Source organism: Dipodomys merriami, unplaced genomic scaffold, assembly GCF_024711535.1.
Source record: "Dipodomys merriami isolate MVZ:Mamm:240054 unplaced genomic scaffold, mDipMer1.0.p SCAF_27, whole genome shotgun sequence".
In the NCBI taxonomy this organism is placed as follows: Eukaryota; Metazoa; Chordata; class Mammalia; order Rodentia; family Heteromyidae; genus Dipodomys; species Dipodomys merriami.
The window spans coordinates 4,175,595-4,247,683 of NW_027204159.1; the positions used below are offsets into that span (position 1 = coordinate 4,175,595).

Here is a 72,089-nt window from a genome sequence, read left to right on the forward strand (position 1 = left end):
GTCAAAGCGCATTCGGAAGGAAGCACTTTTTCCTACTAAACAAAGCACTTTCAAAATGAAGCACCATTTCCTCTCATTTTCTTTCATTGAGGGCTACGTGACTCAACTGAGCATTTTCTTTTCAAGTGCTTTTCTTTTTGGGGGGTGGTGTCTCTTTTCGAAGCAGAGTGGTCCCTTCCTTCTCAGCTCTGCAAAGTCCCAAAACACCTTTTCCTTTTTAGTAAGTCAAAGCGCTTTGTAACCATAGCGGTTTTTCCTCCTGAACAAAGCACTTTCATAAAGAAGGCCCTACAGAAATGGAGGGAGGGAGGTGCAGTCGTGGTACAGTCATAGTAGGAACTAAGTGGAAGGTGAACTATACAACTTGTGGGCCTGGATGGGACGGAGAAACTGAGGGAAAGCAAAGGAAGGGGTGACATTGTACAAAAGGAAGTATCTTCACCACCTGACTTATGAAAGGGTACCCTCTCTGTACAAGTCCTTAATAACAATAAAACCATACTAAAAGAAAGAAGCATTATATCCTTTCTTTTTCTCTTATAGAGGGCTACTGGATTCACAGTGAGGCAAAGCCCTTTCTAAATCTAGCCCTTTCTAAATAACCACCTCTTTCTTTTGAAACCAAAGTGCTTTCTTTCTTCTTTTTTCTTTCTTTCTTTTTTAATAGATTTCAACCCAGCCCTTTCTTCGTTTCTTTCTTACTTTTCAAAGTACTTCTTTTCCTTTTAAGCTGCGTGCTTCCTTTCGTTTTAGGTTTTCCAAGTTCTAAAACTCTGTTTTCTTGGTAAGTCAAAGTGCTTTCTAAACATAGCGCTTTCTTTCTAAACAATGAGCAGAAGCACTTTGGAGATACTTCCAAACCCAAGTGCTTTCTTTCTCTTCCCATTAGGGAGCTCTTCTTTATCGACAAAGCTCTTTCTTTCCATCTTTCTAAGCAAAGTCTTTTCCAAATTAGGCACTTTCTGTCTTTCATTGATCACTCCCTTCTCAACAAACCATTGTCTTTCTTTCTTCCTAGAGTTTTGTTGAAATCATGTTTTTTCTTCTTTAGTAAGCACAGTGCTTTCTTCCTCAGTTTTCAATGTTAGGGACATTTTGTTTTCTTTCCTATCTAAAGATAGCTCTCTTTCTTTCTAAATGAGGTGGTATCTTTCATAAAGCACGTGTTTTTCAACAAATTCCCTTTGTTTCCATTTGTTTCTAGGTTTTTCAAGGGTTTTCTCTGTCTTGTTTTTCTAAGAAGATGCTTTCTTCCTAGGTTTTCAAAGTACTAAGCACTTTGGTTTCTTTCCTAGTAATTCAAAGTGCTATCCACAGATAGCGCTCTGTATCTTTCTAAACAAAAGGGTTTTATTTAGAAAGTGCTTTCTAAATGAAGCACTTTGTTTCTCCTTTACCTTTTCTTTCATAGAACACTTTTCTCAAAAAAACTTTCTTTTTTCTTTCTTTCTCCCTTTCTTTCTTTCTTCCTTCCTTCCTTTCTTTGCAGAGTGCTTTATTCCTAGGTTTTCAAAATATTGAGCACTTTGCCTTCTTTTGTGACAAGTCAAAGCACTTTCTTTTCTTCTTTTTTTTCTCCTTTTTTTTTTCAATTTTGTGCCAGTTCTGGGACTTGAACTCAGGGCCTGGTGCTTTTACCCAAGGCTAGTGATGTGCCACTTGAGTCATGCCTCCACATCCTGCTTTTGGGTGGTTAATTGAAGATAAGAGTTTCATAGAATTTCCTGTCCAGACTGGCTTCCAGTATGATACTCAGATAACTCCTGAGTAGCTAGGATTACAGACATGAGCCAATAATGCCCAGCTTTGGTATTGCATTGTTTGATGCAGGTATATATGTTCCAAGGTCTATAGGTTCCTATGCTTTTTAGAATCTGCATACCTAAGTTATCAATATCTTTGCCTTTGCATTTTCTGCTTTATTGCCTGAAAAATCTACTTCTCATTTCTGTGCATAGACTCCTACAGAGAGATCAGGGATCCTCTAGAATTCTATGCTCCATTAATTTTTTTCTAATTATACTTTGCTGCTGTACCAAATTCCCACAAACACATGGTTTAAACCAACATTGATTACCTTACAGTTTTAGAAGTCAAAAGTCCCAGTAGAAGATGATCATTTCCTTTCTGTCTCCAGCTCCTACAGCCCACCTGCATTCCTTGGCTTATGATTCTTTTTCCATCTATTTTTTGTCGGTCGTAGGACCTGAACTCTGGACCTGGTCACTGTCCCTCAGCTCTTCAGCTCAAGGCTAGCACTCTACCACTAGAGCCATAGCACCACTTCTGGCTTTTTCTGCTTATGTGGTGCTAAGGAATCGAACCTGGGGCCTCATCCATGCAAGGCAAGCGCTCTACCATTGAGCCACCTTCCCAGCCACAGAGGTGATTCTTAGAAGTAAAATTTCCTTCAGTCACCAGTGGCTCATGCCAGTAATCCAAGCAATTCAGAATGCTGAGATCTGAGAGTAGTGGTTCAAAGCCAGCCCAGGTAGCAAATCCTACTAATCAGAAAAAAGAATGCCTGAAGCGATGCTATGGCATCGCTAGAGTGCTAGACTTGAGTGCTTAGGGATAGTTCCCAGGCCCTGAGTTCCAGCCCTTGGACCAGCACACGAAATTTTGTTTTCCCTCTTAAGACAGATAAGTAGAGGGGATGGTGGACAAAAATGGTTTTCCAAATGAACAAGTGTGATTGGGACTAGAGATGAGCTCTCAACATTTTGTTTGGGTACAAGTCTTGTTCATCACCCTTCTCTCTTACTGCATCTAGCACAATGCCTGGCATTGAGGAGATCAGTGAATGTTCATTGGTTGAGTGGGAATAGTTAATGAATAAATATTCTTTATAGGTTGTGTGTGTATTTGTGTGTGTATATATATCTCAAAGCATTTTAAAATGTGAAAGCTATAAAAGCTACAGTGCTCCACGAATCACAATAGTGAAAAAAATTAAGGGGAGAGTGAAAGTTTCTGGCTTGCTAAAGTAGATCAAAACCCCTTCCATCCCAGCTCCATTGTCTCTCAGAATCACCAGGCTCCTGAGATGTCAAGTTTGGTATTTCATCAACAACTTAAAATAGGTGTAGAGGCTTTGAGTTAAAGCCGAAGTTCATCTAATAATAAATCTCTACTTGCTCAAAGGGACCCACTGGCTCAAAAGACAGGGTGTACATGTATTTGCTTTTTGGTATAGCAGATTTACTTGTAGTCTAGTACGATTTGGCTGAACATGTGACTCTGTGAACTCGGTGTGGCCAGGATGTAGCTCCACATGTAATGGGAGCTTCAATTCTACCCATTCTTTTTCCTTACATTTCTATTCTTAGAAACACTCTATCCTCCTTTCCCATTGCAACATCCATACACAGCACAAAGAAAATGTACACATGTGCATTCATGGCAGAATTACCCATAGAAAGGAATGATTGGAAATAATTTAAAAGTCTATCAATATGGTACTAGTTAATTATATTATGCTATAGTAAAAAAATATAATGCTAAGCAGCCATTCCAAACCAGAAAGAGATGTATAAACTGGCACAGGAAAATGTTCACTACATTTTGTTGTTAAGTGAAAAAGAAAAAAAAATTAAAAGGTTGTATTCAGTACATCTAAAGCAATTTGACTTTTGAAATTAAGATCATAATGTATATACAAGCAGGAAAATCTGCACAATAAAGAGATTATCCTTGGCTATGTGGTATGGGGACATTTTCATTTTCTCTAAACACTTGAACTTGTTTTGTTTGTTTGTTTGTTTTTAGGTATATTTTGCTTATACACTTGGGAAAAGAAAGGAAAAGTCCTACTTCTGGAAGATATAGCAACAGTTGCTATGAGAATTTTGAAAAGGAGGGAGGTCAGCTATAGGCATTTGGTGAGAAACCAAAACACAAGGTATCCTTCTTTCAGAGGAAACAAAAGCCTGAAAAGGAATACTCCTGGATTACTTTATTGAAACTAGCTTATTGAAACTAGTCCATTTCCACAAAATGACAAAGATCAACCACAATGACATTTATGTCAAGACGCCACCACTGTCTACCTCTGACTTGCTTTTTCAGATTGTCAATAACTTGAGGAAGTTTCCAAGAATTCCTAGGGTGATGAGTGAGGGAAAAATAGTTTTCTGTTACTGTATTGACTATAAGATTACAGGTAAAATTGTATACAAAATACAATAAAATTTTATTTTGAAAATAGACTTACACTGTTTTTAGTTTAAATTTCTTTTTAAAGGGCACCATTCATGAATTTGGAAGAGTTTTTAAATGACATCACCATTTTCCTTATACTCATATATTAGAATATTTTTATTCTTCTATCCCTCAAATCTAACAAATTTAGAACTCTTTATACATGCCAATTCTTTGGGTTGAATTTGTCGTACAAAATAGGAGGTAATTAAACTTATTTTTGCATCTATGATTCCATATGTTTAAAAGTCAATATAAAAATATATGCAAAAATAAGAAAAATTTATCCTTGAACTTGAAACCATGAGTGGCTATGAGTCTTATATAGTTAGGTGGCTTGTATGTATATCCTCAGGTTGCTAAAATTCAAATACTTCAGGAGACCAAGGAGATGCATCTTCTAATGACCATGATTTACTAATTGATAGCTTCTGATAGATTCTTTTTTTTTTGGGGGGGGGTCCAGTCGTGGGACCTGAACTCTGGGCCTGGGCGCTGTCCCTCAGCTCTTCAGCTCAAGGCTAGTGCTCTACCACTTGAGCCACAGCACCACTTCCGGCTTTTTTCTTTTTGCTTATGTGGTGCTGAGGAATCAAACCCAGGGCTTCAGGCATACAAGGCAAGCGCTCTACCACCGAGCCAACTTCCCAGCCCCAGCTTCTGATAGATTCTTTAGTCCATAATATTCCCACTCTTATCCCTGCAAAGAGAATCACAAAATTACACCTTTATACACTATCCAGTAATATTATGTCTCTGCTATGGAGTAAATCTGTTTTTTTGTTTATTCAGAACCTCAGTTTCATTCAGCATTCAGAAATATTGCCTTCTTTTTCTCTCCATGTCTTATGTCTATCATTGGAAGTACTCTTTGCATATGATGTCTTCTATTATAATGAGACTAGAATTCCAAGACCTTGAAAAATTCTGTTTAGGGTTGAAATAAGAAAAAAGGAAAGATTACTGTTGTTGACTTCTATTTAAAATGGACTCCTTTTCTCAGAATAAGTTTACTAAGCAAACATTCCCAAGTTTGAAAGAGGAAAAGAAGGAAGGGAATCAGGTGGCAGATAACTCTCACGAGAGAAATCTGAAATGCTGCAAACCTTTGTCCTTCTCTAGGACCAATGCTCCAGAGCCCTTTCAACTCCTACCTCATACTCCCACAGCTTCCTTCTCTCCTCCTCTTCCCCTCAACTTACTCCCTAACCACCTGCTCACCTGTAAACATGAGCTCATTGAACATAATTCAGAATAAGAATTAACCTGTTTTGGAGGCAAAAAATAATCTCAACTCATTCTTTTCAAAAATGTTTTAATTATCCTTAAGTAGTTGTACAAAGGAGTTGCCATTCAACAAAGCAGTTTATGAATACCATGTCCCTTCCCCTTTCAATATTCTCACCATCCCTTCCAACTCACCCCTTCCCTCACTTTTCTTAATTTCGGAGGATATACTTTGATTTTTTTTTTACTTCATTCTCCCCCTCCTTCTTCTCTTCATTCTTCTGCTCCTTTCCCTTGGATCCCATCCCACACCCTTCAAGTACCAGCTTCCTAGTGTTTGTTTTGCTGTACTATGATTTTGCCTTTCTAAGGAATTGTACTGTTTGAGTTCTCCCCTGATCTACTGTGTTTCTCAACTCATTCTTTACTTGGCACATTCAAAGACATAAAGTGAACTTCCCCAGATGGAACTCGTTTCTGAGGATTAATACTTCCTCCCACTGGGGGAGCAGAGCCAGTCTTCTGATGTGGAATAATCAACCCATGTTCAGTCTCATACTGATTGGCCATTTGGGTCTTTTGTGAGAGGAAATAAAGACAACTAAGCCTTGAAGGAAGCAGAAGTTAGAGTGGGGAAGTCTGGGCAGAAAAGGAATGAAGGGAACAATAGAACCTTTCGGCAGGAGGGGATTCCGTAGGAACTGGGCTGTCACCCAGAGGCACCAGACAAGGGCCCAAGGGAAGGACGTTAGTGAGGAGATGGCCATTTCTATTTTTGTCAACCCCATCAATCTCTGCTATGTTGTGTGTGTGTGTGTGTGTGTGTGTGTGTGTGTGTGTGTGTGTGTGTGTGTGTGTGTGTGTGTGTGAGAGAGTGAGTGAAAGAGAGAGAGAGAGAGAGAGAGAGAGAGAAAGAGAGAGAGAGAGAGAGACCCTTAACATTCACTGTAGGGGTGTTAATTAGCACATGAAGCACCCTAATTAGAAACCCACATCTGAGCAATAGTTCCTAATATAGTTATCTGAATATGCACCAGAGAGTTTTCAATTAGGGTAGGACATGTTGGCAAATACCTTCTCCCTGCTGGAATTAGGGATTTTTTTTTATTTTTATTTAGGTTCTTGGCCAGGAAGATTTAGGCAGGTAAATTTGGCCAGGATGAATGAAGTAGAGTGACTTTGGCTGTCTAACCTGCTGAGTGGTAGCACCCATGATCACGAAAGCAATCCGGTCCTGTGCTCCCTAGGTGATTAGGAAATTACTCTAGCAAGAGTTTGTATTGCTTTTGCTTCAACACAGATGTTTTCTACCAAATGTACATGCTAAGAGAGTGAAGGCCTCATCAAGTTTGAAGAATAGGATCTCTTACTGTGTTGACATTCCACTGCTTCTAAAGGTAACTCTGAGTTTGAGACTAACATTTATTGTAACACCTAGAATTTGGTTAATAGTTATACACCCACAGATGGAGAGAGTTTTCAGAGAAGGCCCAACGGACACTACTGATCCTTGAGAAAGGCCAGATTGAGCCTATGTGAATTTTCACATAACAAAGTTGATGCATATCCTTGATGGCCAAGCAAGCACAAGACTCCTCAATTCACATTCCCAGCATGCAGTGGACAAATATGAAATAAGGTGGATGGAGATTCTCAGACTTTCACTTGAGAGAACTACAGGAACTCTTCAAAAAATATTTTTATTATCTTTAAGTAGCTGTACAAAGGAATTGCCATTCAAGAAAGCAGCTAATGCATACAATGTGTCTTGATCGGTGTCGCTCTTTTAAACATTCTCACCCACCCTTCCCTCACTTTTCTTAATTTTTAGGATATGTATTGAATTTTTTTTGCCATTGAACAAAGCAGTTTATGTATACAATGTATCTTGATCTGTATCATCCCTTCAATGTCTTTACCACCCTTCTTCCATCCACCCCTTCCCTTATTTTTCTCTATGGTGTGGTTTTATTTTGACTGATTGTTTCTTCAGGCCTGTCACATGTAAATTCCTGGGTAAGGTAAAGTTGACATAACATCTCTGAAGCACCACAAATAATTGGTGAGACATTACCATGGGCACTAGGGACAGTGCTTTAAGATTGGATGAAAGAAGATAATATGAAGGGAAGGAAATAAAATCATTTTTAAAAAGAAAATGAGGTAGATACTAATGACTCAATATTGACTCATCTAATAATGATCTCAGGGGAAGTTTCCTGAGCTCATGGTAAAACAGGAAATGATCTTTCAGACCCTATCAGTATGACAAGAAGTCATTCCAAGCTTTTGATTCCTTCAAAAGCTTGTGAGCACTGATGGCTTGCCCTGTAATCCTAGTCACTCAGGAGGCTGAGATCTGAGGATCACAATTTGAAGCCAGCCCAAGCAGGAAGGTCTATAAGACTCTTATTTGCAATTAACCAGTAGAAAATCAAGAAGTGGAACTGTGGGTCAACTGGTAGAGTACTAGCTTTGAGGGAATAAACAGCTAAGGGACAATGCTCAGGACCTAAGTTCAAGCCCCAATACCAGCACACACACACACACACACACACACACACACACACACACACACACACACACACAATCGAAGGCTGAGCATGATATAAATATTTGTAATCCTTGCTATTCAAGAGGCACAGATTGTGGCTTTAGACCAGCTCAGACTAAAAGCTAAGATTCACCCTCATCTCAACAAACAAGGCAAGATGAGCCTTGTCATATCATATCACATGATATGACACTTATCATATCATCCCAAGTAGGGAGCAGGAGGCATAAGTAGGAGGTCAACTCTGGGAAAACACAAAACAAATAACAACAAAAGCCAACTACCAATGCTTCTGGAGTAGAAGGATCTAAAGTCTACCTGTGTACCAAATTGGTACCAACATATAGCCCTAGTACATCTGCACATAGGCAAGATGCCAAGTTAATGATGCCGAATTCTGTAGTGGGGTTGAGAAGAACACAAGAGGCAGCAGCTCTGAAAGTTAGTCTTTGGACTAATTCCAAAGAACTGCTTAAGGGTCACCTGGGAAGCTCAATCAGTTGTTCAATGTTCCTGAAGCAGACCTTAGGCTAAAGTCAGACCTTAGCCCTACAAATGAGTACCTGTGTAGGCAGGGGTGACACCCCTGGAGGGGATTCACAGACAGAAGACACCTGAAGAGGGACTTCCCCAAAAGCCTGGCAGGGTTCTACTCTAGTCCAGGCTATTACTGATGCCTCAGAGAGGGAGAAATTGATGGGTTTCAAGGATGACATGAACTGGAGGAGAGAGCAGAGGTACTACACAAAATGATCTCTTGATGGTAAATCTAACCTGGTACAAAGCAAAGATAAATTTAAAAAAATGACTCAGTACAGTTTTCCTATCAACTATGACTTCAAGTCATGTGGGAGACAGCCCCAATTCATTTTTGTATTTGCTTTATTTATTTATTGAAATTGTATTGTAAAGGTGATATACAGAGAGATTAAAGTTACATAAATAAGGTAATGAGGACATTCTTTTAGAGCAGTATTACCCCTTCCCCCATTTTCTCCCACTTTCATTCCTTCCCTCCCCCCAACTTGTAAAGTTCATTTGCAATATAGTGTGTAGTGAGTATCATTGTTACATTGGTTTGCCCTATGTCCCACAGTTTCTGTGATTCCCTTTCCCTTACCCAAATTGGATAGACTTATATACTAGACAAAGGATACCAAAATCAGAAATAGTGCGCACCAGGAATAAACAAGAGGAGAAAAATAATGAAAGACAAAAGAAATAACTGCAAACAGTACACAAACAAAAAGAAAGGAAAAAGAAAAAATACCCTCTTTGTTTCATATAATGGAGATCATTTCGATTGGCTTCATTTTATGTGGTCATATGTACATAGCTATTGGGCTATTGTGAACCTCTCCTAGGACTATTCTAGGCATGTACTAATTATTACAAATGAGGGAAACCAAGGAGCCTATGTTTCTTTGAGTCTGGCTTACTTCACTTAATATGATTTTTTTCCCGAGTCTTTCCCTTTCCTTACGAATGGGGCAATGTCATTCTTTCTGATGGAAGCATAGAATTCCATTGTGTGTGTGTGTGTGTGTGTGTGTGTGTGTGTGTGTGTGTGTGTGTGTGTGTGTAATTTTCTTCATCCATTCATCCACTAAGGGGCATCTGGGTTTTTATTTGTAATATTAGAAAGTCAGTGAAAAAGAATGCAGAGAATGAGCTATGGTCAAATGTCTCTAGGCCTAGGCAGTCAGAAGTTTTAATATAGACAGAATCAATTGTATGGGTTTTTTTTGTTTTTGTTGTGATTGTTGTTTAGTAGGTTCTGGGGCTTAACCTCAGGGCCTAGGCTGGCACTCTACCACTTGAGCCACTGTTCCACTTTGGGCTTTTTCGGTGCTTCATTGGAGTTAAGAGTGTCAAGGACTTTCTCGTAGTTGGCTTTGAACTGTGATCCTCAGATCTTAGCCTCCTGAGTAGCTAGAATTACAGGTATGAGCCACCAGTGCCCAGTGATGGTATGATTTTAAAAAATTTTTTATTATTAGCTTCCACCTGGGGATTTCATTGTTACTCATTCATTGTTCTTTCCCATACATATTTACAACGTATTCCATTCAGTTTCACCCCCTCTATCATTTCCCATGCTCTGCTTTCCCTCTACCCAAAGCGACTTTAACAGGGTTCACTGTTCTACCATTTTTATTGAAATTTAATATAAATAATCTGTTTCAACAGCAGTCAACATCTTTCATTCTTCTCGTTAGCCCAAGTCCTCTCCTGTCAGTGCCCATCCACGCTGGCATCTATGATTCTTCTGACAACAGCTGGAGAGCTGCAGCTTGCTGGGAGGAGACCCATGGAGAAGCTGGGAATGAGTATGGCTTAAATCCAAAGATAGAGGCTATGTGGCGTGATTTCCATGAATTTATGGAGTCAAGTATGAACAATTGTCTTGACAGAACCTAGAGTTATTAGGATCAGACTTCCTTCTTAAGAAAGTAAGAGTCTTTAATTCACAGACTTGGGGATAGAATGGAGGCATCTTGTTTAAAATTACCATCTATATTAACATTTTCCTAAGTAAAGAAATAAATATTCAATGGTTCATTTACTTTGTGATACTTAGGAATTGTATTTACTGATAATACAACTTCAATTTAAAACACCTAATTAATTAATTGAGACTTATAGTTTACAGTGTAATTCTTACCAACCTTATGAACAATGAAATATTATAGCACTTAAAGAACCCATGGCTCCCAATATTTATAAGCTTAATTTATTAGAGTTACATGAATTACTTATTACCTGTGAAAGTTTTCAAATCAGGCAATTGAATTACTCTAGAGGGAAATCTTGCAGTGCAAGATATGGGAAAGTATTTAATTAACTCGTCTTTAAATAGAATAAAATATTATTCAAAGGCCATTAGATTGATTGCTGAGACTTCTAGACATAAATAGAAGATTTATAAATTGAATTTAAAGCTCAAGGAAGAATGAGTTTAAAAAAGATAATGAATTTTGAAAAGTGTGTATCAATATTTTCTTGCCTCAATAGAGTTTTTGGCATAGAAAAGCTACCTTTAGATGAAACAGAAAATTCCGAGCAACAGAATGCCTGTAGGTCATGCCTGTAATTTTAAAAATATATAGTATTATTGTTAAGTAGTTGAACAAAGGTGTTGCCATTTAACACAGCAGTCTGAATACAATGTATCTTGATCAGTATCACCCCTTTCAACATTCTTACACATTCTTCCTCTACCCACCTTTTCCCTCATTCTTCTTAATTTTATAGGATATAGGTTGTATTTTTCTCTGAATTTCCCCCATCTTCTTTCTTTTATCCTCTTCCCCTTTGATACCACTTAACCCCCTTTGAGTACCTGCTTCCTGGTGTTTATTTTGCTGAACTTTTTGGCTTTCCAAAGAATTACACTAAATGAAATCTCATGCCTATCATCGTTAGCTCCCCAGGAGGCTGAAAGCTGAGATCATAGATGAAAACTAGCACAGGCAGAAGTCCATGAGATTCTTATTTCTAATTAACAACCAAAAAGTTGGAGGTGGACCTGTGGCTCCAGTGGTAGAACACCAGCCCTATGTGTGGTAACACTAAGCTTTGAGTTGGTGAAAGAGGACATGAGCATCATGTAGGCTGTGGAGGGCCTTGGAACCCAGAATGGCAGGACCAATAGGATCTGCATTGCTGTGGACAACTTAAATGTATTTGTTGTTGTTTATCACAACCACAAGACCATGTCTTCCTGTAGCTCAGCAATGCAGCCCTCTACCCCACTTGCTTGCAATATTCTGTAACCTTTGTGTTCTGCCATTTCAGTTTCCTTATCCACCCCAAGTCTAGCTGGATTGCAGTTATGTTTATGATTATGAAGCAAAAACTAAAAAACAGCAGAAAGAGCAGTTGCTAGGGGGACGGTTCACTGATGCTGAGATTCTTCCTTTCTTATTTTTGTAGACAATGGTAGAATTTGTTAGACAATACTGAGTGATGGGAGAGATTGTTTACCTCCTCACAAAGTCTAGTGGGTTATAACAATATCTCCAACCCAATGGTGCCCCAAGTCTACTAGAAGTTTATTAACTTAGCATCTGTTAGTAAGAAGATCCAAAACAGTTAGCACAATCTGAAATCCAAGCTCTCTTTCAATGTCCTCTGACCATACTTTCATAATAAAATCCTCAGAGGCAGGTGTGATCATATTTTAGTGGCAGAAATCTGTAACTCTTACAAAACAGCTTGCTTCCAAAACTAACAGAAGTCTCCAAAGGACACCAGCTGAGAGCTGTGAGAGAGTTTAACAGAACCTAACAAAATTCAAAAGAGACAACAGCTTGTAACACAGACAAGTCTGGGTTCAGATATTGACTTGGAAATGCTACACGACCTCTTTGGCCTTCCTTCTATATCTTTTTTCTGAAAGATAGGTATGATAAAAGAACTACTTATTGAGAAGTTGGTGTGTGAACTAAAGGAAATGGTATTATACAGGGTCAGATCATTAGGACTCACTAAACAGGAAGCGTTGCTTTTGTTTTGTGTGGTTCCAGAAGGCAAGAGAATCTCTATAGGTGAGAATCAGAAATAGGAAACAGGTCAGTATTCAAGAACTTGTTCAACGTCTTTGGACAACGTCTTTGGAGGATTGTGCTGAGCATGAAGAGATGGAGAAGGATCTCTTCATCTCTGATGTGTACGGATTCTGTATTGTGAGTTCGTTTTCTTTCCTTCTAGGTGTAGTGTAGTATAGATACTATTTTCCCTATGTACTCCCAGATAGAGTCCTTAGTGTTATAGTTTTACAGGGTGAGAATGTTGGTCATGGAAATAATTTTTTCTTCACTTCTTTTTTCTGAAAAACAGTCCAAGGTACTTCTGCTACATATTGATTCCTGTTCAAATAACTTCCTGCTTTTCATGCACCAATGGAAATGCAGAAAAATCTGTCAGCATTTGCATTCCCCAATTTATAGCCCAGTTACACACATTTCAAACAACCCCAGCCCTATATTTGTTTTAAAGGAGTGATCTTCACTGAAAAAACAGTGACTTTATTTCTGAGATTTAAATTGTCCCTCTTCAGCTTTCTACAGTTTGAATTGCCATGCATTTGATGCTCACACAATTTTGTCTTTAATTATTTCCCTCTTTGTTTTTTCCCCCAGCCAGGGAGGTTCTATTCAGCTGTGTACTTACAGGATTGCGGCTATAATTTTGCTACCCATACAGAAATCATTTACTGACTTTCCCAGAGGACCAAATCACAACAGATCCCACCTCAGATCTTGACCTGGTAGACTGCTCATCTTTCCAACTTCTTGATTATATTTCACCTGAGAATTTCCCTAACACCCAAGTCTATCTGTTAGTTCTACTGTAACTTTTAACAAATTACAATCAATTTTTAACTAGCTCACAATGTTTTCTGTGTCCATTGTGTAACACATGAGGTATTGGAGGAATCTCTTGGTTCTTAATGAATACACGAATCATAAAGTGATTTGTAGCCGGGCGCAGGTGGCTCACTCCTGTAATCCTAGATAATCAGGAGACTGAGATCTGAGGATCATGGTTCAAAGCCAGCCCGGGCAGGAAAGTCTGTGAGACTCTTATCTCCAATAAAAACCACTAGAAAACCGGAAGTGGCGCTGTGGCTCAAGCGGTAGAGCGCTCTCCTTGAACTGAAGAGCTGAGGGACAGAGCCCAGGCCAAGAGTTCAAGCCCCACGACTGACAAAAAAAATAAATAAATAAACTGATTTGTAAGCATTTGAAAGTGTTCAGGCTCCCTAATATATAAATCCAATTGTAGGCAGTGAGGCAATGACTTTCATCTACAAAACTGGTAGAGATTCAAAACTAAGTGTATAGTTCACACCTGATAAAGATGTACTGGGATATTTAGTAAACAATCTATTTTCTATTTTCTATTCTTTATTTCTGTGTTGTTGTTGTTGTTGTTGTTGTTTTGGTCTGAGACCAAGACTAGAACTCAGTACCTGCTTGTGTTGTTTTGGTCTGAGACCAAGACTAGAACTCAGTACCTGCTTACACTCTATCAGCTGAAACATGCCTCCAAACTTTCCACTCTATTTTTAATTAAGCTTTCTGCTTTAGGAGTCAGGAGGGGCTGGGAAGGTGGCTCAGTGGTAAAATGCTTGCCTTGCATGCATGAGGCTCTGGGTTCAATTCCTCAGCACCACATAAGCAGAAGAAGCCGGAAGTGACACTGTGGCTCAAGTGGTAGAGCATTAGCTTTTGAGCTGAAGAGCTGAGAGACAGCGCCCAGGCCCAGAGTTCAGGCCTCACAACCAGCCCCCCCCCCAAAAAAAAGTGTCAGGATTGTAATTCAAGGCTACCTAGCAAGACTTCAGTTTAGAAACCAAATATATACATATATATGCATATGTCTAAATATATATAGAGATACGTGTGTGTAAATTTACATAAAATTGTAAGAAATGGAACAGATTCCATTTGCCCTTTATCCAGTTTCCCCAGTGCTATCTTCTGGCAGAATCATAGTATTATACTATAGTTAGGATATTGATATTAATACAGGTAAGATGCAACAACTTTCCCTTCCTACCAGAGTCCCTCATGGTGCATTTTCCTTCTTGCCTGCTTGTACTCTTATCTCCAGACCCCCAAAACTACTACCCTGGAGGTTATTTGTACAATTTTATTATTTCAAAAAAGCTGTACACGAGGAATCTTACAGTATGTGACCATTTGGGATTGACTATTTTCACTCAGCATAGTTCTCTGGAGATTCATGCAGTTTGCTCTACATATTACAAGTTCATTTTTTTTCATTGTTGGGAAGGTTCCATGGTGTAAGAATAGTTTGTTTAGCCAGGGCCTTGAAAGGCATATGGATTGCTTTTTGTTTGAGGCTCCTATGCATCAAGCTGCTAGAGACATTCATGCCTAAGCTTTTACATGAACGTTACATCTACCTGGGAGGTGAAACACAGGAAGGATGATGCATATACCCAGCTGAAATCCAGAGGCAAAAGTACTTCTGCATGAGGGCTGCTCAGGAACAAATGGCTGATGTCAGCCTACTGAAAGTCAGGCTCAGGAAAGCTCCTGTCTCCATCATGCAGGTGTGTGAATGCTGTTCTATGTTCCTTAACTCCTGTGTCTCCAGTCTGAAATTCCACCGTTAACACTTAGGGTGGAATTCAAGGATTTGTGTTATATTAAACTACAAATATTCTCATAAAACCCAACACAATTCTCCAGTCTTTCAGTTCTTAGGTAAGAAGGAACGAACAAATTTTTCAAAAGCAAATTTACATACAAGGAAGGGCTGATGTTTCATTGTATGCATTCATTTGACTGCACTGTAGGATGCCCAGGCATTTGGTGAAATATTTCCGAGTGATTTTGGAAGAGATTAGCTGTTGAACTGATGGACTGGGTGGAGCTTATGGACCTCCCCGATGTGGGTGGTACTCTCACATCCATCAAAAGTCTAAAGAGAACAAAGAAGCAGAGGACATTTGATTCTCCGTCCCTCTGTCTGGCTGCTTGAAGTACAAAAATTAATCTTCGGTCCAGGGAACTCTTGTTCTCAGAACATCAGATAAGAACCAGAATCTACCTCATTGGTTCCAGGCTTTTGAACGACCCTCTGGCTTTTCTGGGTACCCAGGTTGAAAGATGGAAGACAGATTTTCTCAGTCTCTATAATTCTGTAAGCCAGAACCTGACAATAAATCTCTTTAGATCAGTTATGTCCTACGGAGGCTCTTTCTCTGGAGACTCATTTACATATTTCCAGTGTTTCTCATTGACTAATATAGGAAGAAAGAGAGGCCCTGGTGAAGGGAGGAAATTGGAAGTAGCAGGGGTAAATGTCCTAAAGTGGTACCATGGACAGGTGAAGATTAGCTCTGCAAGGCTTGATGGATGGATTGATGGATCAACTGCTTTTTAGCAGGGCTGGGATTGAATGCAGACTTTTCACATGCTAGAAACACTCTACTACTGAGCTTCCTCCCCAGGCCCTGCTCTGCTCTCTTAGAAAAGACACTTTACTCTAAGTGATGACTTATCTCTGAACTGAGATAATGAAGCTGACTTCACAAGTGTGATAGAGAGGCCCTTTGCAAAATGATACATGTCTCAAGCGTGCTACACATGCAACAGCTATTTTTCACTCTTCCTGGGGACTGCTACCACACTTAAAAAAATGTCCCTTTGAGCTAATCCTCCTCCTCCACAGAAACTTGTATCAATTTCCCCCTCATTATCATATCACACAAGGCAGACCCTGGTTGTTAAGGACAAATTAGAGTTCCATCTAGCCTTCTCTCCTAGAAAGCGGTGCCCTCAACTCTGCAGGGCACATCTGTTTTGCAGAAACTAGACAGTTGTTTTTGTTTTTGTTTTATTTTGCCTTACCAATTCTGGGGCTTGAACTCATGGCCTGGGTGCTATCCGGGAGCTTTTTTTGCTCAAGGCTAGCATTCTACCACAGCACCACTTCTGGGTTTTCAGGAGGTTAATTAGACATATGAGACTCATAGAGTTTCTTGTCCAAGCTGGCTTCAAACTTCAATCCTCAGATCTCAGTCTCCTGAGTAGCTAGGGTTACAGACATGAGCAACCAGCACCTGGTTTAGCCTGGGTATTTTAAGGAATAATTCACCAAGACAACCTAGAGAAGACTTGGCATTCTTGCTTGTTTCTTTTGCCCAGCTATCTAGCATCTTTTCTTCAAAACCCAAGTAATAAGAGAACAATAGCCTGGGGTCTCCAAGATAAGAAGTTACTATCTCCTTTCTCAGGGTGCATGAGAGCCTTATCACTACAATGAAGAGTAGGAAGGAGATTTTGCTCAGGAATGGGAGTGAGGAAGAGTACACGGGGCTGTGTAGAGTTAATACATTCACTTCTCCCTTCCACTTGGCTGTCATGACCCTTGCCAGGGCACCGTAGAGTGAACATCATTTTTTTAAATGATGAGTTGGTCACAGACAAGGGTTCCTGTCATAAGGAAAAAAGGGATGTTCAAAATCCCAGAAATTAAGTCTAAGTAAAACTAGCTAAGAGTACTGACATGGTTTGGCCTGGAGGAGAAAAAAAATTCCAGGGGAACAGGATGTAACAGGTGCTGCTTTGAGGAAAAAGGCAGTTGTCTCATGCAGCCTCTGAGAGCTCAGTTAGAACCAGTGTGTTGGTGGAAATTAATAGGTGCCTTGAGCTCAGAAAGGTCCTAACTAATCATTAAAGCTGCTCAACTTGAAGGAATCAGCAAATTAGTGCATTCTTAAAATTCTCTTTCCATGAGGCTTTCACATAGCCACACAGGTCTCTTGGTGCAATAGATAAGCTGTACATGAATGGCACTGCGTATTGTATGAGGGAATGGATTAATTTCCTACACCCTCTATGTAGTTACTTGGAGGTAAGCCCAGTGAACACATGCAATACTGTGAATCCTGCAGATTCATGAGCTTCTTGCTTCACCATGATCTATTCCAGAGGGATGCTTTTTTATTTTTGCCAAAACCATGGGCTTTTTTTGTTGTTGTTAAATGCTTTGATGACATTTTGCTTCAGATTTTTTGTTTTCAGGTCAGGGGATATGGCATGTACCCGTAATTCTTGCTCCTTGGGAGAAAGAAGTTTGTAGATCTCAGTCTGAGGCCAGGCCAAGGCAAAAGCCAGAGACTCTAACTGAAAAACAAGCTTAAAGCAAAAAAAATGAAAATATTGTTCAAACTATGGCATGTCTCCAGCAAAACTGCATGCAACTATTGCATACTGCTGACTGGCAGAAATATCAAGAATAATGGAAAGGTTGTAGGCTAGTAATTAGTCTGACAGCACACAATTGCTATTATGAAATTGATATTAAACATGTTATAGGATAAAATGAGAATTGACTATAATTGAATAAATATTTCATGCCAAGAATTGATACAATAGCTCCTGACAACATTATTAACTAGTGCACTTCAAATCTGAAAGAATCCACATGAAATTATTTTATCTTCTATGTCTATAAACATTTGGAGGTATCAAAAAAAACTTTCTAGCTATATTTAAAATAATCAGCCAGCTAAATATAGAGCACAAAACCTGTAGCTCTGCCCATGTAGCTTTTTAGAGATAAGCAGGGGGATTGCTTGAGCCTGGGAGCTGAATGCCAGCCTGGGCACACAGCAAGCTCAAAACTCAAAATATAAGCTAAGTAGTTTAATATATAACAAAATGAATAAGATATAATAAACTAATCATTATTGCCTTAGCTATTCAAAGTTACTTTGCTTCCTGCACCACATATATCCTAGAAATGGTTCTTGGGGACTGTAGTGTTTGCTATTTCATTTCTATTCTTCATGTTTTGTATAAAGTGATATGACAAAACCATTCTTGGTGATTGGCATTTTCTATCCACTTTTTTTTCATTGTTTCAGTCTCTCAGCATTTTCTCAAGAACAAGACATTTCTTTGATAAGAATAGGAATGAAAAGTAAAAGGTGTCCAATAAAACCTTCCATCACCATCATTCTACTTTTCCATATAGATGAAGTCTGAAAATTCATGATTCCAAATACCTCATTTGTAATTTGTTATTCACCTTTCACACGTACATTAGAAGGGAAAGCCCACAGTGTATGGTAATGACCCATCATTAGGGGAAATCTGTTTGCTACATCTGGTGTTTTGGTGTCATGTTAAGGGCAGTGGTCTTTAAATATATTTTAAAATAATAATATAGAAGAAAGACAATTAAAAAACCTAGACTCGTACTCAGTAAATTTTCAGAAGATTGTATTACATATAGAGGGCCTTAAGATTAATTTCCTTATAATTATCCATAAGAAAACATTTCTTGGAAAGCCATCACATAGCATTACACCCAGTGTGAAGATCATATGTAACGTAGCTTGATCTAATCCCATATGTTCTTATATAAGATTTCAGTCCCTGGAGGGACACGACTGAAAAACTCCAAAGAGGGCTGCAAAGGTACAGATGGAATCAACAAAGATCACAGAAATTCTGTTTCCAATGTGATGTTCCTGGTCTTGCAATGCTCCTGCTATCAAATTAAAAGAGAAGAGAGTCCTTAGCCCTTTGTTGGAATAATGTAAATGGCCATGCCTACAAGGGCAGGCAGATGATACAAGTGACCGAGGCTAGTGATTTTAATGAATGGAGCAGTATAAAATGGAGGGCAAGGTCAGTCACCTAATACTTCAAGTTTCATAGAGGCTGAGGAAGTTTACTTCTATAGAAAATCAGAACTTTAAACATCCTTTATTCTGACTTCCTTGTTTTTCCAGCTCCCAATAGCACTCTATAAATATTTCTTATATTAATAAAAGGAAGTGGTGCAAGGCCCAAATTAGTTTCTAAATGCTTTCCTCATATACTTTCAGTCTCTAAAGTTCCAAGGGATATAAAACTTTTTTTCCACCCAAAGTAGCTGTGATTCAAGCTCCAACTGTTCATACACCCAATCCTTGGCCTACAATTACACTAAGCTCCTTTACTTCAGATGGTGTGTTCATCTTAAAATATATCCAAAAATTTGTTAGTTTCCCTTCCTTTAAGAGAGAAAAAGCGAGAGCTTTGATCAGAATCAGGAGCAGGCTTCGAGGAGGGGTCATGTCTCATATAAAGGTAGAAGTCATTATTCCAGTCTCCTGATTGTTAGATCTTTTACCTAGATAATCCGACTTTTAAAACTGATGGTACAATAAACACTTGTATAAAAGTATCTGAGCACAACCAGACAATTTAGTAACTTGTGCAGAAGCCAAGTTAAAGTTTCAATCTCATAATGGGTGAGGAGGCAGGTGAGCATTTCTCAAAATGGGGAGCACACATCTTCCAAAATCTCCAGGTTTTCAGGGTGACATGAGAGTTCCACAAGATTCTAGTGATGGCATCTTATCATCTTCTGGATAGCTGTAGGTCACTGTGCAATAATTTAAATTTTTATCTGTGAATTTTATCTTCTTACAAGTGTAAGCTTTTTGTTTATATGAAAGGCCAAATATTGCATGAAGAAGAGAGGTTGGCTGTCTTTTGCCATGGATAAAAAAATATCACAAGAGCATAGAATGCAAAGGAGCAAGTATTGAAGCATGTGGGTGTGGGAAGGAAGAATATGACTGGAAACAGGTTTTAGTCTAATTCTCTTTTGTGTCCGTGGGCATCTCTGCTAATACCATCTTAATGATCACCTAGCCAAGCCCCTAATCTCATAAAACCCTACAAAGGGGACGTGCATGAAAGGCAGAACTGATTCAATCTCTTTTGATATTTGCCCTTGGGTTTACTGGCTTGGGGCTCAGCAGTCTGGGAACAGAAAAAATTAGCATGAATCAGTGAAGGCATTAAAAAGTAGGACTCTTCAATGACGAGGCAGATCAGACAGTGATCATACAGCTTGCATATTTATTGAACAAATACTACTAAAATAGCTAAAATACATTGGGTACTTGTGAGTGCATCAGTAAAGATCACATTGTTTACAAAAGCCTGCATTTTCAGCAGCACACAACTGCAACTCTACATAAATGTCACAGATGCAGAATACTGTTTTCTTGCTCTATTTACACAGCTGATATACTTATTCTAACAGAGGAGGGGGGCGGGTGGGAGGAGCACACAAGAAACTCAGGCCAATGGGGGAGCAAGGAAAGAACAAAGAAATGTAGCGCATGCAGTCATCGTGTTTAACAGTCAGAAGGGAGAAACAGTTCAGAACAAGGCCTGCCCTGTCAAAGGAAGAGCTAAAAGACAGTTGTATAAAAATTAAGGTGGGCTTTCAGACTGGCTAACACAACAACAATTCCATGAGTAGATGGTGTTATCTGATCTGATTTTTGTTTGTCTATCCATTTCATCAGGAGCAAGGACAAAATTGCAAAATCTACACCTTGTGTATCAAAAACTGCCAGACAAAAGAGAGTACTCTCCCTTTTACCATTTTGTTTCCAACTTAATTTTTGGGTCAGGTATGTCATGTTCCTTATTCCTACTTAAGTTCCAGTGCCTTGGATCTCCACCCCGCCCCTACCCCATCCATCATCGGACATTTATTTATTTATTTCTAATGTGTACGCTTCCCCTTCCCCCAACTATCCAGTCAAACAGAAAAGAATCCAAAGAGACACCTCAAAATGCCTGTAAAATTATTGCTTTTCTTTCTCTAAGTCAGGCAGGCGAGGCTATGGAAAGGAAGAGATTTGGTAAGTAAATTACAGTTTTGCAATTGCTCCCGCTACGCTGACTGCGTTGTCCAGGAGTGCCAGCCAGTAGGACGGCAGGCTCTCACACTCTCGGTAGCATTCATTCAACCTACAGCACTGAGGAAGAAAGCCACACTGAAGACACAAGGAAACAAGTCAATCCAGTCTAGAGAACGACATTCAGGGAAACAGAGTACCAACACCTTCTTAGAACATGGAAATAAAAAATAACTCCATCAGAGCTACCTCGCCAAGGAGCATGTTGAAAGTCCAAAATAGCACCATTCATCAGTGTCTCAGGTCCTGTGGCAGCATCTCGGTCACTTACCACAAGGAAACAATGAGTTTCGAACTACTTCTATACATCAAAAGAGTACATGGATAAAATATAGAGATATACAGACAATTGATGAACATAAACTACTAGGCATGTTACATCTAAATGAAAAAAAAAATGGGGACTCTCAGCCTCTGCACAAAAGCAGTCAGGAGCTGTGTGAGTGAGAAGGCAGAGTGGACCGGTCATGTAAGCACGGCAGGGGTTTGAGTTGTGGAAGACATTGTCGTGGCGAACCAGGCCTGAAGGCCCATCTGTAGGGGTTTGTAAACGTGGATTCACAGTGTGAAATTCTGAGCGTTTTCACTTGAGTCAGGATGATTAAAAACTGGTTTGATGATACCTGTTTGTCCACTGTAAATTCTGTAAAGCAAGGCTCAGAGTCCCATAGTTTCTTCTTACACTCGATGATTTACACAGAAAAAAATCCCATATATGATACCATGACCTCATCAATACCCATACACCATATGTAATACAAATGGAGGTGTCACGATTAAAAAGAGTGGAGGTAACTGATACTTGGGGAGCGGCGTTCATTGCTGCCCAGTGGAGTCAGGTGGGCAGCACTGGTCTCATCTTTCTTGCGGTTCACTTCCTTTGGGACAGGAAATCTTCCCTGTAAAGCAGGTGGACCCATATAAAAACAGACAAGACAGACAGTCAGACAGACAGACAGACACAAAAGACAAACTTAGTCATATTTCTGAAACCATGTTTTAAAATTTTTGCTTCTCCCACCCACTTTTTAGCTTTGAACTCTTGCTATTTTGCAGAGTTTACACATTAAACACAGTCCACCTGAATGTAAATATGAGGTCTGTGGACATGTAGCACTTAAATACTAGCCGCCTTTGCTTCAACAGCATCGAGTGCTCTGGTGATGATGGTGGGCAGCCGCAGGGGAGGCAGCATTCCTGGGAGTTAGATTTCTGAGGCTAGTTGCTAGCATTAGAAAGGGCCTGTCATTAGACTCTGTGTCAATAGACAATTTCTTTAAAAAATGTATGTTAGGTTGATGTCATGGAGTCTGTTTTCTAACACACAATAAAAATACATAAAAACACAGGTTTTTATTTAGAAGCACATTTCCTGTGTGTCTCAGTGGTCAGCAGCAGTGGGTACCAAGGAGGGGAGTGTTTGGGAAGGAAGTTGGGGGAAGGGCCTGGGAAGACAACTCCATTAAGTGTGAAATTCAGCTAGTCTGGGTTGACTTGGGTTCTTCTAAGCCTGTTCTGATGGCTGATATTCGGCATTTCTGACTAGACCGATCTAACCTCAGTGAACTCCTGCTGCCACTGCTGAAGGGGGCTGGCCATGGAGGGCAGCGCTCCACCAGAGCTAAGCAGACAGCAGGCAGGGGAATAAAGCCCACTACCCAAGGGATATGAAAATTGGAATGCTCCACACACAAAAAATTGCATGCCCCTGATCAGATATGAGCACAGTCAGATCTGACAACAGTCTCTTAGCTAATTAACTATTAATTATAGGCATTTTCTTGGAAGAAATTATCTTTTGTGGTTTGAAAAGACCTGGTTTCATTTCTTTTTTCTTCTTTTTACTAGAATATAATGCTTGGATGAAAGAAATACTCTTTGCAATCTGTAAATTAACGTATTTGAATTTATTTTTAAGAATTCAGAAACCAGTAACTTCCAAACAATTTGAAACTGAGTAAATATTTTCAGCAGCCTCAGGCTGAACTAAATGCAACAAATAATTCAACTTCAGGGAACCATATATACTGCATAGGATTTCTGTATAAAACATCTGGTATGCCTAACTTCAGTTTTAAAATCTCAGAGTTTGAAAGCATACAATATTTGTAGGACCCAGACTCCACAAAGTATATATATATATAGTTTAATGCTCAAGTCTTAGATTGTAATTATAGAAGTTATTTTGTTATCATTAAATACCAGTGAGATTAGACCAGAAAATTAGAATTCACCACTCAAACGCATTTAAGGATCTTCATAAAATTTCCAGAAGCATAGTGAGATTGAGCAGCTTCTTGTAGGTTTCAAAATAATTTTCATTTTGAAATATTGCTATACAATCACAGAATTTAAAAACAAAATCACACTGGGTGCAGTGGCACATACCTATCATCCCGGCTGCAGCCAGAAGTATAAAATAGCAAAATTGGAATCCAGATGCAGGCAAAAAGCTTACCTCAAAATAACCTGTGCACAAGGGGACTGTAGGCAGGGTTCATTGGTAAAGCAGTAAATATAAGAGCCTGAGTTCAAACCCTGGTACTGCCACGAGAAATCCACTGGTATCTTTAAAATGATGCTACCACTTCAATTTACCAGGTAGCGTGGTTTAGGACATAGCAAACTTTGTTTTGGACAAATGAAGACTTCAATGGCTGTTGTCACAAGCCAGGAAGAAAAGGAAATCAAAAGCTTACAAATGTTATTTCATTCACGTAACAAGTACATTCTTTACACAGCTGGCCTTGAAACGGACTTAACTCTGTTCTAAAGTGAATAGCTAACACATGTCTAGTCTGACTAACCTTTTACCTCCTTAAAAAATAAACAACTTGAGACAAAGAACTAGGGGCTGCTGAGGATGGGCTTCCAGAAAGAAAAAGTGAAGAAGAGTACTTCAGATATGAATTTAGCATTTTTACTATTTTGTTTCTCTTCTGAGGTCCCAAAACATTCATTTATTATTCATGTTCTGAGTGCTTGAGTACTCTATTAGATTTTAAGCCTACAGGGTCACAGAATCAAAAACACTCCCTGCCTAATCTGCCTTTAATTAACTTGCTGTATGGGAAAGAACCAAGTAATTGGCTAACAGCAAGGACATGGCTAACAGCAAGGAGGTAGGTGGGCTACTGCAGGTTTCTGTGAGCATCAAGGGAATGGAGGCATTTTGAAGAGGAAGTACGTTGACATCTGATTTCTCCAGAAGTCAGAACTCACAGGAGTTCAAGCAAAAATAACAATTGCACGTAATTGTTCCTAGAAGACTAAGAGACGTGAATATTAGAATATAGAAGGCTGGAGTGGAAGATGGAATAGGGTGCCCAGTGCCTCCCGCAGGTGCATCATCCAGACTGGTCTTCCTGGGATGGATACACTTCAGGATAGCAAGCTCTCCCTCTGATGATGACTGGATTTGTCTCCAGTTTCTCAGTAAAGTGCACTGGACAAGATTTTCATACTATTAGGCAAAGCTCTGCTTGTCCCAAAAGAAACTGCTGGAGAAGGAATAAATATATCATGCTTGAAATATGATTCTCATATGGAGGGAGGAGAGAACTTAAAATAGTGGAAGGCATGACTCTCACAGTCCACTGTGCTCACCCCCTGGAACATGCCTCAGTGGAGGTAAGACACAGCCCCTGGACTGGGTTTCTGAAAATTAAAAAGAGGAATGGGCCATTGACCGCACTAGGGAATTTTATCTGGTCTTGCCCACATACTTGATATCTCCAATATCAGAGAGAGGACTTTTGGATCTCTGAATGAGGCAAGAATTAATTTTAAAAAAGGCTACAGTTTGTCTTCCCATTTTCCATTCAGGTGCCTCAGAGTTATCACACCTTGATCCGGTGCAGTGAAGATTGTCTCGGATATATATCTCACAGTGGTGGGGGTTGTAGCTCAGTGGTCAAGAATGTGTTTAGCATAAGCAGGTCCCTGGGTTTGAGCCCCAGCACTTGGAGAGGGGACACTGTAGGAGGTGTGGGGGAGGTGCAAAGTGTGGCAGAACTCTAGTATTTTAGCTCTCTTCCACTCAACTCTACAAGAACAGTTCAGGTCTAGCTCAGGAAGGTCTTAAACTATTTTGTCCATCTACTTTCTTACCAGTTATCTCAACCTTGATCTTCAGAAATTCTCTAAAAATCAAAAATGCTTTAAGGTTGTTGGATTTTTTTTTTTTTTTAGTGTAAACTGCCAATTGGCACCTGCTCTACAATTCTGCCTGTTAGTAATAGAGAACTGTTGAAACTATTTAGTGTAAATAGAGTTTCTTAAATTTTAGAATACCAGTCATAGCTGGGGGAGGCTTTACCATTGGTTAATAACACTTGTGAAACTTCTGAATAGAAGTTTTATGACTATTAATTGCGAAATCAGCAGGTCAGTGGCAAAAAAACACAGTCCTCCTACTTGAGGTCAAATTGATATTTACCTTAACAGGTAAAGTCCAAAGGTATCTACAGGCAAAACTAGTCAATTATTATTTTTAAATTTTAAGAATGGTGCTAAAATCTAAACATAATATTTTAAATTTCCTTAAGGCAGGGAATTGCCACACTAAAATATCACAGACATAAAATCATATGGATCCAAAGGAATTCCCAAAAATTAGGAGGAAAAACATAACAATTATGTGATCCCTATTTTGTTTCTTGGGTGATTTCATTGGATATTCAGGCATTATTAGCAGACCAAACAATGCCATCATTTCACACTTTTAAGAAAACTCAATCCTTAACTGCCTTCATCTTCCAGTTTTTAGGTTTTCATATTTGTTTGTCTAATCCAAGAATGAAACAAATTTAAAGTTTGTAAAATGCAATTTTTTTCTTTTTTAAATTAAATATATGCTTTTTTATTGTAAAGATACTGTACAGTGGGTTACAGTTACATGAGTAAGGTAATGAGTACATTTCCTACGGAGCATTGTTACCCTCTCCTTTGTTTTTCCCGTGCCCCCCCCCCCGCAATTGTAAAGTTTATTTTCAACAGTGTCTTGTACATTTCATTGCTATAATTGGTCAACCTGTATCCTTATTTCAGCATTTTGTTATTTCCCTTCTGCTCCCCAAATTAGAAAAATGTATATACTAGATGCAAGGCACCAGAATCAAATACAGTGAAAATAGGGGTTACAATGGGCGAGGAACACACAAAAGAAACAAAAAAATCACATAATACATTAAAAACAGGAGCAACAAAGATAAAACCTCTTGTATACCTATCTTGGGGTTTATTTCACTTAGCATCAGGTTATGTCATATGTACATAGCTTTTGACCTTTTCTAAGCAGAATATGTACATATATTAGTTATTGCAAATAAGGGAAACCATAGGACCTATGTTTCTTTGGGCCTGGATTACTACACTTAATATAATTTTTTTCCAAGTCTTTCTATTTCCTAACAAATGGGGCGATGCCATTCTTTCTGATGGAGGCATAGAATTCCATTGTATATTTATAACACATTTTCTTGATTTATTCATCTACTGAGGGGCATGTGGGTTAGTTCCATATCTTAGCTATGGTGAATAATGCTGTGATAAACATAGTTGTGCTGGTAGCTTTACTATGGTCTTGTTTGTGATCTTTTGGGTAAATGCCCCAAAGTGGGATTGCTTGGTTTGTGAAATGCAATTTGACATACTGACTTTATGATTCTTACATGAAAATTTGCTTTTATTTGTCAAGAAAGCTAACATAAACTTTAAGAGCCACAAGATTTTAAGCTGTGATTTTAAAATACTTGCTATTAACAAGATTGATTATTTTAGTAGCATATAATAGATATGACACTAAAAAAGAAGTAAGTTCAGTTTTCTATGCTGCTAGCTTTCAAATGGTGTGTGTGAATTGGTAGCTAGAGATCTTACCTTAGGAAGACTTCCATCCATTTCCTTGTCTGGAAATGGTCCTTGACTGACCCAGACAAAGAGCTCTGGGTAGTAAACCTGTAGAGAAATAAAAGTTACACAGATTCAGATTAAAAACAAGATCCTCTCTGAAACCCCGTGGGATCAGCTTAGAAAGCTCAATTCTTTTCAATGATCACTTCTTTCCCTAATACAACTTAGAGCACTGGGGAAACCCATTACCTCTTCCAAATTGGTAGTGCTCTTCTGAATGTGCATTGCACTGGGGAGAGTTTTAACTCAATGTCTTCCAATAGAGCAGAGGTATCAATCAATGTTATCTTTAGCAGGCAAAGTAGCAGCTTAATGGCATGTCTGGCAGGGTGCACCAAATCACCAAAGAGGCTTTTCAAAGCAACCTATGCATAATAAGTATGCCTGCAACACTCCATATTTATGACATGTTTCGAGTACTCATCCAACACAATTAGGAGTTGCTTTGGACCATTTATTATAAAGCTAAAGATTATGCACAAAGCAAAAGGGAGAAGGCAGAAGGAATTCATATTCTGCCCAGATCCATGAGGTCACTAATGATAAGCTGTACCCAGCTGTCTGAAATGGCCAGTCGTCTGAGAAAGGGGTAGGGATCGGGACAGTGTTGCATGAATGACTCAAAGAACACAAGCTGATGAATTCTGCAGGGCAGAAGGACATGGACAGGGAGGCAAACTGAGTAACGCTTCTTTAAATATACAAAGGGTTGCTAGTGTAAGCGTGCTGACCAGCTGTTCCTCATCTCTAGTGAAGACAGATTGCAGTGGAGAAAGGGCTTAAAATTACACACTGCAGATTTAGGTCAGCTATAAGGAAAAACTTGGCACAAGTTTCGTTAAATTACTAAAAGAATTTAGAGAGGAAAACTGTGAAATCTTTTTAAAAAATTTAGAAACAGAATCCAACAACCATCTGTCAGAGCTAATTCATATTTGATATAGCCCTGCCCAAAGAGAAGGGATGAAATTAGATAAGATTTCCTCTAGTTCTGACTCTCCATTTTGCAGATAAGCCTACTATTTAACAAATAATAATTAAGAATCACACTTTATTAGTAGGTTAATAAATAGACTGAGGTGTTATTTTTGGTTTTGAAAGTTTTGCATAAGCCAATTAATTAGTCCATTTGGCTAGGAAACATGAGGTAGGAAATGTAGATAACCAGGTTCAGTCCCTGGGATAATATTACAGTAGTATCTTTGCTCTTATCACCACTAATGTTTATAGCACATCTATCTATAAAGTAATTTTGCATAATAAGCTTGTGAGTAGGTTTTATTTTCATTATATCAACAAGGAAAATGAAACTCAAAAGGATAACCAACTTACTCAAAACAACATGGTGCAGGATAGGAGAGTAACTAAAATTAATTATCTAGACTTACTCCCTGCTCTTTTCCTGACACTACCCTATTAATTTCATGTTATCCTAGAATGCAAATCACCTACCCCCTTTCTCTCAAAATTACACTAGTCCACAGCCATCACTAACACTGCGGTCTTAGATACCTGGGAGCTCATTCTGCAAGATCTGGAATGATTTTCTCACTTTTGGTTGATTTGCTTTCTGAGCCACGGAGTTTCTCCAACCCTAACCTATCTTCATCTAAAAGAGGTTCCATCTTTGCCTAAAATCACACCATCTATTTTGTGACAAGAGGCTATTCCTGACATTTACCAGAAATGTGTGAAGAAAACAAAATTAAAATCTAAAATATACAAGCTCTTTTCAAGGCATAAATTCATAGCACCTAAAAATCTGAATTTGGCTTTCACTTATAGGAGACCCAAATTGAGATCCATTTTAAGTTTAATTGGTATAGATTGATATAAAGCTATTGCTTTTCAAAATTACGGCTTTAAAAAGCATTCTTTAAGCACAACTTAAAATATTACAAGTACTAAGTGGGAAAAAAGTTTCCTTAGAAATAAAAAACATTATTAAAATTCATATAAAATGTAGGCATATGGAAACAATGAAAAAAAGTCAAGCAAATGTAATTTCTGGGCTCTTGTGCTTCTTTGGGTTATTCCATTTGAACAAAATTGAACTACTTTAGCATTTAAATTCTAGGTTCCAAACATCAATGCTAAACCTTCCAATCTCTAATTTGTAGGACAAATCACTTACCTCTCAGAAAAATTCTTGCTTATTCTAATGATTTGTTTTTCCAAGACTTCTCTTATTCTCAAGAAAATGTCAATGATTTTTTTTCTGTAAAGAACTGGGAATACAAGCATTTGAAAGTAAAACTCACCACTAAGGAAACTTTCTGCCTGCCTATTTTTTTGAGACACATTAATTTAGCTACAAGTTGACCAAAGGTATTTCTAGTTAAGCTTTTTCCATGTGTTTGAATCATCAAATAATAATTGCCTTCATTAGGAAGATAAACTTTACCTTGTAGTAAGGTCTTCCAGTTTCTTTCTATGTCAGACCTGAAGCTCAAAATGGTCGGGATAGAGAAGTCTCAGTTATATCCCTAAAATCTGCTTGGCTGTTGTCTAAGAACCCAACAGATCTCTAGATGCAGCATTAAAAGCCATAGTTTATTTCTTTTTTCAGTACAGTTAGTTTGGGAAGAAGCTGGATAGTACTATGTACATTATATCTGTGTTCGTTCTTAGACTTGTGGTCTATTGACAGTCATTATCCTGCTCTCAAATGGCTCAGACCTGACCTTTGGTGCTGCACAAGGACCTCAATGTTCATTTCAATTACAGTGCTGGACATGGAGCATGGAAAGTCATAAGCAAAACATATTCATTTATTTTCCTGACAAAAGGTGTCTTCATTTGAATATATTGTATTTTCATTTCCTCATCTAGAGATCTTGTAGCAACTATTTTGGTTCATCTGCTAATAACCAGGGACATTGATAATGTTCAGAACTGATCACTTTGCGGTCCCCTATTTCTTAGTAGTCCCCATGCATTTTTCACAAAGAGTTCATGAAATAGCTGCAATGTAGACACTGTACCGAGACTATGCTGGGTTCTGCAGATCACATGTGGACAGTTCCTGCTGCCGCTGAGCTCAAATTGGGGGTGAGGAACCATAGGGGTGATCAACCCTCCAAAAGCCACTTTCAACAAGTAATTTTAAACAGGGGCTAACTTGAGTCCCTTCAAATTTTAAATGGAATAGTTATAACCACGATTACCTAAGAATGTGACTGAATTTAGAGATACGATCTTTACAGAAGTAATTAAGATCGGGATGGTTCCAACCCAAAGTGACTTGTGTTCTTCTAAGAAAAGCCTAGGACAGAGGGGCAATATGTACAGTCACCAGTAGCAGAATCATCTATCACCAAGGAAAGAGATCTAGAAAGAAACCAACCCAGTCAATGTCTTGATCTCCATTCCTAGCTTCTAGAATTGGGAGAAAATACGTTTCTGTGGTTTAAGCCCTAACAAACTACATTTCAAGTGTGCTTTAAGTTCAGTCTTTAAGCCTATGAGGTATTACCTTATTAGCAATTATTACTTGGTATGAACTTTGGCTGATAGCTTATACTCCAGATTAGAAAAACAAAAAACAGAAGAAATCAGAAACCAGTCTTTCCAGGTTCTAAAAAATATGCAAAATAGACTACCTCTGAACTTATTTTAAGCTTTACATTTCAAACTTTCTGTTTATTTTCCAGTAGCATGGCCCACATAGAAAATCATCCTAAAAGTTCTCTAACATGTTTCCTATCATTTCCATTATATTGCATGTAAAATTAGAATTATACCTTTTACTAGTTTCTAAATTTGTATTTTTATTATTTTTTCCAATATTTCTTTAGGGAGACTGCTTTGTGGTAATGACCATCCAAGGCTAAATAAAGGTTATATCTTTATTCAGTGCAAGACTACACCACATATGTAAATGTGTTGTTTTTTTTTAACTTAATTGTTTAACATATCTTCAAAGAAATCTAAAGGTAAGTTGAGTGGCTTGGTTGTTAATGGCCATAATTGTAACATTAATTTTATTCTTATTGGGGTTCTTTGTGTTTAACAAATGTACATAGACGACCTTTTTATGACTTAAAAGGTATAGGTGCCCACCCCCTGCAATTAAGAGAGCAGACCAGGGCAGCAGGTGTCCAACCTGCATAATTAATTCTTTGTGTAGCAAGGGCTGTATTTCATAATCTTCCTGCCAATTAAACAGCATATGCCTTCCCATGAACATGTTCTATTATGTCTAATTGGCCTCGATGGTGAAACCCAGTACTATAATTTAAGAAGACTTTATGTACATATACATAAACTTCATTTGTGCAAATACCCTTTGAAGGGGCACTCTTAAGGCTCCTCCTCAAAAGCCAGCCGGCCTCCAGGTAGTGCTGGTCATGGGAGAGCAGAATGTAAATTGAAACTATCAATGAACCACAAAGATTATTTTTTAAAAAAATTCTGAACAGCACTACATGAAAATGAGATGGTACCAAAAGATGATGTACAGTGTTGTCTCTCTAGAGAGGAAGCCTTAGAGACACACCAAAGCATTCGGGAAAAGAAAGGACACAGTGGGAAACACTTCCACTGGAAGAAGAAGGGAGAAGCACTCAGAACAGCAGTGCACTCAGATGAGGTGTGTAATCATACCTACTGGAAAGCAGAATACAGTGGTAGTGCCTAATTAAACAAAATATGTACGGAGTGTGCACAGGTGTGTGTGTGTGCGTGTGCACACGCACACACACACACAGAAGAGTTTGCTGTAGTGACAATGGGTAATTACAGAGAAAGCATTCTGAACATCTGAATATTGTGCTCAATAACCAAACAATGCCCTCCCTACTTGAAAGGAAAGGTTGGTCTTTGTGGCTCTGCTGTATTATAATACCTGCTGACATTTTCATAGTTCCCATGGCCTGACAAGTCTTTAACATGTAGAAATAGTGCTAGAGGGAAGACAACTGTACTTCACAGGCCATGATAGCTCGCAAATTAGTGGAACTTTGCTTTGAGTGAATACTATGTTAACACGATAGGTACAGAAAAAGGTAACATTGTATTCATATGATGCAACAGGTTATGTTAATGTCCAACATGATGTGAAAGCTAAAGAAGGAAAATTCTTTTATGAGCTGTAGTGTCTAGAACAAGTGGTGCAGACTTTAATAGCAGAATCTTCTGAATGCATCCTGCTCACTCTAAAGCCACCTTGAGAGGAAAGTGACAGCTGTGGGATTTTATTTGGAGACTTTAACTAAAAGGAACCTCACTGGCAACAAAATGAAAGTGTTTACATGTGAAATTAATCATCAGCACAAGGGGCTTTCACATTCACTGTGTTCCACAATACAATATTGTGTGTGTTCGGCTGCTGAGTCTTTTAAAATGTGATTTCTAAGAATAACAGCACAGGCTTTCAAGGGGAGAAACAAATCAAGTCAGAAGCAAGCCACAAAAGGTTAACAATTGCATCCGACTTTTCTTTTTCACCACTACTTAAAGCCTTTCATTATGTGAGTTTGGGGGGCTTTGTTGGCTCAGGTTCAAGGCCAGCCACAGTAGTGCCTGACTTATTGCAGCCGGGTGAACATGGAGATCAGTTGCAAATGTTTATGTTGTACCAACTTCCTCTGATGTCAGACTTTATTCTCTTCCAATAGGAGCATGCTTAGCACAAAGCAATCCATCTAACAACTCCAAAAACTATCCCAAAAAGGGAGTCACTGGATCGAGGAATTCTCAGATTTCTGCCAAGGCACTCTCTCCTGGACTGGAGGTCAGCCTGGTATAGTCTCACAGCCAAGCTGCTGCAGGACCTCAAGGAAGTGAGTTCAACACTTCAAATCTTGACTTTTAATGGGCAATTTTTCTTTTCAGTAACAAAGACAAGACAAAATACAAGTAGCTGATAACAGTCCAAAGTAAAGCAGAAGGAAAAGGGACAAGAATAAAGCCTCAGGGGAAAAAAAATTGCACAATATCTAAAAAAGAGATTTCTGAACAAAGAGGAAAAAACAGCTTTAAAAATCTGATTTGAACTTCTAGGTTATGAATGCACAATTAGAAAATAGAGTACCCCACAAAAAGATGCTTGCTTTTTTTCCCAGCAATAAAAACAAACAAACAAACTAATAAGAGGAAGGAAAAGAGGAAAAAAAAAAAAGGAGCCTTTGTTACTTCAGCCAAAAGGCCCTTCAGGCATTTAAGCACAACATAAGCTTTGCCTTAGCCTCATGACCTCAACAAATATGTTAATAAAATCTTTTTTTACCTCCTTGGAGTAGAACCAGAGTAAATATTTACTTAACACATCTGAGTTCTAAGTCTGGACCACCTTATTCCATTCTATGAAACCGTTTTTATTGGTAAGCAACAAATAAAACACGGTACATCTTGTGATGTTTCTCTAACTTTTAAGGCACATGAAAAGAAACAATGAACAATTAAATATTAGCTCTATAGTATGCCCCAGTACACCAAACTGAGGCTGTGGATTTCAGAATGGCACCCACCAACAAAGCTCCTGCTCTTCCAACACTTTCCAGTACTAGACATCAGGAGCAGCAGATTTTTTTCCCCCAAACACATTCCAAGGTTAATAGGAAACATCCATACTTGCTTTGATCAGCTGGTTTGAATAACTTTAGATACATTATCCCAGGTTTCATCTCCAAATAACTACTAGAAACCTGATTTATAGTCATCAAGAATGCTATTTTTTTCCCTGTTCAAAAGTTACTCTGCTATGTATTCAAACCTTATGAAAATTTTTCATGAATGCTGAAGACCAATGGCAAAATTTGATTCCTTTTCTTAAAGCCTTACAACCTCATGGGATACTTAATTTATTTCTCTAGACCTAAAATTTTGGATTTTGGATTTTTCCCTGGTCTGAGTGGATGATAAGACAGGCTGTTGCTTTTGAAGATCCTCAGGACATTCCAAAGTATTTCTCACATTGACCAAGCTTTCCAGAAAATCTGGTTACTTTTTAATTTTTTTCACAAAGGCTCATTTCAAAAGAAACTATTCACTCTTTCCATCAATGCACTGTCTTCTGGTAGCTACAACACCCTCAGTTTTTAGCAAAAGTCATTTCATCGTTCACTGCTTGACACACGCTGTGCTGGCCATTTAATGACTGATATCTCTTCAGCAGCAAATAGCATCTAACAGACCACTAACTTCAGAGGGAAAGTGGATTCTGCTGTGAGAGGATACAGCTTCTTTTTTAAAGAAGTTTGACCTCTGAAATAAAAAGGAAAATAATACCCAGATGATATGTATCAGCATCCTATAATGCTTAAGTCAAAATGAGACTACTAAGAGGTTTCTGATAACCTGTCCTCTAGGAAAACTAGCCACTTGTATTCCCCCCCGCCACCAAAACAAAACAAAAACTACCTTACAAATATAGGAAGAATAGAATAAGGTTAGAATGAATGTGTTACAGACCTATTGACTATCTGGCTTTCAACCCTATTGGGTATAGCAAAGTCTGACTGCATAAAAGCTCCTCTCTGATGCTAGATTCAGTCAGACAAACTCATGGAAAGCAAAGAAGACTAAAGAGAGGAGCCAGTCACTCAAAGACATGAGGTGTTTCAGCATTAGGAGTTAGAAAAGAAGCAGATATTTCAAAAACTATAGAAGTGATGGCAAAAGAAATGCCAAAGCAGGAGGCAAAGTGTCCTGCAAGAATATCCTATATTTTAACTGCCATGAAGATATCATACTACAAACTTAGATCTTCATTCCAAATCCTGAGTGTGTTCAACACAGACCTCAACCTCCTGTTCTCTTTTTCCCTTAGACATTCTACCACTGTGAACCAAACACCAACATTACACTTCCCAAAATGAAGAGAACTGTGAGCAATATTGGGAGTTGTCAGACCCACACAGCAGACCTGTTGGGAAGCATAGCTCCCAATAGAAATGCATCATGGGCCAATTATAATTAGAGTGTTTTGGTTTTTTTGCTTGTCTTCCATCTCCCAGTTCTGAGGATGAACAAGGGCCTTGTACATGCTACGCATGTGCTCTACCACTGAGCTAAACAACACTAGCTTATAACTGACTTCCTAACTTTTTAGACATGTGCACTCATTTAATCCTCATGGCTTTGTTGCAAGGATAAAATGAACCAATACATGTAAAGTGTTGGTCACAGGGCCAGGCCCAGAAGTAGATCCATAATCCTCCTCTTGGACATTTTAGAGAAGAGTAATAGGGAAGTAGCCCAAGGTCATCTAGTGGAGAAAAGGAGAAAAAAAAAAACCATCATCCTTTCCACAGACTAATCTATCTGTGCTTAATCTGCTCTCTACTTTCCTCAGAGATACTCAAGAGCATCACCACAAGGGCCTACTGAAAGCTGTGGGCCATTTTCAGTCCCTCAAATAGCTGTTGAACATCTGCTCTTAGTGCCCTTGTGATGACATTTGGATAGATTTCTGACACCTACTGTCAAGAGTAATTTTCTCAAAATTATTTGTTGCTCGCTGTTTCCAGTAAATAGTCACCTTTCAATACAACTTACTTTAAAAAAATGTTTGGGGACACAGAAGGATTTCTCTCCACTGTTCGAATGTTGCTACATCTGCTAAAGAAAGACTAACCATTAAGACTTTGGGCTTAACCAACCCAGTAATACTGATAATCATAATTTTGATTTTTTTAGTTTTTCTTTTTTTTCCATGGAAAGGTATTTTCAGCATCACACAAATTAGAAATTACTGAAAGAAAATTACAAAGAGCACTACTAAGCAACCAAATTCTTTTTCTACGACCCAAATTAACTCTCAAATAGCTAGATGGCCAATGGATGAATTGATTTAATTAATCATCTTTCACCAAATTCATTTGAAATCATGTTCACCGTAATTTCACTTTTCAAAATTCTAGTAAATTAAAAAACAAACAGCTACAACTGGAGGCATGGCTCAGTGGCAGAGCACTGGCCTAGCAAGCAAGAGTTTCTGAGTTCAAGCCATAGTTACCACTACCACCACCCAAAATATTTAAAAATCTTCTTTAGCCAGGCAGCAGTAGCTAACAAATAATCCTAGCCTTTCAGATTTAGGAAGCTGACATTGAGGATCCTGGGTTCAAAGCCATCCTGGGCAGACAAACCTGCCAGACTCTTAACCTGCAAAAAGGCAAAGTTGGAGATGTGTTTTCAGTCGTAGAGTGCCAGCCCTGATCAATTGAATTGATTAATTAGCATCAAATAATTGATACTAATAAAAATGTGAAAAATTAAAAACTTAAAAATCTTATTTTTATTAATGATGTACAGAAACACAAACCATACACTATATAAAAATAAAAAGTGGTCCTAAGTGAAGAGCAAGAAAATAAGAACCTATTCGATCACAGAAGCAATGAGTACATTCCTGAGAATGGTAAATTTAGAAAGAAAAATAAGTCAACTTGATTCCATTTGGAAATTTTTAATCAATGGATTAAAAATCCAGACAGTTCTAAAGACAGACTATGGAAAGGTGCAGATGGGGTAACATGCCAATTATTACTCTCATCATGCAGAATCCAAATAGCAAGAAATCAAGTATTTAACCCTTAGATTACATATAGAGTACTGTGTTCACCCACAGCCACAGATGTGGTGTAAGAACAGAGTTGGTCACTTTAGTAAAAATACACCTCATTTATCAGATGAACTGTATCTATGATGACAAAGACCAAATTTAACTGACTCTCATATGACTGATTATGAAAATGTAGACAGTCAAGACTCTTAAAATAAAATTAAAGTTGAAAAAGCAGACCCCATAGGGGGAGAAAAAGAGGAAAAAAGGCTCAATAAAGATTAAATGAAAATATGTGGAGACTATGATAATAAGATCAAGCAATTTAAGACTCTATTATCAAGAACAGAGAAAAATAGGAAAGACCAAGACATTTTATGATCTATAATTAGACACAAGACTCCATACAGTGGCAAGAAATGGAGTTCTGACTTACAGCATCTAGGCAATGGAAGTCTAATCTAGGCAATTAAAAACTAAAACCAAAATAATTTAAAAGGGTCAGAAAAGATCTAAGTAGAATTTTTCATCTCATAAAAACTAAATTGGTTAAGTATTTAATATCAATTTCCCAATCAATTAATCAAGAAATTCTTGCTGTTAGGCATTGGATATTTGGTGGACAATTTTCAATCCTATAGAATGAAGATCTTATCAAAGAATAGATAAGAATCATCAAAGAAGCAAAGAAAACACTTTTTTTCTACAAAAGGTTTTTTTGTGTGTTTTTGTTTTTGTTATTTTTTTTTTAATCTAAGCCACTAAATCCTAATGCATCTTTTCAGGAGGAGTAGCTAATATAATTCATCTTTGGAAATTCTAATTGATACTGCATTTCAAAACCATTTGTGAATTCCAAGTCCGGTATTCATTTCTCATGCAATATAACTGGGTTCCTACAATGCAGCAGGCACTAGGCCAAGTACCTCCAAACCCACAGGGCAAACTGACATCCTAAGGCTCAGCAACTGCCTAGCTAATGTGCATGAGACCTGACCTTCAGATAATGGTCTCAACAAGTTGCAGGGTAATTTTCAGTAGAATAATTTAGCAGAGGACATCAAATGTTCTCTTTCAGAGCAAGTACTTCATACCAAGCCCCTACTAAGGTCATGTTTTTAAGTATGTGTAGTTTTTCCCATTTGACTACTGACTATAGTTTTTCCTTGACAGGTGGCTTTATCCACTGTACACAAAGCAGTATCTTCTCTTTATTTCTAACTCTTTCCTGTCCAAGAATAGGATCCTTAGATTAGAGTTCACCCAATAGAAGTGTCCTCAAATGCCTGGACCCACTTTAGACAAAACAACTTTTGTAAATTTCTCCCAGCTCAACCACTGAACTATGGTACTTTTCCCTGCTGGAATTGTATCAAATCCAGTTCAGCCAGGAAGGTGGTTACCTGCCCCAGTAATCAAAGGACAGTGGTGTGTGATGGTGATCTGAGTGCAGGGGCCACAACATTGGAACTGGGCAGCCACACCAACACTTCTGTGCACATCATGAATCTCCCTCCTGTTTTAACTGCCTACTGGTGAATCTGACTCTGTCTTTTTATTGGCAAGAACTATTTGGTTAAGATCCCTTCCTTTCCACTTAATGTCTCTGGTTCCCAATTTCAGCCAAAAAGGAGCAAATAGACCTTCCTTTCTTTGCCCACACTTTGTGTATCTTTTCCAATTTCTCCAGTTCAACTCTGTGTAAAATACTCTGAAAGTAAAAATGAATACCAAATCAAGACATCTACAATAGGGGTCTTTAAAATAGCCCTAATTAGATAATCATAACACTTTCAAAGAAAAAAAGTTGAAAGGAGAAAGCTTTCCAAGAGAAAGCAATAATTTTACTGTAAAGACTGAACTGCCTTGTGAAACCAGAGGAGTTTGCTCTACTGTCATCACTGCTTCAGATTATCAAGAGACAGACTGTCATCTGCTGGGAGAATCTCACTGATAACCTAGTATGTAATGCCCCTTCACTGCCAATGCTCTGGATGAGAGGTGAGACTGTACTTTAAAAATGATTGTTTCTTTAGCAGACCACACTAACCTAACCTTCTAGACTCTCTTCAGATGTCTTCTGTTTTACATGGTGTAGAAGGGATTCCAGAGTTTAGGAGTTGTGTTTATAGGACACGTGGATTTCATTCAAGTCTCCCTCTGACCTCCCAAACATTGAAGCACCTAAAAAGTACAGTGAGGGGTGCTTTTCAGCAGTGAAAATATGATCAATATATGATAATCTCATTTCCTGGGCTGCAAGGTTTATCATCTGAGTTGTTAAAATTCTTCAAAGGGTCAAGCTGCTGGTAGCTGTAAATCCCAAAGCAGACCACCCCACTCCAGCCAGAAATCACAAACTGTGACCACTGACATATGATGCATTTAGGCGATCACTATTCCCTGGGACAAGGAAGATCCTAGTCAGGTGTGAAGGCAAAGATCACACTGGCTTACAGATACTGGATCTGCTCCAGGACCCTGTTAGAACATGTCCTTAAAGGTTGGGTTTCCTTCCATTTTGCTAGAAGAGCAAGTCACTCCATTTCACTGGCTGTCTAAAAGTTTCTTCACAGTGACATCTGAATTCACCACCCTACCCATCGTAGTGGAGAAAGAGAAAAATGAAGCACCACAGGCTGAACTACTACCAAAAAAGGAAGAGATTCAGTTACAAGGGGATCATTGTTTCAAGGTTACGTGAAAAATAAGTTTGCATGTAACCAAAAGAGGAATGCTACAGCTGTGATAAGTATATAGATTATTCCTGCTGAGCATACTGGGGTGGTTTATATAGGAGTGGTCATTTAAAGCCTGTCTAGACCAGTGGCTTTATTTTTGTCAGAGGCTGTATTCCTTATAGAACCAAGGAAGCAAAGGCACAGAACAAAGGACTCCTGGAGCACATTTAAAGTAACAAGTGACCTGGTCCCTCTAAGAAAATAGAGTCCATAATGGCTGCAAATAAAGGAGTCTTTCAGGTAATTCTTGGCAAATCTGTTCATTCAAAGAAATTAAACTGATGGTCTGTCTCAACACAGTAGATGAAAAAAGTTATTGAGAGTATGAGGTAGGAGAAGGCACAAAGGATTCAAGGAACAATGCTTACCTGTGCCACTTTCACTGAGAGATTTATAGATAAGTCCAATGTATCTGAAGGGCTAAAAGTATTTGTCCTATTCTTTCATGTTGAGATCTTGGAGCTTATGCCTTCTAAGGTGAGAAAAAATCCCTCAAAATCTCTCTTGGATTTCGTTTTCCCAAACTTGTGTATGTTACATGTGAAATTCGCTTTAGATGGTCACTGGTCTATTAACTACTAGAGTACCAGCCCGTAGGCCTCAAATTGTAAACAATCTTACTAAGGTGGTGAGTAGTGCTGACTTGCCTTTTGTATATGTGTCTAATTAGTCAGGAACATATGGAAGGAAAGAAGAAGCTGACACCATGGTTAGCACATGCCAGCACCTAGTTTGCTTCAAAGAAAGGAGTGTAGTGGCTTCTTCTGGGAGCTGGCAGAGTAGCAACCTCCTGTGGTGCAGGGAACACTACAGAACTTGCTGGGATTTGCCAAGGGAAGAGTCGCCACTTTCTCAGGAGGAAGACGATGTCATGTTCCCTTTCCCTTCCCAGTTCCTTCTAGCTAGAGACCTCTATCTTTTCACCACCCTCCCCTAGTTCAATCCAGGAAAAGTGAGAGGTAGCAATTAATGATTAAACAGTTTCCAAATTCAAGGCAGAGAAGCAGTTTAAAAATTAGAATCTTGCAATAGATCATGACTTGCCAAAATGACAGTCCAACCGCATTTGATTCATTTTCCCTTGCGATATTCCAGTTGGATTTGCTGATAAGATTTCCTTATCCCTAGTCTTTTCTTGTTACAGCATAGGAATTATGCAGATAATTCAAGCAAATCCTTTCTACTCCTACATCACTCCAGTTACCAAGATGAATCAGACAAAACCAAAAGGGTTTTTTTTTAAAGGCCTAATTATTCAGATAATTATTTCAATCTTTCCTGTCACTTGGGCTATGAGGATATGCCCTAAAAGACTTTCCACCAAGGACTAGCACTAAGGGGGAAAGGTAGGACAAAGCAAGTTTAGTGCTTCCTTCTAAGTCTCCCTGCAGTCCAAAGAATCTGACTGTACTCCTGAAGTGCCATGACCAGGGGAATACCTGAATGTACACAATTCACAGGTGAGGATTACTTGTGTAGGTTAGTAAAAAATTTATACTTTAGAAACATATTTTCCTATTTTAGAAATATTATGTTCAGGGTTTAAAATAAAGAGAATCCCTTAGTACGTAATGATTCGATTTATATTTAACTTATTAAGAATTAGATCAAGTTACAATGGGATATTACTTTGAATAGCTGTTTATTCCAAGATTTGTACTTATATCCCCTTTCCAGTCTGAATTATCTATAGAGCTCAAGAGGAAGCTGGACTGGGATTAAATCCAGATAGACTATCTCTACTGTCCTAGTTCCCCAAACAGTTGCTAATCCTTGTTGTGCACAGGAAGGCTTGGTGAAAGAGAAGATAGTATCATATAAAATTACCCTCCTTGGTACTCTTCAGCATCTCTACAATAAAAAATGTCCAGAGCAATTTGTCAATGTACATTCCAAACCCAGTGGTAATGGCTACCAATAGAACCCACCCCACTCCAATCTTTGTCTTTTTCTTTTAACAAGGAAAGCTTATGTTAGTAAAGAGATTATTGAAGAGTCTCCTAATAAGCTTATGAATACCACTTCACAGACTCTACAGAAAACAGGGCATATGAATGGTACAATGGAGTCAACTCATCTTTTTGAAAAGCTCAGCCTGCCACAAAGAAAACTTAAATCTTTTCAATTCTTAGGCCTCTGATAAAACATAACAAGTCACTTATATTTTTGCTACTCTGAGTCTCTGGAAGTAGATACTGGGGAGGCAAGTGTACTGTATAGTAAGGGAGATTATATTCAAAATCAGGACTTAAAACTGGATAAAATAATTTAGCTTTCAAACTACTCAACAGGCTCAGCTACTTATTCTGAAATATGTTCTTCTTTTTGATGTATCTGAATCAAGTACCTTTAAGATAAAATACCTAAGTCAATAATAAAAATCTGAAAAAAGTTCTGGAAGTTAAAATTTAGTAAAAAGCCAAATATAAATGAAAGATGTGCTGAAGATCTCTGCAGACTCACAAAAATGAAAAACACTGCACACATTAGTAATTGAAAAATATAAAAGGGGGAAAGTGGGCATGTCCCACCGAAAACTGAAAACTTCAGGTTGGAGAATGAATTATTGAAAAGAATATTGTTTCAACTAAGAGACAGGAAACTCTGCTCAGAATTGACAATTGTAACAACACAGTTGGGTTGCACAAGCCCAGGTGTCTTTTTCCATACCATGATCCATGTGATTGTACCCTAAGAGGCAAATACACACAAACACAATATGGTAGGTTTTTTGTTGTTGTTTTGGCATATAACCATATGTATATCTATATTTATGTATGTATTGTGTAATGCAAAAGACACACTAAAATTCCTTCATCTCTCCAAACTATTGCTAAGAACCATTATCATTTTAAAGGATATAACCATGTGGATGTTGAATCACAATCTGAAGAATTCTGGAGTCCACTCATTAATTGCTTATACTGGATGTAGCTGATTATGAATTTGTATTTGGAATGGCTTCATTACATACAGGTTCTCTTTAGTACTTTGCACTATGTAAATGAAAATGTTTCTTTAAAAAAAACAAAAAACAAGAAAGCTGTGCTTATGAATATTCTGGAGGTGATCAGGAGTTGAAGCTCCTAGCTCCCTCACAGTAATTTTGACTGTATGTGGCTGAGCCTTTTCTCTAAGCAAGCTACTAGTTTTAACAAGGAAAAGAAATAAGGATATTAACTTCATGTTGCCAAAAAGGAGAAAGAGGTATAAAATATATCTGATATCACTCCCCTAAAAAAAATCAATTGAAACATTTTTTTTCTTTTTCAGCAACATTAGTATGTGCAAAGTTTTAAGAACTCAGACTTTCCAGAGTAAAAAAAATTGCTAGAAAGTTCCTTGGGATCATCCACAGACAATAACTGTCAGTGGTTTCATTTCAGGCGATAGGCTTGTGCCAAAAGGGACTGACATCTTGATGAAAGGATCACCAAAAAGTTGTGAGATTGTTTTTCATGAGGAAAAATCCTTCCCAAAGCAACAAACTAGAATTTCCCATTCTGCCACCATACATAAAATGACAACTGTAGGAAATTAACATGTAATATTAATTCACATTTGCTTTTCTATATTCAAATGGCTCCACTGGTCTCTGGCACGAAAGCTTGCCTTTTACAATGCTCATCCCCCTCTCTACTTCAGAAACATAATATTTACTCTGAGTCTGCAGGGCTAGTTTTGGCAGGGTCAAATCATCATCTGACAAAATGGCAACATACAACCTTCATGGTGTGTCTATGACAACTGAGAATGGAAAAGATTCTGGCATATATACAAGTAGGAGGTAAGGTGGTGTGTTCCAGTCAGAATAAAAGAATTAAGTAAACAAAAATACTTTCCAGCAGTCCATTTTATTACCATCCTAATACTATATGACAATAGCTAATTATAAATTTATTATCAAGTTAAGAATTGTTTGCACAAAGCCCATTGATTAGTTTAATTTTGCCTTCTTCACCTGTCTTGTCTTTCTACTCCAAGCTTCTTAATTGGATCATTATCAAACTGGTCCAAGCCAGACCTACCTGTAGTTACTATTCTGACACCCACTCTTTTAAATAACAGGTGAAACGTACACACACACACACACACACACACACACACACACACACACACACACACACACATTCAAATGCTTACTTGTTAATAAAAAGCAATCTGAACTCATTTAATTGCCTGATTCATTTTTTTCCCCTTAGAAGCTTATTCTTGGACATTCTCAGAGAAAACATGAGCATATTGGATTCAGTTCTGATTCACTAAATTCTATTCTCATTTAAAAGAAAAACCTAAAACTAAATTTGGAAATCACACATTTAAGTGGGAAAGAGGTGTCTTTAAAAGCATAAATATCTGCAGCAGGATATACTATATACTTCAGTGAAAAGCTTTATATCTTTCCATTATTTTTCTAAGTTCAACCTTATTTGCAAAGAGGAAAATTTTCAGCTTAATATACATATTCACCAGATTTAATGTGAATTCTCTCTTTTACTTCACAAGAACTCATTTGAAACAGCTATCCTTTTACTTAGAGGTTAACATGCTTGACTTCTAAAGCATGTGTAGACGTCTTGTAAACAAAGTTATAAATCAGGGGGTAAAAAAGCAATAATATATTTTACACACAAACAGGACATAATAACTTACAATTTCATATTTTCACATGTATTGACTCTTAAAGACAGCACATACTGTTGCTGACCAGTTGAACCCAGATACCTAACTTCTGAAGAAGTTCTGGCCATTTGTAATATAAGAGCCATGGCTTTGTCTGAGCCCTGCCGCCATCACCCCCTTCACGCTTGTCACAACCCATCACTTTTCTTAAAGAGCAGAGTAGTTTTTGTTGTGTGAATTAAATCAGTCTTTGCTCTGTGATTTCAGTTTTCTATTCAGAATGACTGCAAGTCAAAAGATCTAATTCACCACATCTGATTCGCACACACTGCTGTAGTGCACAGTGCACAGCTCCCACATGCTGGAGATAGAATCTTTTAAAGGTCAGATGAGGTAGGAACAATGAAGACTTGAAGAGGGTGAAGGTAGGTGATTGATATTTACATGTGATAAAAACTGATGAGAAGCTACTGAGAATTTCCTCTGGTGACCAGTTCTTACCATTTTGAGAATCTTAATAGTCTTGGACTTCTATTCTCTTCAGTCCAGGGAGACCAACCTGCAAAATATATTTAAATATAGTAGACATACTACCTCATCAGTCACAGATCAGCAAAAGAAAAAACAAAATGTCCTGAGAGAGGTTACAGACAAACAACCACTCTTTGTGGCTGAGGTAAGTTATAGGCAAATGATTAAAACCACTGGGATTCATGAAGAGCTTTCCAAGTGGTCTATAGGTTGAAGTAGGGACAAAGGAATCCCTCATACCTGGCCCTACACAATCCAGAGCTATTCTTAAGTGTCTAGCTCATCTTTAAATTGGAGGAGTTCAAAAGGTTTAGCAACTTAAAAGTAGACTCAAGTGATAAAAATAGATTGTTTTCTGGCTTCTCTTTGTTCCCAGACATACTACTGGCAGTATATTTGCAATCAAGGCGGCAGAATGGGATCCAGCCTTCCACCGTAGTGTAATGCCTCAGAGTGGATATTTTTGGAAATGGCACTGCATTACATAACCTTCCGTGCTTTTCTAAAAAAGAAAGAAAGAAAGAAAGAAAGAAAGAAAGAAAGAAAGAAAGAAAGAAAGAAAGAAAGAAAGAAAGAAAGAAAGAAAGACCTACACAGAGAAAAAGTCAGAAATATACCATTGTGCCCTTCTCCCTAGATCAAATAAACATTCATGTACATGCTGCAGTGATTCGCCCTCGACCTCCATGCCATCGGAACACAGCTCTTTTGTCAATTAATATAAGTTAGGACAACATTAAGATGAATGGAACAACTAAAAGTTCTCCGAAAGGGTGTCATAAACTCTTAAGAGTTGTCTTATAATGTTGTTATACATGCATAAATGCAAATCAGATTATTATCATCGCCAAGAAAAAAATAGTCAATTATGCTTTAGCTTCCCCCCTCCCCCCGACCCAAGTTCAACTGCTTTATTTTAAAAACGCAGGGGGAAAAAAAACTGTTGCAGGATAGAAAGCATGAAGACTCAGTCGCAGTAGTGCTGAAGAGTCAGCCAGTATAAGGATAAGAAGGTACAAATTCATTTTATAAAGGGGAGGGGGGATCTTAGCAGGCACCCTGGTGCATTTAATGCAAAGAAACAAACCGGTTTCTAACAATGAGCCAAGAAGAGCAAAATCAACCACCCTAGCAAGCAAAACCCCACCCCTTCTCAAAAGATTTCATTTCTCCTTCCGACTTGAGCATGAAAAAGAAAGAAGCAGCTCAAGTTCAATTCTAGCCTTCCTGCAGCAGCACCTAGATGACAGAATTTCTCCAAGGTCTACGTTCGGGCTCTTTAAAAATTAGAGGGAAGAAAAAGCATGAACTCTGCAGGGTGGAAGAAGGGTCCAGCCAAGAGCCATGGCAAGGAATCGACACAAAAGAGAAAGCAGCGCTCCCAGCCGGAGATGGGAATGGCATATACTTACAGACAAAAGCCCGCTCCCCGCTCACTCTCTCCTCTCTACACCTGAAACACAAATGGGAATGAAAAAGGGCATCATGCTAGAAAGACAGCTGAGGGGGGAGGGGAAGGGAAAAGGGGTGGAGGAAAAGGAGGGGAGTGCGGGGGGGGGGGGGGGAGGAAAACAAAACCCCAAACCCGCTCACTTCCAAGAAGTGCAGCCTTGAGCCTTGGAAAAGGAGGGGAAGGTTTTTCCTGCCTTGCGCGCGCTCTCCAAGTGTGTGTGTGTGTGTGTGTGTGTGTGTGTGTGTGTGTGTGTGTGTGTGTGCGCTCTCTCTCTCTCTCTCTCTCTCTCTCTCTCTCTCTCTCTCTCTCTCTCTCTCTCCTTCCTCCCTCCCCCCCCTCCTCCTGCTAGTGTACTAGTGAACAATGAGCTAATTCTGATAGGGCTGGCGCGGTGCCATCGCCCCGGCCCCGCTGCCACGGCGCTGCCGCCCAGCAGCCAGACTGCTTACTCGGCAGGAATGGGAGGCTCGGGGGGCCCCCCGCGGGCGAGCGGCCAGCGCGCGCGCTCCCCGGCACCCCGGCACCCCGCCCCGCGCGGCGCCCGGCCCCGAGTGTGGACGGGGACTGGCACGGACGCGCGAGGCCCGCGGCGCCCCGGCCCCGCCCCAGCCCGGCCCGACCCGGCCGGGGGAGCCCGGCGAGCACAGGCGAGCACACACCCCGGCCCGGCCTCCCACGCCCCGGCCGGCTTCTACGCCTCGACGTGCGGCTGCTTTTCAGACAAATAAGGAGGCGGAGGAGGCGGTTTGGGGGCGCGCCAGGAGTGAAGGCGGCCAGGGCGCTGCACACCCGGCGGCCCGCCAGCACCGTGGGGAGAGGCGGCTCGGTCCGTACTGTAATCATAAACCTGCGGCAGAGGGCATCTGAGGGAAAGAGGACAGCGACGGGCCGCAGCCGCCTTCCCTTTTATGTGCCTGTCCTGGGCGAAGCAGAAAATGGTGCCCGCGGCGGCCCAGAACGGCACACAAAGAGCGCGCCGCACGCGTCCGCTCCCGGCCCGGCCGGGCGGAGCGGAGGACGCGCGCCCCCTCCCGCCCTCGGGGAAGCCCGGGGCCCCGAGCGCCCGGGGCTGCAGGCCCGGAGGTTCTGGGGCTGCCTGTGATGCACACGCACGCGTGTGCGTACACACACACACATACACACACACACACAAAATGTGCTCTCGCGTGCATAATTCACACGTGCAAGGTACACACGCGTGCCGGGACACACTCACACGCAGGACACCTGCACGTAAAACACACACAGTCCAAGACAGTGACCTCGTGCTCTCTTCTTCTTCCCTAAAGGATTCAATGTATTTCCCATTCTGCACCTCTGAAACTTTTTTTATTTTAATTGTGGATTGCTTAAAAAAAAAAGCACTTTGCCATTTCTGACTTTAAAAAAAATTTAAGATAAATTTTTTCAGAAAAGTGTAATAGCTCAACATTTTGCAACACCCTGATCGTGTGCCAAGAAGGCGGGATATCATTTGGTGATAACTGTCAGATGTTAGGGGGGAGAATTATTTCCAAATTAAATTGCTTTGCCAAGAATGAGATATAAAGGATCCTAAATTCTAACTTGGCTATCTACATTTTAGTTCCCCCTCCCACTTCCTGAATGCAATGCTCTCCATTATAACAAAGAAAGTTCACAAAACTCAATTTTTAGACATGTTTACAGAATGTCTTCTTTTTCAGATTTAAACATCCTGGGCACAGAAACAGCAAATCTTAAAAAGCAATAGTTCACACTCATAATTCTAGAAGCATAAATTAACTTCTCTATAAGCTTATGACAGAGCTGTGGACCACCTTTCAAACACTCAATGTCACTATAGCAACACGTTACTATTTGGACTTTACTGAGTATGGTGTTTGCTGAACACAGGAGGAGCTTCTCTGAATTTCATTTTCCTGGAAAAGAAACACCACTTATCTGGGAACTAAGTTGGAAAATAAAGAGAAGAAGTGAAATTCAGCCAAATTTCCTTATGCATTCAGGGCTCAGGGTCAATGTTTGCAGAAAGAGATGGAAAGAAAGGGTAAGGAGGAGGTTGGGTGTGAGAGAGGGAAGGGCCTAGAGGTTGCTTTTCTAGCCTACCCCTCCAAGAGGCCAGGCCAGGACACCTAAGTCCACATGGGAAAGATATCCAAGGGGACACTAACAAAGATGAACAGAATCTATCCCAGGAACATTGGTTCCAAAGTTGCTTCTCCAAGGAAACAGACATAATACAGATAGAGAGAGAGGAAGAGAGAGACAGAGAGAGACACTCAGGGAAACACTCAGAGAGAGACACTCAGAGAGAGAGAGGGAAAATGGGAAAGGAAAAGAGGGAGGAGAGATGGCCTTTACCTAAGATGTTCTCCTAAACCACAGGAAAAATTAGGAATTATTTTTATCTTTTCTTCATTGTAACTATAGACATTCAAGTGGCAGATTTTTTGAGGATTAACACTGCCTCAGTGTTAATGATTTGTTCATTTGTTGTGTTCCAGGAACCATCATAATACAGCTATCCATTCTCTTTTTTTAAATTTTCATGTATTTAGTTATTTTATTTTGTTTACTTTATTGGTTTTATAAAGGTGAGGTACAGAAGGCTTACAATGACATGAGTCAGGTAATGAGTACATTTCCTTTAGTACAGTGTCTTCTGTTCCCTCATTCTCTCCCAGTCCCTCCCTCCCATCTCCACCCACGAGTTGTGTAGTTTATTTTTATCAGTGTCCAGTGAACTCCACTACTGCACTTTTTCACCCTTTCTCCCTTCAGTTCTGTACCTCCACACCCAAATATATGCACATGAATACACCATATGTAAGGTCCCAGCCTAAGTGTAGTGGATGAGGCCAACCACTTCAGAATAAAAAGGGAACTGTCACCTCATTCAGAACTCTAGTATGGCTATTTCATGGTTTTCCTTAACTGCTCTGCCCTTCCCCTCCCCTCTCTATCCTGCAGATTCTGAAGTAGACCCATCTCCCAAACTCCTTTTGTAACTTGCTTTTGAGGTCCTACTTAGCATCACAGTATAACTTCCCAACCTTACATCAACCTTTCCCAAATCACTCAACCTTAGTCCTTTACTTGGGTGGGATTGATTCCTTAGGGTGGGTGTTCATGCCTCCTCCATCGAGAAGCTTAAGTCGCTCAAAGGTTGGCCAGAACTGGGAGGTCTCCAATGTTCAGCAATGTTGACACTTAGAAAGGAATGAGTCTTTGATGAATCAGGAGGGGTTGGGGAGGAGGCTGGCCTGTGCATTGTGGCCTCTGCCAATGGGAGGCCAGTAACCAGCCCCAGGGTGACAACCAAACCTGTCTGGACAGTACCAAATGTCACTCTTAGTGGCAAACTCACCTTAGTTGGGAAACACTAGCTTTAACTTACAATCAGACCTGCTCCCTGAGGAGAAAGAGTCTTCCTTGAGTCATGTGAACTGCATGCAAGAGGGACAGAGACCTGTACAAAATCAGGGTGTTCTTAGGAAAGAGACAGAGGAAGCAGTCAGTATCCTTATCTTCATGGTATTTGCAGTCTAAATTAGAGGATGCAAAGAGAGGCATATCCAAGATTACAGCTCAGTGTAATATCGACAATTGTGGGGTTTGGAAAAGGGAAGTTCTGAGATCCTTTCTAAATCAAACCAGAGGAACAAGGAAGTCTCCTAAAGCAGATATGCCTAAGCTGACTTTATCAAGAATGAGCAAGAACCAGCAAAGGGGGACATTCCAAGAGGACATCTGATGACTGAACACACTCAAGTGGTATAAGAAAAGAACATCAGGCCGGGCGCTGGTGGCTCATGATTGTAATCCTAGCTACTCAGGAGGCTGAGATCTGAGGATCAAGGTTCAAAGCCAGCCCAGGCAGGAAAATCCATGAGACTTTTTTCTCTAATTAACCACCAGAAAACCAGAAGTGGTGCTGTGGCTCAAGTAGTAGAGCATTAGCCTTGAGCTGAAGAGCTGAGGGACAGTGCCCAGGCACTGAGTTCAAGCTCCATGACAAAAAGAAAAAAAAAAAGAAGAAAAAAAGAAAGGAAGGAAGGAAGGAAGGAAAGAGAGAGAAAAGAAGATCAGAAGGTCAGAAAATAGCTTGTGCCAAGTCATCCTATCCCTCGCAAGTGTACCAAAGAGTAGTTCATTACACAATTTGATCAAAAAGAGGGGGTGTGCCTTACAAGCAGGTTTTCTCCTCCATCTCAGAGAATTCAATCTCAATATACCCTGATACAGTCAAATGTATCTCTGGGGGCTAACAAGTCCCATGACTTTGAATTCCTGACAAAAGGCTATGGGGCAAAGTAGTAAGAGCCAGCTCTGTGTCACCTTGGAGACATTATTTAACCATTTCATGTCTTTTTCTTCACATTTGTCACAGCATTAAAGCGCTGTTTTGTATGGCATTGTGAGCAGTGCCTGACAGGTAGTTGGCATTACATACTAGATAAGAACAGGCATAGGTTTCTAGAATAAAACACAAGTGATATTCCTGCCTTGCTTTCTCATTCTGCCTTCATTCTTGACCCTCTCTAGGGAGACTGAATGAAATACAGCTTCCTGGTGAGCCACACTGTTGTACAACACGTAGGCCTTTTCACTTGTTCTGGTTTCTTTATTTAATTTTCTGTCTCTTTCTCTTTCTTTAAAATATCTAGCTTAGGGCTGGGAAAGTGGCTCAGTGGTAGAGCGCTTGCTTTGCACGCATGAGGCCCTGGGTTCGATTCCTCAGCACCACATAAGCAAAAAGAAAAAAGCCGGAAGTGGCGCTGTGGCTCAAGTGGTAGAGCGCTAGCCTTGAGCTGAAGAGCTGAGGGACAGCGCCCAGACCCAGAGTTCAGGCCCCACGACCAGACCGCCCCCCAAAAATAAATAAAAATAAATAAATAAATAAAATATCTAGCTTAGGGACCCAGTGTGGTGATGTACACCTGTAATCTCAACACAAGCAGGCTGACAGGAGGGTCACAAGTTTGAAGTCAGTTTGGCATACGTAGGGAGACCTTGTCTCAAAACAAAAACCAAAAAACAGTTAATTTTGGTGCTAGCTCAGTGGTAGAGCATATACTAGCATGCACAAATCCCTGGGTTATCCCTCAGTGCTGCAGAAAAACAATAGTTTAGGAAACTTTCTTTGATGACCTCATATGATTTAGAAAGGAGTTGTGTTCACGGTGAACCTGTACAGACCTCTATGCTTGTTTTTTTTCACAGTGCATGGCTGTGATTTTATTTTCCTATTTTTATCACTATATCAGAAATTCCAGAAACAAACAGACCAGAGCAGACATTAATATCTGTTATCTCTTTCCTCCTCTTTAGTGATCTCATTTTATTCTCCATACTTCTTACACAGCCCACATGATCCAGGCAAAGTGGCCCTGAGAAGTCCAATCTGATTGTTTTAGTTAGTCATTGTATTGAAATTCTTGGACCTAATAATAGGCCAGAGATAAACATGCAAAGTAAGTTCAACCAATTAGTATGAAGGGAAAAATTACAATGCATGCTTGAGTTAGAACATTTAGATGTAATTCTGAAAGCAATACAATACTATTAAAAATATAATCTGAAAGTTACGTGAGCACTTTTTATTCCAAAAGAGATTATTTTGAAAATTACTTAAAAGATGGAGTTGAGTAAGGAAAAGAGTCAGTACTGATCAAATGAGATAGATCAGTGAAGAGACTATTGGTGTAACCCAGGTGAGTATTTATGAATGGGTTATGCTAAGGTAGAGGCTGTGAGAAAGGTGGTCAGTTCATTATGGAGGCCTTCAGAAAGCACAGGGACTTAAAGAGAGAGAGACAAAAAGAGAGCTGGACTAAAAAGTCTAAGATGAGTCTGGATTTTTTGCTTTGTCCCTCTCTAGATAAGAATAGTCTTTCCTAAAACCAAAAATACAGGAAGAAAGTAGATTTGGACACAGAAATGGGTGATATCGGAGTATAATTTTGTACCTGTTGAGTACAAGCATACATATTCAACATTCCAACAGATGGTCTAGAATAATTTTCTTAGCAACACCTTCCCTTTTCTTATGCTTCCTCTGTTATGGGCTGAATTTATACATTGGAGCCTTCTAGAACCTCGCACTGTGACTGCATTTGGGGAGAGAATGTTTAAAGAGATAATTAAGGTCAAATAAAGCCATATAAGTGGACCCTAATCAGAAGCAACTCTTGTCCTTGGAAGAGATTAGGACACATACTCACAGAGAGCCAAAGAGCCAGGGCCCTGTGAAGACACTGGTAGAAGAAGACAGCCACTCAGAAGCTGAAGAAAGAAAAGCCAAAAGAGAAACCAACCTAAATGAAATCTTGATTTCACCTCCTGAGCCTCAAAAATTATAAATAAAGGGTCTGTTGCCTAAGCTACCCAATCTGTGGTACTTGGTTATTACAGTCCTTGTAAGCAATTATTCCTTTCTTGAACCAAATATACAGAAGAGTAAAGGATTGTAGTATTTAGGACATTGTAGAAGAACAAGCCTGAATCAAAACAAGTTACATCCCTCTAAGGCTTTCCAGACCCAGAAAGTCATTTAAATACGTATTTGAAAACTGCAGTGATAGAGCCCTTATTGAAATTCGTGGTTCATGGTTCTCAGGCCAGCATTCCAAAATACATAAAGGAAAAGAATCCTATTTACCACTGACCCTGTCCACTTGCAACTTCCCAGCTGTATTTACACAGCTGGTGAATGTAACCTAGACAGAGATTCTCTACTTCACCATGGAGGAACCCACACAGAGCTTATGTTCAGAAAATCACCTTTAGATTAAGGGATTCTGTGAATATCAAGGAGAAAGACAAAATATTAAGAAAAGCCATGGACATTGCAGACACTGTTAATGAGAGGAAAACTAGGTAAGAATTAACAAACTGTGAAATACAGTAGCAAAAATGGATACACAATTAATTGAAAACCATACAAGCCTATAAAACAATGCTGATGAAATAAAGCACTTGAAAGATAACAGATAAATATTAAAGACTGAAGAATTTTCAAAGAGAATAAACCCAACCATGGTTTTGTATTCTGCCTAACATCTGGAAATAATAGATATCCCTGGAAAAGTCAAGTTAGTGCTCTGGTGGTAAGGACTCAAGAAGCTATGGCTGAAAGAAAGAGGTAAAGGAAAGTCTAAAAGGAAAATTTATCCAGATTATCATCCCACGCAAAACAAAGCACATGAAACACATTTTAAAATTATCCTTCTGCCTTAAAACTGATTTGAATCATACTTAGTGCAAAACTTTAAAAATAATACTGTTGCTTAATGCCATTCCAAAATAAGTAAAAGAAAATTATTTTTAAAATCCCAGCATGTGTGCATGCGCATGTGCACACGTGCATGCCTTAACTAATTTGCCTTAACAAAGATTTTATTTCTTTGCTGCTGGAAAAGTTTTGAATTTTAAAGTTAATAGATTTTTTTATCACTAGAGAAATGCTGAGATATATTGTAAGAAGCTGGTATCTGATTCTCTGATAGCAGGTTCTGCTTATTTTATCAATCAATGAGAGGTACACATCAATCAGACCACACTGTGGTTTTGACAAAAATCTACATATGCTAAATCGAATTTTGGCAGTAATTCAAGCATCTAGACAACTGAGCAGAGTTCTTTCCTAACAGTGGACTTAGCATTTGAGTCAGGGGTTCAGTAGAGTTTGAGATACCCAGGGTTACACTTTCAAACTATTTTATCTATAAACCTTTCTCAAATGCCCACTAGATGTGGTATTTATTCATTTCAGAGGCAAAGATAGAAGGAGTTTGTCCCAACAGAAAGATAGCTGATAGGAAGACAGAAGTCTTTGCCTTTATCAAACTCCAGGGCCACTGGCCTCTCCTGTAGTAACACTGTGCCAAGGACTCCACACATCAAGGGGTACAGTTACCTGTAACTTATGGAAATACTTGTGTAAACTATAATGGTGGCTATGTGAGTGCTGGTGGCTCATGCCTGTAATCCTAGCAACCCAGGAGGCTGAGATCTGAGGATCACACTTTGAAGCCATCCTGGGATAGAATGTTCATGACACTCCAACAAAAAGCTGGAAGTGGAGCTGTGGCTCAAGTGGTAGAGCACTAGTCTTGAGCAATAAAAACCTCAGGGACAGTGCCCTGGCCTTTAGTTCAAGCTCAAGGACCAGCATGTGCATATGCATGCACATATGTGCCTGCGCATGCTCACGCACAGACACACACACACACACACACAACAGACACATACACACACACCTACACACATACACAGAACAGCAGTGGAACTAGGCATGGCAATGTATCCCTGTGAAGCCTAAGTGATTGGTGGAGGTAGAAAGATCTTGATTGGAGGCTATCCTGGGCAAGTTAATAAAGCCTCATCTCAGAAAACAAGCTTGATATTGTGGTGTGCCCTTGAGATCCAAGCAGTATAAAGTCGTCTCTGAAAAATAGAGCCAAAAGACATGAAAGTATCATTCAAGTGGTAGAATGATTGCCTAGCAAGCCTACAACCCTGAGTTCAAACCTAAGGCCACCAAAAATAGTAATAAAAAATCAATGAAGGCATTTGACAGTACTAATATCAAACATGTATGCTCTCGTCTCTTTTTGAACTTGCAAGAATTTTTCAAAGTATGTCTTAGAAACTACGAGAAACAGGCTTTATTATTTTGATTTCACAGATGAGGAAAGAGATAGAAAACAGTGGAGTCACTTGGGATCACAGCTCTAGTTAGCGACACTGACTAGACTGTCTAAAGAATGGATAGATGATATCACTTCTCACAAGAGCCCTCATTCCTCAGAAAATTGCACTTGAAACAAACATTATCCACAGGCAGGCCAGGTTAGCCCAAGCCCCATGGGCAGACAATGTTAGCTCAAACACTGTCTAGTCCTCATTCAGAGGTCATGACACACAGGTCATCAGATAGAAAACTTCCCAGATTAAAAACTGGGGTAGAAAGAGGCTAAGCCATCAGAACAAAGTCAACTCTTTGGTCTCCACAAGGTACTGGATCCGGAATTCCTGCTGAAACTCACATCCTAGGGTGCTCAATTCCCTTCTTTGAATAAAAGGAAGTAGTGGTTGTGTATAAATCTAAAATACATCCTCCATATATGCTTTACAAATCTGTAGATTTCTCATAACATCTAACACAGTGGCAATACTATATGAACATTTGTTGCATTCTAGCATTTAAGGAATAATGACAAGAAAATAAGGCTAGGTTCAACTCAGAGCAGTTTGCTCTGAACAATTTCCTTCCAGGGTTGGTAGCATCTGAATGGATTGGAACCCATGGACACAGAGGGCTGGCTTCACTGAATGTGAATAACTGATAGAGAAGGGACTTGAACCTAGGAGGCCTGGCTCCAGAATTCAGTCTCTTAAATCATCATGTTCTTGTACCACTCTGACTCTATTTAAAGGCCTAGAAATTTGCAAATTCATTGGACATAAATAGCTCTTTTTACCTTGGCCATATCTTCTCACTACTTCTCCAAGTCTTCTATTTACCTTTCTAGCATTAGAGTTTCTTTGCACAACCTCTAAATTTGGTGTTGCAGATAGCCTTTTCACTCTAAATTAATCACCTGGCTGGAGTAAAAAATGTGCCCCCATTCTTTTTCTTTTTAAACATTTTGAAGTTTTACTTTTGTTCAGGCCTGAGGACCGATGGAATAGAACTGAAGACCTAGACATGATTCCACAGACCTATGGACACCTAATATTTGATAAAGGAACCAAAATGATCAGATGGAAGAAAGACAGCCTCTTCAACAAATGGAGTTGGCAGAATTGGCTATACTCATGTAGAAAACTGAAGTTAGATCCTTATATGTCACCCTGCACCAGAATCAACTCCAAATGGATCAAAGACCTCGAGGCAAAATCAGATATCCTGAAAATATAGGAACAGATAGGGGAAACACTAGGGCTCCTTGGCATAGGTCCAAACATCCTAAATGAAAATCCAGAAGCACAACAAATCAAAGAAAGACTGGATAAACGGGATTGTTTTAAATGGCAGAGCTTCTGAATGGGAAAGGACATATCTAGCAAAATAAATAGAAAGCCCACAGATTGGGAGAGCTTCACTAATTATAACAGACAAGGGCCTCATATCAAAAATATATGTAGAGCTCAAAAATTTAAATCCCCCCAAACAAATTCCCAAAGAAGCAACCACCCCATTAAAAAGTGGGTGAAAGAATTGAAAAGTGACTTCTCTGAAAAGGAAATAAGAATGGCCAATAGACACATGAAGAAATGCTCAACATCTTTGGCCATAAAAGCAATGCAAATCAAAACCACACTGAGATTCCACCTTACCCATGTTAGACTGGCCATTATCAAGAAAACAAATAATAGTACATGCTGGAGGGGATGTGGCCAAAAGGGAACACTACTACACTGTTGGAGGAATTGTAAATTGGTTCAACCACTCAGGAAAGCAGTATGGAGGTTCCTCAAAAGACTAAACATAGAATGACCCTATGATCCAGCAATCCCACTCCTGGGCATTTATCCAAATGATCACAAACAAGGCCGCTCTAAAGCTACCAGCACAACTATGTTCATTGCAGTTTACCATAGCTAAGATATGGAACCAACCAATCCAGATGCCCCTCAGTAAATGAATGGATCAAGAAAATGTGGTATATATCCACAATGGAGTTCTATGATTCCATCAGAAAGAATGACATTGCCCTATTCATAAGGAAATGGGAAGACTTGTAAAAAATCATATTAAGTCAAGTAAGCCAGACCCAAAGAAACATAGGCTCCATGGTTTTGTAATCAATAGTATATGTCTAGGATAGTCTAGTAGAGGATCACAATAGCTCAATAGCTACATATGACCATATAAAATGCTAATCAAAATGAAAAATATGTCGATAAGAGGTCTTTTTGTTGTTGTTTTTAATGTACTGTGTGAAGTTACTTTCTTTTTTCATTTTTTTCTTTTCCTTTGGTTTATCCTCTATTGTCACTGTTTTTTATTTTAGTACCCTGTATATACGTTTATCTGATTTGGGAAGGAAAGGTGAATAACAAAATGGTAAGACAAAGGACAAAGGGGGAACCAATGCAACAGCGATCCTTGCAAGACACTATTGGAAATGAACTTTACAACTTGAGTGGGTGGGGAGCCTCAAAAGCATCTTAGTAAAACAGTAAGCATTTGGTGCTTACTGGGAAGATCCAGAAGGCCTTCATAGAATTCTGGATTGCTCATATTTAAAAGCTGAAATCAAGACAGTTCCAAGACAAAAAAAAAAAAAAAAGGCCAGGTTTTCAATTGCAAAGATTTGCCCTCATTTTGCACCAAAATGCAGTGTTTTAAAACATCCAGTTATTATCCCTTAACTATGTCCTGAGAGTTAGAGGGGTAAAATATGTCTTTCATTAGAGAGAAATTTCTTATGGCTTTGATAACCAAGAACTCAAGTGCAGAGTGTTGGGTAACTGAACAATTAATTATTATTCATCTCAAATTGCCTCTCATGTACTGAATCTATTACAGATAGACATCTGAAATTGCTCTTCTTGAAGCTTTCTTCTCCACTGTCTTCTAAGCTTTCCGAACCCTCGCTCCCTTTCTTTCTTTCATCTCCCTGGAATTTTGTTGCTTCATCTACACAATGCCAAGTGTCAGTCTACTGCTTTCTCCTTCATGAAGCTGTTTCCTCGAGGGTCTGGTGGGGAGAAAGGATAAGGCCCAGGAAAGCACTAGATATGTGCCATTTTCCTGGAAAAGCCTGGCAAAGGAAGAATGTTCCTTTTTGTCATAAATCATAGGCGTTGTAATTCTTCATTGATTGTTAAGTTCAAGGATATCATCATTCCTTCTGCCAATGAATTTACTTTTCCCAGATTTGAAGTTTTAAATAACTCAAGATCGTTTTGAACATTTCTCTCATAAATTACAATTTACTTGAACACTCCTGCTACCCTAGGGATTTAGAGGAGCATGAATAACTGGTAAGACATCTTCAGGAACTCAAGCAACCAAGAATTTTCGAGTATAAGACTCTGAATTCAACTTGAGTCAGGCATCACTGATATTAGAACTGTATTTTTGCAGTCTGTATGGAGGAGCATTTCAAAAAAACAAATTGGTGAAATTATCAGGAGTTCAGTTGTTGAAAGCTCATTCCCAGCGTTGTTCACAAAACAATTTCAATTATTTAAGTAATTCCTGAATAATCTAAGCACAGTCATAGTCCATTGGAAACTCAAGGTATATCTTATAGCAACATAGACCACTCTCTATTTGTCTGTGGCTTATCCCCACTGGAGAAGCTCACAAGCATTATAAACTCATCTTATCCTAAGCTAAATCTATCATCTCCCTTGGAAAAAACTAATCTTCTGTTCCTTGTTCATGCAGTCACTCTTCCATGTAATCAGTCAATCGAAGTGGAACACTTTCTCCTATCTTCTTCCACGGGACCCCTAATCTGTGCAAATCCTGTGTCTTAAAGAGGATCTTCCAACTCTTAGCTCAAACTTCAGTACCTCCTATACTCCCTATGATGTCATTCATCCAGCTCAATAAATATGTTCATTGAGCATCTGCTTACTACATACACAACAAAGTGCTAGATGCTAGAGGTAGAACAAGAGTGACTCAGGTACACTCTTGTACAATTACAATCACAAACTCTAGACACAAATATACAAACTAGTAAGCAAGGTATTTTCAGATAAAGAACGTGACTGAGTGATGTGGCAAGAACACCAGGGTGCAGAGAACAGACTCCAGCGAAGGCCCTTGGCACCAGGGCAGAGATCTGAACCGTGACACAGAGCTGGTCAAAGATCTGAGAGATGAGCATGCCTATCAGCAAGGAAAGTCAAAGGCCTCCGGCTTGAACTGGTGGGGGAGTTCATGAGCTGGGGAAGAGTGTGGCTGAGACCGTAGAGCTAGAGCTTAGTGAGCAAGACATGAGTTAATAAAATGAGATCAGAAAGTTAAGCATTCCTCTCATTTCCCACATGCCATACTATATTATAAGGATGAAATGATGCAGAGTGCTTTTATGTGGCAGGTGAGGATGAATGAGTGGTGGAAGGAATGAAAGGAGTAGCTACTGAGATCAGGCATGTTTGGAGAAGTACTATGTTTAACACACTCATCTGCAAAACCTCCCTAAACTTGGTAAGATTCTTCGAGTTAAGCATTCTTTAACTCATTTCAATTTATTTGGGATTATCAAGTAAATAATCTCTCTCTCTGTCTCTCTGTGTCTCTCTGTCTCTCTGTCTCTCTCTGTCTCTGTCTCTCTCTGTCTCTGTCTCTCTCTGTGTCTGTGTCTCTCTGTCTCTGTCTCTGTCTCTGTCTCTCTGTCTGTCTGTCTGTCTGTCTGTCTGTCTGTCTGTCTGTCTGTCTCTCTCTCTCTCTCTCTCTCTCTCTCTCTTACACACACATACACACACACACAGAGAGAGGATTTAAAAATAGGACTATTTCCCCCTATGGTGTATTCCCTGTTGTGACTGAACTTGATTTTGGTGCCCTGCATCTTGTATATACATTTATCTAATTTGGGGAGGGGGAGGGACATAACAAAATGCTGAAACAAGGATACAGGATGACCCATTGCAACAGTGACTCTCACAAGACACTATGTTGGAAATGAACTGTACAACTTCATGGAGGGGGGAGGAATGAGGGAGGTGGGAGAGGGAAGGGATAGTGGGAGAACAATGAAAGGGAGAGTAACAATGCTCGACGAGAAATATATTCATTACCTTACTCATGTAACTGTAACCCCTCTGTACAGTAACCTTACAATAAAATAAAATTAAAAAAATAAAAAAAACAGGATTTGACCAAAGGCTTCATATCTTTTGCATATATATATATATATATACATATATATATGTATATACATATATATTTAAAGTGGAAAGCCAGGCATGGTAATTTATGTCTATAATCTCAGTTAGTTCAAAAGCAGAGACAGAAGAATCACAGTTTAAGACCAGCCTAGTGAAAATAAAGTGAGACTCTACGTCAAAATGTTCTGAGCTTAGTAGTTCATGCCTGTGATCCCAGATACCGGGCTGGTGGAGGTGAGAAAATTGCAGTCTGAGCAGGTCTGGGCAAAGCACAAAACCTTACCTGAAAAATGGAATATTTATAAGCAGAATTTTATTGTGTCATTAAAAACTAGCATTTCCTTATTCTAATATATAACAAAAATTATACCAAAATCCCTAAAAGTATTCTGCATAACTTTAATCTCAGCTAAAGAACCATGGTTGTAGAATGATTTTATTTTTTAAATCTCCATTTGGCATGTTCTTGTGGGATGCCCCTGTAATCCTAGCAATTCAGAAATCTAAGATCCAGAGGCTTTTAGTTCAAAGCCAGCCCCAGCAAAAAAGTCCATGACACTTGGTCTTCAAAATAATGAGCAAAAAACCAGGCTAGCTATGTGGCTCAAGTGGCAGAGCTCCAGCCATTAGCAAGCAAACCAAATAAACATGAGGCCATAAGTTAAAATATCAATATTTCCCTAGATACAAAAGATCACTTAGCTGATAGGTTGTTATAAATGCCACTTTAAAATATTATGCCTAGCAACATTTTTAGGGAAAATGGAATTATAAGGAATCTCATTATCCATAAAATATAGTGGTTAGGTGAGGACATCCTCTAAATCCATTTTAATTCTAACACTCTACAATACTATGACTCTAGAATCTGAGATGGAATATTGTGTGAAAATTTATAAGCAAGGTCCTTTGTTTAAATGCAATTCTAGAATTGCTCTCAACTGTGGTTTGTAAAATTATTATTTCAAGCATTGTCTACCTTGTCAAAGGCCTCATTTTTGTGCTCCTGGTAAACAGTCAAAAATGGGAAGATAGAGAAGCTTTTGGTTTTGTTATTATTTATTTTTAAATACTTCCACAGTTTTGAAATCGAATTTTTGTCATTTTTCACTCATCTTTGTTTCACTAGATTTGTAGAAATGATTTTGAGACTTTCATCATTAATGTGAAAAGCTCTTGTTTAAAAAGGAAATTACATTTCTAGTGGAAAAAAATTACATTTCCACTCAGAGTTCAGCTGCCATAAGCAAATCGCATTTTGATTTGGGGGACTATCTGTGTGCACTTGATGAGTGGGTTCTGCCTGCTTTCATCAAAGAGCAAATGTGCAGCCTCAAGTCAACTCATCTGGTCCTCTTCAAATTACAGAGGCCAGTGGTCCCTGACCTAAATTGCCATCCTGGCCTTTGGCTAGAGGGAGGTATGGTTGCCATACAAGCACAAATGCATCACTTTGACTCAGTGCCTGAAAGATGGTATTTTCCTTTCCACATATCTTTATTATATATTATTAATCATAGCAGTTTAATATAAATGATGCTATGCTTTGTGGCCTGACAGCTTCAGGTTAGGTAATATTATCTTGTTACTAATGGTTACTGCTGCTTAGTTTCTCTGAAATAGCAAAATGATGATCTATTTTAGGTTTTGTGTTTATCTGATTCAATTAAAGTCAACACAGTCTTCATAATTCCAGAATTTTACTACAATATAAATATACTTTCACCCAACTGTTTAAGTATATTCATATATTATCTGTGTTCTCTAGTTTTGGAGCCTCACAGATAATAAAGGAATGTATAACTTATGGTACCTGGAACTTTAATTCTCTAAGCTTTTCTTTGTTTTTCTATGTTCTTGAATTAATGATGAACTCTTTGCTTAAGGAATGAGTAGCCCAGGAAGAAGACAGAATTATAAACATACATTGAATACTAGCAAATGTCCAATTCTATAAAACAAATACAGTAAAAATAATATTTGAAGGGTACTTTCTAGTTCATGCCCATTCCAAAGAAATAGTGGAGCTAGTGCTTTTAAAAAATTTGTACAAGTTGTATACGGTTGTCACTTAACAAAGCTGTTTATGAATGCAATGCATCTTGAACAATGTCACCTCTTTCAATATTCTCCCTCCCTTATCCACCCTTTCCCTCACTCTTATTATTTTAGAATATACATTGAATTATTGATTTCATTCTCCCCCTCTTTTCCTCTTCATCCATTTATCCTATATCCCTTGACCCCACCCACTCCTTTCAAATACTTGCTTCCTGAACTTTGATTCTGATTTCCTAAGGAATTATACTATTTGTATTTTCCTTTGAATCTGCCATATTTCAGTTAATACAGTTGTATACACTTGCACACTACCATATTTACTTATAATTTTATAAGCTAAATCTAGCTTCCACCTATAAGGGAAAATATGCATCCTCTGTCTCTCTGAACCTGACTTCATTGAACAAAATTTTCTCCAAGCATTTCTAATTCTGTATAAATGGTACAATATCATTCTTTATAATGGATAAGTAAAATTCCATTGTGTATTTACATCATATTTTCTTGATCCATTCATCTGTTGGAGGGCATCTGGGCTGACTACATACCTGAGCTATGGTGAATAGTACTGCAGGTTATGCTTGTGGCTTTACTGTATCTGGTTTGTAATCATTTGGATAATCATTTGTATCATTTGGATAAATGCCCAGGAATGGAATTGCTGGATCATAAGGTAGTTCTTTGTTTAATTTTTTTGAGGAATCTCCACACTGCTTTCCAGAGTGTTTAAACAAGTTCACATTCCAACTATCAGTGTATTCAGGTTCCCTTTTGGCCACATCCTCACCAGCATCTGTTATCATTTATTTTCTTGATAGTGGCCATATTAGCTGGGGTAAGGTAAAACTCGATATTGTTTTGATTTTCATTTTCGTTATGGCCAGAGATGCTGAATATTTATTTATGTGTCTATTAGCCATTTTTATTTCTTCCGAGAAGACTCTCTAAATTTAGCTCATTAACTCATTTATTAATCAGGGTTTTTTTTAGGGGATTTAATTTTTTAGATTCTCATATATTCTGGATATTAGGCCATTGTCTGATGTGTGGCTGGCAAAAAAAAAAATCTCCCATTCTGCAGGCTGTCTTTTGAGCTTGTTGTGATGTCCTTTGCAGTACAGAAGCTTTTTAGTTTAAAATAGGCCCAATCATTGAGGTTTTTTAAATTTGATGTGATCCTGAATCTTTTCTCAGAAAGTTCTTTCATTTCACTTACATCAAGCTAAATAGTCATATTGTTTCACTCAAGAAACTTGAGCACATTCTCTGCTGAGAATATATGAGTTGCTTCTGTAGCATTGTGACAAATGCCTAACATAGACAATCTCAGGAAGGGAAGACATGCTTTCAGAGGGTTCAGTCCATGGCTGTGTGGCCCTTTGTGCTTGAATAGAACTCTACAAAAAGTATAGTAGAGATGTCTATTCACCTGACAGCAGATAGAAAGCAAAGAGAGAAAAAGAGAGGAGTCAGAGTAAGATATAATGCTCAAAGACACACCCCCAATTGCCTTCTTCCTCCAGCTAGGTCCCACCCCTAAAATTTCCACCAACCCCCAAACTAGCTCCACTAGCTGAGGACTAAGTATCAGCACATGAGTCTGGAGAAGAAATTTCATATTTAAGCCATTATGGACAATACTTTCCATTGGGGTTTTATCTTTAATCAAGCTTGCTGGGAGATGTAAGAGTCTCTTGTTTTCAATTGTACAACAAAGGTCAAGAAAAATTTGCTTCTGAATAAATTGTAGTTAAAACTCTCAAATGGAGATGTCCCCTTATTCTCAACAAAAAAGACTCCAGGACTCTAGGAAAGTAGACTTTAAGATTAAGTTTAAATGATCTAAATGTCTTCTTTACCACAGTGGCATTTTTTCTGTTAAAAAATATGCCATCTTATATGTGCATGGAGGCTCACACATGTAATCCTAGCTACTCAAGGAGCCAACATCAGAAAGATAGTGATTTGAAGGTAACATGGGAAATAAGTTTACAATATCTCAGGTCAATTAATAAAAAGCTGGACATGGTGGTGTGCACCTATCATTCTTGCTATGACAGTCTAAGTATACATAGGGGGAACACAATCTAGGCCTGCTCAAATACAAAGCAAAACATGATCTCAAAAATAGAGCAGAAAAGGCTCGAGGCATGGTTCAAGCAGTAAGAGAGTCTAGCAAGTACAAGATCCCAAGTTCAAATGCTACCACCACCAAAAAAAAAAAACTTTTTATAAGGTACACTAAAAACACTGTTGGGTCAAAATTTGTCTTCATTATCAAGAAGGAGTTTACATATTCTGTCCTTGGAGCCCTGCCCTGCACAGCAATCTTGTGGTGCTTAGAGCAACCTAAAGGGTTCGTTCCTCTTTGACCAAGAGACACAGATGCAGGCTCCTGAACTAGGCTGGGGAGAAGGGTGATGGTAAGCAAACTCCTCCGTTCAGTTGCTTAACTCTGATATTCTTGGAATTTATAATCTTCATCAGTCTTGGCCTAATATGTATTCCCATAATTTTAGCGAACAGCTTGCTGAAAATCTCATTAAAACAATCCACATGAATTTAGTTCTCCTCACATTACAGGTCCAGTATTTTCTAGATGCTATACATGAGAGTGATAGGGAGTAAAAGAGAAAGAAGAGAGGGAAGGAAGAAGGGAGGGGCCAAGGAAGGGACAAGGGGAGAGATGGAAGGAAGGATGGAAGGAAGGAAAGGAAGAGTAGAGAAAAATGACCTCTAAAAATGACCTTTCCCAAACTTCAGTATATATTACTTCACATCATAAAAGGACTTGCAAGATCTAAAGCTACAAATTTTATAATCAGATTACCCTGCTGTGTCTAGCCAATCACATGGCCCCTTGGAAGCAAAGAAACACCATTCAGCTACAATAAGAACAGCTTGCACAGAAAAAGAATTCAGAAAGACTCAAAGCTTGGGAATAAGTTGAGTTTCTGCTGTGAGCTTGAAGTTGAAGGGCAACGAGATACCCATGAGGCACAGAGAGGGGCCCCTGCTTGACAAGCAGCAAACACTTGGGCCCTCAGACTTACCTTCACAAAGAATTGAATCCTGCCAACCACCTGCATGAGTATGGAACTGCATTCACTACTGCTAGAGCCTATAGAAAGGAAGGAGCTCTGCCTGCCCTCTAATTTCTGCCTTATACCAAGCAGAGGAACGGCTTAAGCCATTGCAACCTATCCTTCCAACCTGAAGAACTGAGAAGCAAAATATGAGTGTTATTTTAACCGTTAAAACTATGGTAGTCTGACATAGCTGTAATAGTAAACATACAAATAATAAATGATCTTTATTTGCAAAGAATCTAATAAAAGAGAAAGTAGGTAAATAATAATTAGGTGAGATGCCTAATAATATTAATGAGAAAGTTCAGTAGTTGGGGTGAGATGTTCCAGAAGAATAACATATTCGTTTTTTTAACAGAAGAATGCCTTAGGCCTATTCTTTTACCTGTTCACTTATTTGCTTGTTGGTGGGTTTGTTTAGTGGCAATATCGAGTCTTGAACTCAGGGCCTGTACTTGCAGGAGCAGGTGCTTCACCATCTGAGCCATGCCTCCAGCATCCTTTTCCATACTAATAACTTATTGTTTTGTCTCATTTTTTTAGTGATAGAAATTGAATGCAGGGCTTTATACATGCCTTAGCTCTATCCCCAATCTACACACCTTACTAGCCCATCACTGTTGAAAGGGCATTTGGGGGACATGTCAAACTAACCAACTATTTGGGAGTCAGGGCATAATGCCTGACAATCATTTTACAACTTTAAGGCTGCCCCCAGAGTAGCTAGAGGCACCTGCTTGCCACATAGAACCATTTCTCACCACTGAATAATGGATCTTGCTAAGAAAACAACTTTCCTTTTGCTTTGTTGAGAAAATTGTCAACATAGGAGCCACACCCGCACTCTGTGTGCCTGCCAAATGCTTTTCTACATGCAGGCTTCCTTTCAATTCCCTGCAGCATATGTTAGAGCAAGATTATTTTTAATAATCCAAAAGGGGGAGCATAAATTATTTTTATTCATTATTATGAACAATCAATACACATCTTGTCAGTGGGGGAAGATAAATAGACTAGGGCTTTGTATAATATGCTTTGGAAATCTGATGTAAAGGAAGGAGTCCAAATTATTCTTTCAGTCATTGACAAAAAAAGAAGGCAAACAAATCTAAGGAAAATATTTGCAATTCACAGAGAAAGGACTTATTTTTCTTTAATATAAGAAAGGGTTCTCCCAAATCAATAAAATACTAAGAACATAGTAGAATAACAGGCAAAGGATATTAAAATATAAGTCACAGCCAGACACAATAGCTCACTTCTATAATCCTAGCTACTCAGGAAGAGAGGTTGGGAGGATCAAAGTTTGAAGTCATCATGGGCAAAAAAAGTTCAAAAGACTATATTTCAACCAATAAAGCTGGGGGTAATCGGACATGCTCTGCATCTCATAGGAAGCATAAATAGGAGGGTCAGGGTCCAAGCTAGTGGGGGCATAAATGGGAAACTCCTCATCTCCCTCCCTGCCACAAAATAAAGCAAAGGGGGCTGGGATTGCTTGTGTAGAAAGCACAAGGCCCAGATTTCAAACACCAGTGAAATACACACACACACACACACACACACACACACACACACACACACACACACACACACACACACTATAGAAAAAGAAACACAAACACTTTTAAACTTATGAAAGTGTCACTGTCAGCTCTAATAAGAAACTTCCAAACTAAGACTACCAATGTCATAATTTATACCTATTGGATGGACAAGTTCAAAACATTTGACAATTTACTCTATAAGCATACAATGAAGCACCCCTAAACTTGTTAGTAGAAGGAAGCACTGGTTGAAATACTTTGAAGAGCAATTCTGTTATATTTTTCCTAGAATTTAAAATGCACAAAGCAATGGTTAAGAAAATTTACTTTTCATATGTTTTTTGAACTTTCTCATATAAAAATTGATTATGTAAAAGGTAACATGTAGAACATATTTTGTAACAAGCAAATGCTTGAAAACAACTTATATCTCTAGCAATAATGGGCTAGTTTAAATAAATCATAGAAAAAAGTCTACGTAATGTCATGCAGCTGCTAAGAATGAGCAAAATCAAAGCACGTTTGAAAAACTGTCAGGCAATGTTTATGAAAGCTAAACATATGCCTGCCTCATGACCCAGTCTTCTCCTTGGTACATAACCAAGAGAAATGAGTGCATACATCACCAAGAAATGCATGCTAATCTTTCCAAAGTGGTTTTGTTCACAATATCTCTACAGTGGAAACATCTCATCTTGCCCATCAGGAGGAAAATAGTAAGAGAATACAGGTATATTCATCCAACAGAATAACACTGAGTAACAACAAGGAGAAAACAAGTGAAATATCAGTGACATTGCCCCATTTGTTAGGAAATGGAAAGGCTTGGAAAAAATGAAGTAAGCCAGGCCCAAAGAAACATAGGTCCCATGGTTTCCCTTATTTGCAATATCTAGTATATGTCTGAGTCAAGCAGAAAAGGTCAGATAAGGTGATGTTAGGAAAATGAACCCTAAGATATATATTCAAATTTCTTTTTTCTTTCATGTGATTGTTTCTAACACATTTATAAGATTATTTCTTTGCTGCTTTGTATGTCCCTCCCCCACAGTATAACCCCTGCTTTCACTGTATTTGATGTCAGTATAATTTGTGGAGGGGAAGGGAAAAAACAAATCGTTTAAATAGGGATACAGGTGGACCCATTGCAACAATGAGATGTACAAGTGATTATGTCAAAAAATGAACTGTATAACTTTGGTGCGGGGGCGGGGGTATCGGGGAGGATTGGGGGGGCAGGGGGAGGGAGGATGGGAAAGGATGGGAAGGGGAAACAAAGGAGGAGGCTACAATGCTTGATAAGAAATGTACTCATTATCTTGCCCATGTAATTGTAACCCCTCTGTACAGTATTTTCACAATAAAAAAAATCACATGGAAAAAATCATTCTGACATGTAGAGGGAGGGACAAGAGAACCAAACATGACTTCATTCATATGAGATCTCTAGTCTAACTTTCATCGTCATTCATGTTTACAATGATAGATGCTAGACTAAAGGCAAAATTAACTGACAAGGTATAAGTAAGAATATAGACTGCCTCTGAGGAATGGAGAAACTTTCTAAAGTGATGGAAATGTTCTATATCATGATAGGAACGGAGGATATGTGAATATGTGAATATGCAAAATGCATTATGCAGGACATTTAAGACTGAAGCAATTCCTAGGCAGGTGCTCTATCACTTGAGCCACTTGAGCCCTTCATGCAGTTTCTAATTTATACCTTAACTGAAAAAGATGGTAATAAAGAAGTAGAGTAAATTCAAGAAGAAAAAAGGGACAGCAGCTCTCTATATACTCAGACATGCATATTTATTCCTATATAAAATTCATATATATAAATATGTATATAAATCATGCATATAATTTATATGTTTAAACAGAAACATGTCTATATACATAAACATGTATAAGTATACATATGCATTTACATGCATGTGTCTGTGTTTGTACAAAATCTGCAAACTAGATTGTTCAGTGAAAGCATTTCCTATGTTTCTCCTTAGAAAAACAAAATACATACATTTATTTGTGTTTCTTCAAATCTCTCATGGAGCACATAATACCATTCCTGATGCCTAGGAGGAAAATTAATTTATTACACACAATGGAAGCCTTAGGGTATGAGAGCTTAATCTTCTCCAAGAACCATTAATGTGAATGTGCATTATGCTTCATTTTATATTGGTGTGTTTTTACATGTGTAGTTATTGCAAGAAACTAACAGCAACTATCTCTTGAGAGGCACCTAGATAGCTCCCTTTCCACCAAAGGCCTTGGGTATAATTTGAATCATGCACCACATGAGTGTAAATTCACATATATTTCCTTTCACCTAAGATAGAGAGGAGACATATAGGAATGTTTTGGAGTAGTTGCACATCAAAATGGTGATGTGTGAATTTGTGACATTTAACAATGCAAATATTTTATCTCATTTTTAAAGCCAAAGTACTATTTATATAAGTTGGAGTGATCGAAGGAAAAAAAAAGTATTTTGTGGGAATGGAGCCTGGTTTAAGATGGGAAGAGTTCTAGAACTTGTACATGTAGGCAAAACAAGGGGAAATTGGCCAGAGACATAGTTTAAAGCATGACAAATTTCCAGCCGTATATGACTAGCAGACTGGGTCACCTTTCCTCATCTAGGCCAACTGTCATCTGACTATGCAATGGTCCACATGAAACAGGCTGATAAGGGACATAAAGACAGAAGGGTCCAGGGTTCTGATTGCTTTGCTCATAATTTAAAAAGTTATTCTGTAAAATATCAAAACAGCTTCTATCCGTGAATAAGGCAAATTAAAGAAAACCAAAGAAACTGAAACCTGTTGGTAAAACCTAGGAACATGTATAGACAGATTTAATATGCATACATGCGCATGTGTGTGCATGCACACAGACATACACACACACAAAGCAGAAGTAACTGATCAGAGGCAAGTTGTCTCTAACCAGCACACTAGGATCTTTGTAGACCAGGAAAGATACACTTGAATTTCCAGATAAATTTGGAATAATAAAGACAAGAACAGCTACTACAACCTGAGATTATTTTAGCATACCTATGCATGTAACTCATGTTATACAAGCACTATTGTTACCTTACAACATCCCACTGAAGTAAGTCATGCTGTTATTCTGTGTTAAAAGGGAGAGAAGAAAGAAAATTCAATGATATTAAGTAGCTTGCTTAGTAATTAGTGGTGGTTGAGCTTAGTGCCTTTCTTCTGACTGTGTCCTCTTTTCATATGACATGGCCCATTCGCAGTCATGGCTATGAATTCCTACAAGGATAAATTGCACTCACAGTTTTATAGAATCAAACTTATTATTAATTTAGTCATGATTTAGGCTTTTCCCATAACAGTCTATTAACTTTTAAAAAATTGGTCAGTACATTTGACCTCACTGCTTCAAACAGATGCATATTTCTCAGAAATGCTTTACGAGTTTTATTTTGTGAGCTTGTTTTTCTTTTATTTGCTGTGACACACTAAAGGGTAGACAGTGATTTCTTGGAAAACAATATCACCTTTTTTAATATCTTGTAATGAAGTCCTGTTACAAAGTGCCTCATCTAAGTGACTACATACAAAATACCTTCAGAGATAATTCAAGAGGATGCGATTTCTTAAGAAAGTTCTTTGAGTTGGGCATGGTGGTGTGTATGTCTGTACTTTTAGCCATTCAGGAGGTTGTGGCAGAAGGGTTTCTTGAATCTAAGAGTTTAATGGCAGCCCAGGCAACAAATCAAGGTCAGGCCTGATCTCTCATTCTCTCTGTCCATAAATATATATCTATATATGGATATATGGATATATCCATATGTATATATTATATATTATGACATCAAAAATACATTCACCATGATATTTCATTCTGTACTAGAGTGTATCTTATTCTTTTGAAGGATCTAGGCTTAACATATAACAGCAGTCCTCCAAGTTCTCTTGATATTCCTATATCAATCATACTTTTCAAAAACCTCCTTGAAGCCAGGTGCCAGTGGCTCATGCTTGTAATCCTAGCTACTCAGGAGGCTGAGATCTGAGGATTGTGGTCGAAAGCCAGGTCAGGCAGGAAAAGCTGTGAAACTCTCATCTCCAATAAACTACCAGAAAATTAGAAGTGGTGCTGTGGCTCAAGTGGTAGAGTGCTAGCCTTGAGCTGAAGAGCTGAAGAGCTGACTCCCAAAACAAAAACAAAAACAAAACAAAAACCTCCTTGATTTACAAGCCCTGAGCTACTTACTTGGAAAATAGTAATGTGTGTGTGTGTGTGTGTGTGTGTGTGTGTGTGTGTGTGTGTGTGTTAATAAAAAGATACTTTTTATTTTTCTTCTCATGACCTATGCAGATCCATCTCTCTTTGTTTGGTTGTAAACTAGTTGAAACAATATGATAAGCTTTCAGTTCCAGTGTTGGGGGGATCTCTCTCAGCCAAGGACAGGAGCAAGAAAACATCCAGGCCTCCTAAGGATCTGGATCAGACAGCTTTCACAGCTGATTTCTTTCTTGAGCTCTCAGAGGCCAAACTGCATCCATATCACATTTCCCAGCATCTACTTTGTGCTTCTGCTTCTACACAGAGATTTGGTCAGCTTTGTGCAGACCATTTTAGCCACTATCTTTTAGTCCTATCCCATTGTCTTAGGCAAACATTTATGATTGGATGAGAGTCAGGTGCACGATAATCTCTTCTGCTGCAGGCAGGGAAAAGACATCTTTTTTGGGGGTGGGGGGGGAGGTCCGGTCATGGGGCTTGAACTCTGGGCCTGGGCGCTGTCCATGAGCTCTTCAGCTCAAGGCTAGCGCTCTACCACTTGAGCCACAGCACCACTTCCAGCTTTCTTTTTCTTTATGCTTATGTGGTGCTGAGGAATCAAACCCAGGGCCTCATGCATGCAAGGTAAGCGCTCTACCACTCAGCCACCTTTCCAGCCCGGGAAAAGACAGTTTATGCATTACTCTTCAGCCTGTCTGGGGAAACTGGGAAGAGTTAACGCAGGCTCATTAGAAATTGGGAGAGGATAGCAAGGAAGATACAACTGTGCAGAAAAAAAGCTGAAATTTACATCACAGCTGCCACGTGGGAAGCATTATTCTTCAGTCTGGCTATTTAAGGACTAATTCAGAAAGCATTTTTTTCATATGTTTCATAAAGACCTCTCCTGGGACAATCTATTTCTAAAAGTTTATAGGACTTAAGGATAGGCTTTGGCAAAGGAAGTCAGTCAGGTCCAATTATACACAGAGGACAGAAGCTTGGTACACCAATTTGGTTTATGACACAAATAGGATCTCAAGGCTCATGTTTAATTGGATGGTGATTTTTGCTTCCAAAGCTCCATTTTTAAGCAACATTCATGTCTGAGGCTGAGGCTTTCCCTAAATGTTTTGGAAATCAGAGATGGAAAACTTAAGTGGGTAGTACTGGCCACAAGCCAGTGCACGCTAATGCAAAGTTGAGTGGGAAATGCTATTTTAAACCACATCTGAAAGCAGCAACATTGGCCTTTTCCATGCAGAAGACAGGG

General features: G+C 38.9%; 1 protein-coding gene across 2 annotated transcripts; it reads right to left on the reverse strand.

The window, feature by feature from the left end:
• Positions 1 to 20,368: 20,368 nt before the first annotated feature.
• On the reverse strand, positions 20,369 to 46,832 carry Nrep (neuronal regeneration related protein). 2 transcript variants are annotated; one of them, XM_070036042.1, is made up of 5 exons: positions 46,816 to 46,832; positions 45,968 to 46,008; positions 44,526 to 44,583; positions 27,120 to 27,197; positions 20,369 to 22,138 (listed from the first exon to the last, which is right to left on the reverse strand). In XM_070036042.1, exons 3-5 carry the CDS (start codon positions 44,526 to 44,528, stop codon positions 22,016 to 22,018), a joined length of 204 nt encoding a protein of 67 aa, XP_069892143.1. In that variant the 5' UTR covers positions 44,529 to 44,583; positions 45,968 to 46,008; positions 46,816 to 46,832; the 3' UTR covers positions 20,369 to 22,015. The 2 variants fall into 2 exon arrangements, with proteins under 2 accessions (XP_069892143.1, XP_069892142.1); XM_070036041.1 differs by lacking the exon at positions 46,816 to 46,832 and adding an exon at positions 46,149 to 46,304.
• Between the last annotated feature and the right edge of the window lie 25,257 nt (positions 46,833 to 72,089).

Bases quoted from the DNA above. Each gene is read 5' to 3' on its own strand.
- Nrep (XM_070036042.1), bottom strand. The intron at 22,139-27,119 runs GTAAGATCTCTA...CCTGCTTTACAG, and splicing joins TGGATGGAAGTCTTCCTAAG to GGAAGATTTCCTGTCCCAAA.